General features: G+C 37.7%; 4 protein-coding genes and 2 pseudogenes across 4 annotated transcripts in view; 5 read left to right on the top strand and 1 right to left on the bottom strand.

The window, feature by feature from the left end:
• The first annotated feature begins 8,069 nt into the window (after positions 1-8,069).
• On the top strand, positions 8,070-8,999 carry LOC124093332 (olfactory receptor 5AK2-like). The gene has a single exon (XM_046445764.1). The coding sequence runs from the start codon at positions 8,070-8,072 to the stop codon at positions 8,997-8,999; it is 930 nt and encodes a 309-aa protein (XP_046301720.1).
• Positions 9,000-19,625: 10,626 nt separating this feature from the next.
• On the top strand, positions 19,626-20,555 carry LOC124093334 (olfactory receptor 5AK2-like). Its single transcript, XM_046445765.1, has one exon. It carries the CDS (start codon positions 19,626-19,628, stop codon positions 20,553-20,555), a length of 930 nt encoding a protein of 309 aa, XP_046301721.1.
• A 6,646-nt stretch (positions 20,556-27,201) lies between these two features.
• Positions 27,202-28,151, top strand: LOC124092751 (olfactory receptor 5AK2-like; annotated as a pseudogene).
• A 3,949-nt stretch (positions 28,152-32,100) lies between these two features.
• Positions 32,101-33,069, bottom strand: LOC124093335 (olfactory receptor 5AK2-like). Its single transcript, XM_046445766.2, has one exon. It carries the CDS (start codon positions 33,067-33,069, stop codon positions 32,140-32,142), a length of 930 nt encoding a protein of 309 aa, XP_046301722.1. The 3' UTR covers positions 32,101-32,139.
• A 15,205-nt stretch (positions 33,070-48,274) lies between these two features.
• LOC124092750 (putative olfactory receptor 5AK3) lies at positions 48,275-49,386 on the top strand (annotated as a pseudogene).
• Positions 49,387-71,675: 22,289 nt separating this feature from the next.
• The window catches only part of LOC124093352 (putative olfactory receptor 5AK3), a 930-nt gene continuing 516 nt past the window's right edge, over positions 71,676-72,089 (top strand). Inside the window, exon 1 of the mRNA XM_046445789.1 lies at positions 71,676-72,089. This exon is cut by the window's right edge and continues 516 nt beyond it. Coding sequence (XP_046301745.1) covers positions 71,676-72,089 — 414 coding nt within the window.

Genomic DNA, 72,089 nt, shown 5'->3' with positions numbered 1-72,089 from the left:
AATAAGTCAGACTCAGAAAGCCCAGGGTCAAATGTTTTCTCACATATACAAAAGCAAGAGAGAAATAAGAAATTTTTTTAGAAAGGATGATCTCATGAAAATGGAAGGGAGAACTGTAGAGTAAGGTAGGGTATTTACAGGAAGGAAGAATGGTAAAGGGGAGGAATTGAAAAACGAAATTGACCAAACTCTGCTATATACATATATGAAGATATCACAATGATCTTAACTTTTATGCATAGCTATAATACATCAATTTAAAAATGTTAATCAATACAAGAAACATCAATAGAACAGAGGAAGGGGATCCGGATAGGGAAGTGAAAAGGAAAGGAGGTAGTACTAAGGATCAAAATGGAACAAATTATGTTACATGCATTTAGGACTATGTCAAAATGAACCCCACAATTATATATGACTATAATGCACTAACAAAAATGTTTTTAAAATATAGTTTAGATTTAAATTTCTGTCATTGAAAAGTTATAATCTTTACTGATTAGTGACAAGCTTTATCTAGACCTAAATACAGGTACTTAGACATATGAAGATGCTCAACCTGATTTATAACAAAAGCTTTTAAAAAACACTTGTTAAAGAATATATGATGTGTCTGGCTTCCTGCTCCTACCAGAGATGTCACACTCTTTTTCTTTCAAGATTTCTAAAAAAAAAAAAAAAAAAAAAAAAAAAAAGATTTCTAATTTCTTCCTCTCCAGGCACTGCTCATCCAACTTAAATCTGCTGTTGCTCCACTTCTGGACCTGTTCCATCTGAGCTCTCTCAGATTATCTCCAGTAACTCATACCCAATCTTTTTTTTTCTTCAACCCATCCCACCAATCTTCATACTCCAGTAACTTCTCATAACTTAACTCTTAATGCTCCATCCCTGACAGCTCCATCACCCTCCAATTTGCTCCACCAACAAAGCTTCAAGCATAATTGGTGTAAGATTATGTTTCCTACATAATTAGCTATGTATTTTACTCATTTTTTGTATAATTAAATAAATGGTCCCCCCCAAAATAAATAAATAAATAAATAAATGATGTGAGCCAAGCACCATAGCACATGCCTGTAATCCCAGCGATGTGGGAGGCCGAGGCAGGAAAACACTTAGCAACTCAGTGAGACCCTGTATCTAAATAAAATACAAAAAGGGGCTGGGATGTGTCCCAGTGGTAAAGCACTCCTGGGTTTATCCCCAGTATGAAGGAGGAGGAGGAGGAGGAGGAGGAGGAGGAGGAGGAGAAGGAGAAAGAAGAAGAAGAAGAAGAAGAAGAAGAAGAAGAAGAAGAAGAAGAAGAAGAAGAAGAAGAAATAATAATAATATATATAATAATGACATGAAGATAATAATAATAATGACATGAAGAAAAAGAACTGTTGTCTCCAGGCATTACAGCAACACTAAAACACAATGTCCTCTCGAGGAAACCTAAATTTAGTCCTGACGGCACATGCAAAGACACTCAACCTGATTCATAACAATAAAAAAAGCAAAGTTGTTAAACAACATATGACATTAGAAATAATTGTTCTCTCTAAAAATAGAATAATGCACACAAAAAAAGTTGTTCTCTCTGGAAAACATACGTTTTCTTCAGCCAATTACCACTGCTAATCACTGTTTTTCCAAACCCATCTCAGCCTCTGGAACCTCAGATACCAAGGGAGTCAGTATAGCTCCCTGAGGTGGCAGCTATAAGATCCCTGGTGGGGAGGAGCCAGAGAGAGAGCCCTCCATGGGCAGTCAGCCTGCAGCAGCTGCAGAAAGAGATTCTGGAGACAACTCTGACTCAAGTACAACAGGGTAATTCCCACTGTCAGCAGCAGCTGTGTAGCACTGCCATGTGTGCAGGAAGCAGCAAGGCACCAGGGTCAGAGGAGCAGTTCCAGCATGTCATGCCCCAAGACCAGGACTCAGCTCATCAGGTGATATGATGGAAAGGAATCCAGGGGTTGGAATCTGCCAAGGGTTGCCCAGGAAAGAATGTGAATGAACAAATGTCAATCAACCAACCAACACTAAATGTGCTTAAAATAATGTTTTCATGTGTCCTTGGGCCATGGGGTGAGCACTCAATGTCTGCACCCTGCTGTGAGGTCTTTGTAATTTTGGTAACTTGAACCTCACATCACTTCAAGCCAGGCTCTGTATTTTCCTCTTCCTTTTTATTCTGAAATACTCATAGATTCACAGGAAGTTGTGCAACATTGCCAAGAGTTCCTGTGAACCTTCCACCCACTTTTATATCTTGTTTGATTCCACTATGACACCAAAAGCAGGATTTTTATATTGGTGCTGTGTGTGTGTGTGTGTGTGTGTGTGTCTTTGTCATTTTCTCACTTGTGCAGACTTGTGTAATGATCAAGGAATAATGATCAAGGTATCGACTCTTCCACCCCACATCTCAGATCCTAAACAGATTCTTTTCACCGTGCCCCTTATAGTCCTGCCACCCTCTTCCACCTGCAACCACTAGATACTGCCGATCACTAACTTGTTCTCCATCTCTACAATTTTGTCATTTTAATAATGTTTACAATGAATCACATGTGACTATTGAAAGTTAACTTCGTTTTTGTTCTGCCCAATGCCACGGGGTTGTCAGCCTTTCTCTAAGTGATGTACATCCCATTGGTTGATGGTGAGTTCTAGGTCTTTGCTGACCTTCTGTCTAGTTGATCCATATGTGACTAAGAGAAGACTATTAAATCCCCAGTGATAATTGTGGATTGCCTTTTCCTCTCTTACATTTTATCAGTTTGGGCTTTATATTTATTGTAGCTCTGTAGTTTGGTCCCCACACATTTAGAATTGCTATTTTTTCTTGGAGGATTAACCTTTTTATCATTATGTAACAGCCCTCTTTGTCCCAGGTGATTTTCTTTCCTGTGAAGTCTGTGCTATCTGATAATTAATGTAGCCAACACTTCAATCTTTTGCTTAATTTCTGTATGGTATGTATTTTCCTTGTGTCTACTTTTGAGCTATAAATATTATATTTGAAGTGATTTTCTTATTCACAGTTTATAATAGCATAATATTTTTCTAGCTACTCCATGAAACTCTTAATTGGTATTTAGAGAAGGAATCAGGAAAGATGAAAGTACATGGACACAGCAAAATACAGAAAAATATAACACACTTTTTGTCTTCTCTTAATTTCTCTAAGTTATATTTGACTATTGCAGGAAAAATTTTCATATTTTCCGATGCGGTTCTCAATGTGCAAAGAGCCAACATTTAAGACAAATCTGTTAAAATGGGAACCAGGAAAGGATTTTAAAAGGAAGTAAAGTTTCTATGCCACTTCAAAAAGAAACATGCAAAAATAATTATGTTTAGAATACAATACCTCAAGCAGCCACTAAAAAAGCTGAGAAACACATACACAAACCTCTAGAAATAAATCAGTGTGGAATTCTAAAATGCATTCAAGTGAAACACAGGAAAGCAAGTAAAAGTAAACAGAGAAACAAGAGGAAAGGGACCCGAGGGATAGAGGAAGGGAAGACAAGGTGTGGTCCTGGAAAATGAAATCAAACAGATTATGCTTTGTGCATATGTGAGTGTGATACAATGAAACCCACTGCAATATAATTATGCACCAGTAAAAAATTTAAATTATAATAAAATAAAATTCCAAACTTAAGAGGCAACATGTGTGGCAAAGGATCATTTTATAACAATAAGAGTCATGAATTTCTAGTATAAAAATCAAAGAACAAATTTTTTATGTTAAAAATTAAAGTTCTCTCCCACTCACACCACACCCAGGGAAACTTTTTTCTAAAGGGCTTAGTGGGCCCCATTCCTGATCTTTATCAATGAATAGGTAGAATGAAATCATGAGTAGGAGTGAGAAAAAAAATAGTTTGATTGTTGAAGGGCCCATTCTCTAAACATACTCTGCAGCCTGCTCTCTCTTCGGGCAATATGACATGAACACCTTCCACAGGGTGTATGTTTATTTCATTCACTTTGGACTATGTATTAATCCATAATATGTATCTAGTGTGATTTATTTAAACCTATTTCTAAATTTGCTTTTTTGGAAACATTGTTGCAGTGACCATAATGAACTTCTAAGTAGGTTCTGCAACACACATTTTGCAGAGGAAGGAAGTGCAGCCGGGGAGGGGTTACATCCTTAGCCTACATTGATTGGCGGGACAAGAATTCTGGTAATGGGCCATAGCCTTTGTAGCATTTGCTGATTAGAAAGCACCTCCATCACACATAACCAATGATAATTTCTGTTGAGTCCATTGTCCCTCAGTACACAGATTCTCTCTGTGAGTTGGGGAAAGAGGGCTTCTCCTTAACTCTTGAAAACTGTCCCCATAATCTGATATCCTTTTACTTAAATTCAAAATGATTAGAGAAAAATTAGTGAAGTAAAAATTATTACTCTATCAAATTTTTTTACCAAATGGTTCCCTGATCTACTTGGGCTTCCTCTAAGGTGGTTCTCCCCACAGGATGGATTTTACTTGAAAAGACTCCATTTCATCTCTTTTCCAACAAATTCACTGTAGGAAGGAACTTGTACATACGTTTTGTTTCTCAGCCCTCACTAAAGGTTTGTGCTGAAAGACAGTAGTGTCTTGTCCCAGCAGTTGGGTTATCCCACAGTGTTGGATTCTCAAGATATTTAAGAGAACCAGAGAAGCTGATAGCAACAACTGGCTTCCTCTGCTGCATAGCTATCACTAAAGGCACATTCTTCTTCACCATCCTGTCCTTGAAGGTGGAGCTCTGCTTAGAGCCGTGGTACCAGTGAAGGAACAGCAAGGCTGTTGATAAATTGAGGATGTGTGTTGTTCCTCCATCGGCAGTTCCTTTTATTATATAATGTATAAAAATGGTAAAATTCTATGAAAATAATTCCATCACACGTGCACCCATAATATAATTCAAAATATAAATGACAGCCAAATTTTTAATCCCTTACATGTACTTCAATACATTCCTATTTATCTATCATGAAAGTAATAATTATATATACAACATATGTATTACATATCCATATACATATATTACATATACTTAGTATATAGAATATAAACTATATAGTATATGTTTCAGATACATGATGGATGAGAGAGAGAGAAATATTTGGGACGGGGAGGCTGTGCGTTTCAAAGATGGCCCATCTCCCTGTTCTTTTTTGCTCCTTCCAAGTGGTATTTTATTCTTCTTTTGTTTTTCAGGTAATAGGTGAGCCTCTTTTTGTAGGCTTGCATTGATAAGCCAAGGAAGCTCTAGTGTCTTAGGTAAGCTGCTGATGAACCAAAAGTTCTAACCTATAACTTGCTTCTTAGAAGGACCTCAACCAAACCTCATTCTGTTAGGACTCACTTCAACCCTCTCACAATGCACCTGATTAGGATCAGCATTTGGGGGATTCTAAAGCATAAATCTAGTTGAGGCTAAGATTTTCCTATTGCTGACTCAGTATTTCAGTTTCTTGGATCTGATAAATGGGTCATCACTCACCAATCTATTTCTCAGGGTGATACTTGTGCTTCTGTTACAACTTGTTTCATTTATGACTTCTTGCAAAATATTATTATTGCATTTTAGGAAAGAAATAATAGTTATTTAAAATAAGACTAACTGTTGAAAAATAATTCCATAAATATCAGTATTGTACAACACTAGAAATTCTCAGTCACACACAGTCCAGTGGAGGAAGGGTGCAGATGGCAGTGGACTGCTATGAATGAAATGTGTCCCCCAGGTTCACGTGTTGGAAATTAATCACCATTGTGACAGTGTCAGGAGATGAAAGTATGAGAAGAGGTATGGCCCTCGTGAATGAATTCATTCTGTTTTTGTGGGAGAGGGTTAGTTATCTTGAGCTAAGATCTGTTATGAAAGCAAGTTTGCCCCTCTCTGTTCTCTTGCTGTCAATGTTGACTCACTTGCCTTTCCACTTTCTGCCATATGATGAGGCAGTATCAAGCCCATGTGATGTGCCTCTGCCATCTTGGACTTCCCAGAATTTAAAACTGTGAGTCAAATACAATTTTTTTTTGTTTCTTTGAGTTACCTTCTTTTTCATGTCTATGAATTTCATTATTATTAGCATAAAGTGTGGTATTCTGCTCTGTCGACAGAGTAGGACAGAGATTCTGTGTTGCACACAGTCATCCCAGCCTGAAGTGGACCACAGTAAGCAACATAAGGAAGGCTAGCAAAATTGCCAAAAGAAAAAAAAATACAGGAGGCCCAGTTAAATGTGAATTTTGGAAAATAATAAGTATTTTTTGCTCTTATTGTTTCTCATGTAAAAAATGTGTAGACACTGAAGTTGGTGTGCATTTATATGAAATATTACACTTATTTATAGCAAAATTTACTTTAACTTGGTGTTACTTTAACTTGTGTTTTTTTTTTTTTTCTGACAACCCTGTCTCATGATAAAGTCTCTCTAAATTGCCAATATCCAACAAACAAATGAGTCAGAGTAGAAAGTTATATTGTAACCATTTTCATAGGTATGGGGGTGAGAGGGCTGCTTCGGGCCTAGATGTAGCATACATTGCTTTTGACCATGTTACTTTGAGCAGAACTGTGAAGTCATAACCTCACATAAGCAAGTTTGGCTGGAAGCCAGGTCTACCTCTATTTCCAGAAGACAAAGGTACCCCTGGGCAGCAAGCCAGTTTCTGCAGTACATAGCCATGGTTTGTGACACACTACTCACTAACAAGCAGTGCTAGGAAATACAGAAAGTTGTTTAAGAATTAAGTCATCAAACCAGAGAATTTGAGTGCTTACACTACATGAAAAACATTCATGAATGCATCTCAGCTCTATACCCAACTAAGCACAGGGGTACACAGGTAGAGAAAAACAAAAACATTCATGATATAAAGTAAGCAATAACAACATATTAATCAAACGTTTACCACATGATCTATCCTTAAGCTAAGCCAAAGCCACAAGAGAAACAATGCCAGGAGAAAAGCAACTTTATCTCTCTCTCTCTCTCTTAATTATATGTGAAAAGAGGATTATCTGAGGGATAATCAGAAAATTTTTTGTGAAGCTCATCATTTAAAAGAGAGTTGTAAAAAAATAAGAGAGGTACAGACACACTGTGAACTCATCAATCATGTGAACCATTTTTATGGTTTCTATGTGAGATGTCCCCCAAAAGCTCATGTGTAAGAAAGACAATGCAAGAAGGCATAGAGGAGAAGTGATTGGGTTATGAAAGCCTTAACACAATCAGTGAATTAATCCCCTGATGGGATTAACTGAGTGGTGACTTAAGGTTGGTAGGGTGTGGCTGGAGGAAGTGGGTTATTGGGGACAAGACATGTGGGTGAATATTTTGTATCTGGTGAGTGGAGACACTCTGTCAGCTGCCTGATCATCATTTGAGCTGGTTTTCTCCACCACACTCTTCCGCCATGATGTTCAGGCTCACCTTAAACACAGAGGAATAGAGCTGGATTTCTATGAACTGAGACCTCTGAAACCATGAACTCCAAATAAATTTTTCCTCCTCTACAATTATTCTTGTCAGGTATTTTAGCTACAACAGTGAAAAAGCTGACTAAAACAAACACGAACATAACTCAGAAAATTCTTTATTCCAATGAGTTCTAATGACCAAAACTTGAACCAGGATTAAATGAAGAGAATGCTAAATGCCTACAAAAAAAATTGTAGGCTGCTAAAAAAAAAAAAAAAAATGGGGAAAATCTTATTGCTTCGGGCAAATATAGATACTCGTTTAAAATAATGAAAAAGTACTTTAATATACATTTTTCATAATCACAGGTTAAAAGTCAGTTTTCTTCTCTGATGTTTTCCCCACTGTAAAATTTATCTACAGCTTGAATACACTGGCTTGTAATGGCTTCTTATCAAAAATAGAGAAAAATTATTAGGAGGACAATAAATCAGATTCTGATTTTGTCATGAATATCAAAATTTTTTAAAAAAGCAACATGAAATGTAAGGATCTTTCATTTGAAAAAGTCACAAAGATTTCCCTTCTTCTCTTGGTCCTTATCTTGCTTCTATCCAGACACTGGGTAGCCATGACAAAAGGAAATGACACTGAAGTGACTGAATTCTACCTTCTGGGATTTGGTGACCAACGTGAGTTTCAGAGCATCCTCTTCATTATGTTTCTCTTGATCTACGTGACATCCATGGTGGGGAATACTGGAATGATCCTACTCATCAGGACAGATGCCAGACTCCAAACACCCATGTACTTTTTCCTACAACATCTGGCCTTTGTTGACATCTGCTACACGACAGCTATCACTCCCAAGATGCTGCAAAACTTCATCACAGAAAACAAGTCCATATCGTTTAGCGGATGCTTAATGCAATTATTGGTCTATGCAAACTTTGCTACCAGTGACTGCTACCTCCTGGCAGCAATGGCAGTTGACCGTTACGTAGCCATCTGTAAGCCTCTTCACTATTCCATCATCATGTCTCAGACAGTCTGCATCCAGATGGTAGCTGGTTCATACCTCATGGGATCAATAAATGCCTCTGTACAAACAGGTTTTACATTTTCACTGTCCTTCTGTCGGTCCAACAGCATCAATCACTTTTTCTGTGATGTTCCCCCAATTCTCATGCTATCATGCTCCAACATTGACATCAACATCCTGGTACTTACTGTGTTTGTGGGATTTAACTTGACATTCACTGTGTTGGTCGTCACCTTGTCCTACATTTACATCCTGACCACCATCCTGAAGATGTCTTCTACAGCAGGGAGGAAGAAGACCTTCTCCACCTGTGCCTCCCACCTGACAGCGGTCACCATTTTCTATGGCACCCTTGCTTACATGTACTTACAGCCACATTCTGAGAATGCCCAGGAGAATATGAAAGTGGCCTCTGTATTTTATGGCATTGTCATTCCCATGTTGAACCCCCTGATCTACAGCCTGAGAAACAAGGAGGTGAAAGAAGCTTTAAAAGTGGTGGCCAAAAAGCTCTTTTAGGTTAGACCCAAATTGTTCCAATTCAGCACATCAAAGCATGCAGTGGAAACATGTCACTGCCCTTTAATAATTTGGAAATTGAAAGCTTGTTAACATATTCAGCTCTTAAATCCAGATTACGCTATCAACACATAAGATGCTAGAATGTGAGAAATATTCTAACAACTCTCCTGAGTTCATTTTCTCTGGAGTATAATCTGAAAAACATAATCTTCAGGGAAAAGACTTTAGGGAGATGGAAAAAATATATTGTTTATATAATGTTTACAAAATATTATTTTAAATATTTTTTCAAATATACTTTAAATGGCTACAAATATTAAAAATTGCTTGAATATTGTCAGTACTAAAATTGGAGTTGATTGATTTCCCATCCTTTGAAAACGTTCCCTAAACTTTCTACAGTGAGGTACTTTGTAAATTCTGTTGCAACTATTGCACAACTCTACAATTATTGAACAACAATTATTTCTGTTATGTTAAATAAATATATCTCCTTCAAATCATCTTGTGACTCAACCTATCACTTCTATACATCATTCTTATATTTGTTACATCCCACACTACTTAGGGTCACTTCTTTATGGCAACAATTACCCATTTCCCATTTCATCACTTTCTTTCCTTGGGAAAGGGAACTCTGAATAACAGTTCTATTCCCACCTCCAGCTGAAGTAACCTAGAAATAGATGGATTTAAACTCTTGCCAGTAATCATTCATTTACAATCATTTTGTTCAAACAAATTAAGGTTAAACTACAGAAGCTCCATGGGAATTCAACATAGGGCAGGAGATCTTTGAGTCAATGAAAGATTATTTGGCAGGAAAGCTTTAGTACACAGACAGGACCCAGCTTCGTAACTGTGGGCAAGCAATGAAGGAAAGCACCTGCAGTCATTTTCACAACTTACCACACAATGGTAGATTCCTTACCAGAGCAAAGAGTTTTCACCTGTCACCTTGATCAAGCTACTATTCATCCTGCCATAGTGTATATATGAGAAAACACTCAAGCACTTTTGCATCCCAAGCATCTATCAAGTGTCTGGAATTTATTAAGTACTTGTTAAAATAAATGTAGAATGAGGGAAGAAGTAATGTTCCCAGGAAACTTGAATCTGTCCATTAAAGGAGAAAATTATAGTCCAGCTCTCTAATAGTTCAGTATGGCAATCTATTCTTAGGGAAACGTGTTTTATAAGGACTTAAAGGACCATCAACTGCTGCTTAACATTTTTGTGATGGCCCAAGTCTTCATTGAGTACTTGAAGATCAGAAGAGGGCAAAAGGAGGTATAGGGGAACGTCCTGTTCATATATATATATCTCACAATGAATCCAACTATTTCATATAAGTGCTATGCACCAATAAAAAGGTTTTAAAAGAATTTGAAATTAATCATGAACAGAAAAGACTGCTTTTATAAAGATATAAATCTAAACTCAGAAAAATATGGGATCATGTATAGAACAGTTTGGGGTAGCAATGGCATAGAAAAGATAGTATTCACATATATTCATATATACTGAAAGAAAAAAAATATTTGTCATCCCATGTGTGAATTCATTGTTGTGAAAAATATAGCTGGTTATCTTTATACTATGCATTCTTGTTTTCCTTCCTAAATTAACTCTAATATTTGAAGGAGTAAACTTCCATAAATAAATAGCTGACATCCCATTCTCTACTGTAGCTAGTGCAATATATGCCTTAGTTTCCATTCCTGAGACACAGACTTGAGTAAAGGTGTATTTGTGATATGTAGAGAAGAATTAAGCTTACCTCAAGAAAAGTCTGGCCATGTCCTCAGCTACTGGGAAGTGATCACTAACTGACAAATCTCCTGCCAGAGAGGAGTGTCAGTGTTGGCTGGAGGCTTTGGCCACTGCATAGTCCAACACAGTGAATGGCGATGGGAATTTGAAGATATTTTACATTAATTTCATACTTCAGAGGAATTGAAGACAGAAGGTATTATCTGATCTCCCAGAGTAGCTTGGATTGAAGGAACAGCCACATGGTCAGTATGTCCTCAAGCTTCAATAACTGGACACCGAAAACTCAGTGAGTTCCCTGAGTCAGTAATACTCCATGAATATTGCCTTAACTGAGGCCAAGACAGCCATGTGTCCCTGAGGATGGCAGAAGTTTCATGTGAGGACCACGCCCATACTCATTCTGTGTCTCTCTTACTTTTATTGGTACTAACTTTATTCTTCTGCTATAGGAAAACTGAACCTGTATGTATAGCAATTTCCTGATGCTGTCCTCTGTTTGGACTCTATATCAAATATACTATCGAATTACTATTGAGAGTAGAATTTGTAAGCAGCAGTAATTCCTTTCTCATAGTTCTGGAGGGTAGAGGTCAAAAGTCAAGATGGAAACAGGATCCAATGAGGGAACTCTTCCTGGTTGGACACAGTCAACATCTCAGTGTGTCCACACTGGCAGAAGAAAGGGCTAGAGAGTTCTCCAAACTTGTTCAAGAAGGATCCATCCTTATACTTAATTATTTCCCAAAATTGCCATTTCCTAAAACTATCACATTGTAGTAGAGGATTTTGAAATTGACATTTCTAATTGAGAAACTACACTAATCCATAGTATTCTGCCTATGGGGCCCTAAAAATCTTATCCCTCTTACATCCACAATGCATTAATTCCATTCTAGCAACCCCCAAATTTCTAGTATCTACCATCACCCACAAAGCCTGAGGTCCAAAGTCTCATCTAAGTGTCATATACATAAGACATGGATCAGATTCATGGGATGATTTATTCTGAGCCAAAATTCTTCTCCGACTGTGAGCTTCAAATCCATAAAGACATGTGCTTCCAAAACACAAGAGGACAGTCATAGACATTCCCAATCCAGGAAGGAGACATAGGAAATAATGAGAGATGGTGGGGCCCATGTAAGTGCAAAACCTATGAAGGTGACCTCTGTGAGACCCCAAGCCTCAAGAACCATCTTCTTTGGCTCCACACACTTCCCTCCAGGCCCTCTGGGAGAGAAGTCCCACCTTCCAGACCCAGAGATTGACATCTCAACAGAACCTACTTACAGTTCATAGGGTCTTCAAGAATAAGGAAACATCCTCTCTATCTCTTCTTTCTGAGGACTCAAATGGGTTACTCTGAGAAGTCTGTTCACAGAAATCTAGACTTCTTCTATCAGGAAACCTCAAAATACGTCCAAATTCTACCCATTTCCCCTGTCTAAATCTGCTCTCCTATTTTTAGTTATTTTTAGTTATTAGCACCTCACTCTTGGTAAAAATTTCTGTCTTATTTTCAGCTTCATAACAAACTACTGTAGTACACTGGGTGTCTTCTAAATCCCAGAAACTTATTCCTCACAGTTGTGTTGACTGGAATTCTGAGATGAACAAACCCGTGTGATCAGGCTCTGGTGAGGGCTGTCTTCTGGGTGGAGATGGCTAACTTCTTATTCTGTCCTGTCACAGCAGACAGCAAGAGGAGCATCAAGCTCCCTCAGCATTCACAAGGCACAAGTCCCCTTAATTGGACTGTTCCACCCATATAACTAGCCAATCCGACACACCTCTCAAACTCCCCACCCCCTAATACCAGCACTTTGGGGACAGGATTTCAAGATATGAATGGAGGGAGAAGGTGGGACATGAACCTTTGGTATCTAACATCAGAGTTGTGACATATTCTAGTGCATTATCCAGTCTCAGAGTGATAATTAGTAGTGATTTTGTAAAAAGGGTGGTCCTTGGCACCCCTGAGCTTTTGGACGTTATCTGAAGTGACATCCATTCTGTGGAAACTATTCCTTCACACTCTGGAGTTGCTACACTTTTGGTGGTGTTCATTCCAGGCAGCAGAGAGAAGAACAAGAAAAAGTGAAGGAGGAAATGCAGGAAAGGCTGAGTGAGTGACTTACCTGGTTTACACTTTAGGGACTTGGAACTCAATTCCACAGTGGACTCAAATGGACTGTATAGAATGTCCCTCAGAATTGTCCCTCCCAAAAGAGGAGGTTGTGACATTTATTCTCCTCTCCTCTCTCCACTATTTGAAGGTTTGCCAAGGTGGTTAACACCCCCTCACATCTGTGCTGATTCTGACAGGTGGTCTTTCATGGCCTGAGAGAGAATCCTGAGGCAAGAGGCAGAGAAGCCATAGAAGATGGGCCCCTCTTAGGACAGAGAAAGCACTTTACCACAGAGGCACTAAAATCAAGTTCTGAGAAATGTGGTGCAAGACTCAGATTTTTGTTACTCTGTGTTACACGTTTCTAGCCAGTGACATTTAGCTACAAGACTACTGGGAGATTCAGAGCAAGGGTCTCTCTGGCTACTGCCCTGCCCTTCTTGCCCTTTCCCACTTGATGAAATTAGATGCTCTAGAACTGTAGCAGATGGGTTGGCAACAAGGAGGCAGCCAGTGTCTAAGAAAGACTGAGCAAATCTTAGAATCGCTAGTCTTGACTCTCAAACTGTTGTCATGAAAAGGAATGAATCCTGGTATTTAGGCAAAAGGAAGCTGTTTTTTCTTCTACTGGCAATTGAGCACATCCCTAACTGAAACATAGTCATGCAGTAAAGGATACTGAAGTGGAATTCAGTAGCATTTTGAAAATAACTCCCCTTCATTCAATTGAAGTTCACCAAAAAAAAAAAAAAAAAAAACAGGCTGGCTGAATCAAGATTCCTCCTTATACATTTATTTTTCTTGATTCTTTTTAGTTATATACAACATCAGAACACACCCTGACATTATCACAAAAGCATGGAACACATCTTTATCCACTTCAGTCCCCAGCACTTCCCAACCTGCCCCACCCCCACTCCCCTTCTCCACCTCTCCATTCCACACTGATCTTTCTTCAATCCATTTACAGCCCTTTTAATTAATTAGTTATGTCCAATGGATATACCTAATGCTGGGACCCACCATGTCACATTCCTGCATGCACTAATGAATGTTTGGAAAGATTCATTCCACTGTCCATTCCTTTTCCTGTCCTTCCTTTCTCCTCCTCAATCCCCTTTTTCTATTCTACTTATCTTTTCTCTATTTACATATAATTCTCTCCCTTTTCTCTCTCTCTTTTTTATCCACCCCACCCCTTATTTTGGATTATATTTTTCATATCAGAGAAAACATTCAACCCTTGACTTTTAGCCACTGGCTTATTTTACCTAGAATGACAGTCTCCAGATCCATCTACTTACTGGCAAATGCCATAATGTCTTTATGACTGAGTAACGCTACATTGTGTGTGTGTGTGTGTGTGTGTGTGTATCACTTTCTCTTTGCATATTTATTAAAGGCTTAAGCCTAGCAAGTTTATAGCCCAACTAAATTCAATGTCTCTTATTTCACAGTTACTCAAAATATTTTGATGCTATGAAGTAAACTAGGAGTAAATGTTATTATAGTGGAAATCTGACTTTTTTAAATGTATAAGTTATAGAAAAAATGGAAAGAAGCAATTTTCAGAAATATTTTTCAACAAATAATAGCCAGCATAATATTATAAAATATAATACATATAATAATATCTATATTTGTTATACTGTGAACAATATGCCCTTAAATTTAAGTTAGATCTTTAAGTACTGGTGCAGTTGTGGGGAATAGGGTACACTCATACATTATTGATGGAACTGTAATTTGTACAATTGCTTTGGATATTGTATGGATATTCCCCAAAAGACTAGGAATGGACCCACCATATGACCCAACTATACCACATCTTGGTATTTATCCAAGATAACTAAAAGAAATTATACTAAATTGATACATTTACTCCAATGTTTTTAGCAGCACAATTCACAATATTCAAGTATGCAACCATCCTAGGTACCTATCAGTAGTTGAAAGGATAAAGAAAATGTGGAATATATACACAGTGAAATTTCACTCAGTCTTAAAGAAGAATGAAATCATAAATGGATGGGACTATAAAACATCATGTTAAAGAAATAAGTCAAACTCACAAAGTCCAGAGTCAAATGTTTTCCTTCATATGTAAAAACTAGAGAGAAATAAGAAAAAAAATTTAAAGGGATCTCATGAAAATAGAAGGAAAAATAGAGGAGTAGAGGAAGAGGAATTGGAAGGAGGGAGGGAAGATGAGAAAAGGGAAAAGATTTAAAATGAAATTGAACAAATTCTGCTACAAATATACATGAACATATCACAATGATTTTCACTTTTATGTATAACTATGATACATCAATTTAAATATATTAATTAATAGAAGAACCACCAATAGAATAGAGGAAAAGATTGGGGCAGTGAGAAGGAAAGGTGGTAGTACTGGGGACTGAACTGGAACAAATTATGTTATATACATTTATGAATACATCAAAATTAACCTCACAATTATGTATGACTATAATGCACTAATAAAAATGTTTTCAAAATTTAGGTTAGATTCAGATTTATTTTATCAGAAAGTTATGTTCTTTACTGATTAGTGAGAAGATTTATCTAGACCTAAACATATGTCCTTAGATATAAGAAAAGATGCTCAACCTGATTCATAATAAACAATTTTTAAGTACTTGTTAAAGAATAAATGACATGAAAAAGAACTATTACCCAGGCATTACAGTAACACTGAAAAACAAAGGCCTCTCCAGAAAGTGTAAATTTAGTCCTGACAGCATATGCAAAGACATTCAACCTGACGGAAAACAATTTTTAAAAAAGCAAAGTTGTTAAACAACACATGACATTAGAAATAATTATCCTCTCTAAAAGTAGAATAACATCAAAATATTTGTTCTCTCTGGAAAACATAAATTTTCTTCAGCCAATTACCACTGCTAATCGCTGTTTTTCAATCCCATCTCAGCCTCTGGAACCTCAGATACCAAGGGAGTCAGTATAGCTCCCTGAGGTGGCAGCTATAAGATCCCTGGTGGGGAGGAGCCATAGAGACAGCCCTCCATGGGCAGTCAGCCTGCAGCAGCTGCAGAAAGAGATTCTGGAGGCAACTCTGGCTCAAGTACAACAGGGTAATTCCCACTGTCAACAGCAGCTGTGTAGCACTGCCATGTGTGCAGGAAGCAGCAAGGCACCAGGGTCAGAGGAGCAGTTCCAGCATGTCACGCCCCAAGACCAGGACTCAGCTCATCAGGTGATATGATGGAAAGGAATCCAGGGGTTGGAATCTGCCAAGGGTTGCCCAAGAAAGAATGTGAATGAATCAGTCAATCAACCAACCAACACTAAATGTGCTTAAAATAATGTTTGCATGTGTCCTTGGGCCATGGAGTGAGCACTCAATGTCTGCACCCTGCTGTGAGGTCTTTGTAATCTTGGTAACTTGAACCTCACATCACTTCAAGCCAGGCTCTGTATTTTCCTCTTCATTTTTCTTTTACTTTTTATTTTGAAATACTCATAGATTCACAGGAAGTTGGCAGCAGTGCCAAGAGATCCTGTGAACCTTCCACCTACTTTTACATCTTGTTTAATTCTACTATGACACCAAAACCGGAATTTTGATACTGGTGGTGGTATGTGTGTGTGTGTGTTTATGTGTGTGTGTATGTCTTTGTGGGGATATAGATCAGTTGGTAGAGTGCTTGTCTCTCATGGACAAGGCCCTGGGTTAAATCCTCAGCACCACACACACACACACACAAATATATATGACAGCCAGTTTTTTTAATCCATTACATGTACTTTAATACATTCCTATTTATCTGTCAATTCTCTCTATATAATTATACATCTTGTATTTTTATAAATATGTATACCTAGTATATAATATATTTTATATAATATAAATTATATAGTATATGTTCCCTCCAACTGGTCTTTTCATTTCTTCTTTTTTCAGGTAAAAGAGGAATCCCTTTTTGTATTTTTACATTGGTAAACCAAGGAAGCTCTAATGTCTTAGGTAAGCTGCTGATGAACCAAAAGTTCTAACCTATAACTTGCTTCTTAAAAGGACCTCATTTCCAAACCTCATTCTGTTAGGACTCACTCACAATCCCTCTCACAATGCACCTGGTTAGGATCACCATTTGGAGGAGTCTGAAGCATAAATCTAGTTGAGGCTAAGATTTTTCCTATTGCTGCTAGGTATTTCAGTTTTTTGGATCTGATAAATAAGCCATCACTACTCAATTGGAAACTGTGCTTCTATTACAACTTCCTGCCTTTATGCCTTTTTACAAAATATCATTACTGCATTTTAGGAAAGACATAATAGTTATTTAAAATAAGACTAACTGTTGTAAAGAAATAACTCCATAAATATCAGTTTGCACAACACTAAATTTTCTCAGTCACATACAGTCCAGTGGGGGAAAGGTATTGTTGGCAGTGAACTGCTATAGATAGAATGTGTCCCCCAAATTCACATGTTGGAAATTAATCACCGTTGTGACAGTGTCAGGAGGTTAAGTAACGAGAAGAGGTATGGCCCTTATGACTGAATTAATGCTGATTTTGTGGGAAAGGGTTAGTTTTCTTGAACTTAGATTTGTTATGAAAGAAAGTTTACTCCTATCTTGTTCTCTTGATGTCAATGTTGACTCGCTTGCCTTTCCACTTTCTGCCATGTTATGAGGTGGTCACAAGGTGCCCATGTGAGGTAGCTTCACTACCTTGGACTTACCATCATCAACAGCTATCACCCAAATACATTTTTTTTATTTCTATGAATTTCATTATCATGAAGTGTGGTATTCTGCTCTGTCAACACAAAACAGAGTAGGACAGAGATTCTGTGTTGTGTACAGTCATCCCAGAACCCAGTTTGAAGTGGACCACAATAAGCAATACAAGGAGGGCTACCAAAATTACAAACACACACACACACACACACACAAGGCCCAGTTAAATGTGAATTTTGAAAAATAATAAGTATTTTTTCTCATGCAATAGCCCAACATAAATACTAAAGTTGATATGTATTAATATGAAATATTTCACTTATTTATTCTGAAATTTACTTTAACTTGTTTTCCCTTGTTTTATCCGGCAACCCTATCTCATGATTTGTAAAGTCTCTCTAAATTACCAATATATAACTAACAGCTCAGATGGAAATGGAGTAGAAAGTTATATTGTAACTATTTTCACAGGTATGGGGTTGAGAGGGCTGCTTCTGGCCTAGATTATACATTCCTTTTACTTATGTTACATTGAGCAGATAACCTCACACAAGCAAGTTTGGTTGAATGTCTACCTGCATTTGCAAAAGAAAATATTTGAAGATACTGATGGGCAGCAAGCCAATTTCTGCAGTATATAGGCATGGTCTGAGACACATTATTCACCAATAAGCAGTGCTAGGAAATATGGAAAGAATTGTTTAAGAATTAAGACACCAAACCAGAGAGTTTGAGGGCTTACACTACATGAAAATCAGCCATGATTACATCTCAGCTGTATACCCAATCTGGCACAGAAGTACATAGGTAGAAAAAAACAAAGACATTCATGATGTAAAATAAGGTATAACCATATATTAATCAAATAGTTACATGATCTTTCTTAAGCTAAGCCAAAACTATAAGAGAAACAATGCCAGGGAAAATGAAACTTTCTCTCTCTCTCTCTCTCTCTCTCTCTCTCTCTCTCTCTCTCTCTCTCTCTCTCTCTTAATTATATGAAGCAAAAAGATTATCTTGGGGATAATCAGAAAAATTTTGTGAAGGTAATCACTTAAAAGAGAGTTGTAAAAAAGAAGAGAGGTACACACAATATGAAGCCATCAATCATGTGAACTATTGTTGTGATTTGAATGTGAGACATCTCCCAAAAGCCTATGTGTAAGACAATGCAAGAGGGTTTAGAGAAGAAATGATTGGGTTAACCCAATCAATGAATTAATCCTGAGAGGATTAACAGAGTGGTAACTGAAGGCTGGTAGGGTGTGCCTAGAGGAGGTAAGTTGTTAGGGGCAAGCCTTTGGGGAATACATTTTGTATGTGTTGAGTGGAGTCTCCTTGTCTGCTGTCTGATCATCATGTGAGCTGTTTCCCTCTGCCAGACTCTTTTGCCATGAGGTTCAGCCTCCCCTTGAGCACAGAGGAATGGAATTGTGGACTGAGACCTCTAAAAAAATGAACCCCAAATAAACTTTTCCGCTCTACAATTGTTCTATCAGGTATTTCAGTCACAACAGTGGAAAAGCTGACAAACACAACCATGAACATAACTCAGAATTCTTCATTCCAATGAGTTCTAATGTCAGAAGTTTGAATCAGGATTAAATGACAAGAATAATAAATGCCTATGAAAAATTATAGACTGCTGAAAAGTGGAAAATCCTAATGCTTTATGCAAGTATACATATTTATTTAAAATAATGAAAAAGTAGTTTAATATACATTTTTCATAATCACAGGTTAAAAGTTGGTCTTCCTCTCTGAAGCTTTCTCCGCTGTAAAATTTATCTATAGCTTGAATACACTGGTTTGTGATGGCTTCTTATCAAAAATATAGAAAAAATATTTGGAAGACAGTAAACAGTAAACCAGATTCTGGTTTTGTCATAAATATCAAAATAAAACAAAAGTAACATGAAATGTAAGGATCTTTCATTTGAAAAAGTCACAAAGATTTCCTTTCTTCTCTTGATCCTTCTCTTGCTTCTATCCAGACGTTGGGTAGCCATGACACAAGGAAATGGCACTGAAGTGACTGAATTCTACCTTCTAGGATTTGGTGCCCAACGTCAGTTTCAGATCATCTTCTTCATTGTGTTTCTCATGATCTACGTGACGTCCACGGTGGGGAATACTGGAATGATCCTACTCATCAGGACAGATGCCAGACTCCAAACACCCATGTACTTTTTCCTACAACATCTGGCCTTTGTTGACATCTGTTACACGACAGCTATCACTCCCAAGATGCTGCAAAACTTCATCACAGAAAACAAGTCCATATCATTTAGTGGATGCTTAATGCAATTACTGGTCTATGCAAACTTTGCTACCAGTGACTGCTACCTCCTGGCAGCAATGGCAGTTGACCGTTACGTAGCCATCTGTAAGCCTCTTCACTATTCCATCATCATGTCTCAGACAGTCTGCATCCAGATGGTAGCTGGTTCATACCTCATGGGATCAATAAATGCCTCTGTACAAACGGGTTTTACATTTTCACTGTCCTTCTGTCAGTCCAACATCATTGATCACTTTTTCTGTGATGTTCCCCCAATTCTCATGCTATCATGCTCCAACATTGACATCAACATCCTGGTACTTACTGTGTTTGTGGGATTTAACTTGACGTTCACTGTGTTAGTCGTCACCTTGTCCTACATTTACATCCTGACCACCATCCTGAAGATGTCTTCTACAGCAGGGAGGAAGAAGACCTTCTCCACCTGTGCCTCCCACCTGACAGCAGTCACCATTTTCTATGGCACCCTTGCTTACATGTACTTACAGCGTCATTCTGAGAATGCCCAAGAGAATATGAAAGTGGCCTCTGCATTTTATGGCATTGTCATTCCCATGTTGAACCCCCTGATCTACAGTCTGAGAAACAAGGAGGTGAAAGAAGCTTTAAAAGTGGTGGCCAAAAAGCTCTTTTAGGTTGGATCCAAATTGTTCCAATTCAGCACATTAAAGCACCAGTAGAGTTGTTTCAAAAATTGAAAACATTCAGAGATTTTAAATCAAGGATACCCTTATTGATACAAAATATCTTAGATGTAAGAAATATCCTAAGACCTCTTCTGAGACTCATTTACTCTGTAATACCATTTGAAAATAAATAATCCCTATGGAGAATGCTTTATGGAAAAGATTGAAATATTAAGAAATGTCTATTGCCGTGACCATTGTGGTGGCCAAACTAGCAGGTTCTGGTGAGGGGCAATGGGAGATTAGAAGAAATAAGAGTCACATACACAAATTTTGAAGGTAAAACAGCTGGGATCTGGTGGAGTGCTGCTCTTTGATGGAGAAGCAGGCCAAAAGAATTACACCAGCAATCTTTATTATATATGTCTCATTAATCAGATTAAAGACTATGCAAGCATTATTCTTTGAATCATGAAAGTTACAGAGTTAGCAATATATGCAGCTATTTCCTAAGTTACATTCCATGGTTGCAATGTGAAATAATAGGAGCATTGTGTAGCTCTCAAGAAAGTCCATTGTTTAAAGTTACTAATTTGTGGACAGATTCAGCAGCAGCAGAACTGGTGAAACACTGCTATTGTCTAGCAAGGAAGTTCCTTCAGTCTCAGAAACTGTGTGCCTGAGAGCAAGGTTGAAGCTGTTAAGACTCTAGCAACAGAGTCTCCCCATGGAGAGCATTGTCATAGCAACTGTACATCCTATACCTTTGGATAGAAAATTTCCCAGTCACCAAGTATGCTACAGCCATGAAGTCATCAGGGACCCCAATCTCAGTTACTGGGCTCCCATGCACTGTCACTGTTCTCCACAGTGCATAAACTTTATAGACTATCATTTTAAATATTTTTCAAGTATGCTTTTAATGGCTACAAAAATACCTAGCTTTCCATAATTAAAAAAATGTAAATTCATTTTCCTCATCTTTAAACAATTTCATTATATTATGTACAATAAGGTCTTTTGTTTATTCTGTCCAAATTATTAAACAAACCTCAATGTAAAATGAATTCTTTAAAAAGCATATTTTGACTCAAGATATCCTTTTTACCTAAAATTCCCATGTTGTTACATTCCCTGGCACCTGAATACACTTATTTCTATCATTAGTTACCCTTTTTCATCTCATTCTATCCCTTTCTCCCTAGGGAAAGGGAACTCATGCAAACATTTTCTATTTCCATCTCCAGTACAGGTAACCTAGAAATAGATACATCTAAACACTGCCAGTGATTATTTATTTACAAAAGCTATACTGATCTTTTTTTTTTGATAAATGCTATAGAAACCCAATAGAAATGTAGGCCAAAAGCCCTTTGAATCAAGACAAAGAATAGGTAGCAGAAAAGCATTAGTATTCAGATTGTGCGTCATACCATAATGAAGTACAGGCAATGAAAGAAAGTACTTGTGGCCATTTTCATGCCTACCTCAAAATGGTAAGCTCCTACTCAGAGAAAATTTATTTCTCGATGACACCCTGATTAGGACATGTTTCATCCTGCCATATATGAAAACTATAGAAACATTTAAATTGGATCTCTATGAAGAAATTCATTATTAAGTCTCCAGCATCTATTAGTGTCAGGAATTTTCTAAGTACCCATTAGACTGTTTTTTGAATAAATGAACAGAGAATACATATAGAAAAGGTGAAGGTGTCCATTCAATGAGGAAGTTTACCATCTACAGTCCAGCACAGTAAACTGTTCTTATGGACAACCATGCTTTTAAAAAATGTAAGTTTAGACTGTAAGGAAAGAAATATGATACCATACTCTAAATAGTTTGGAATGGAAATAGCATGGAGGAAAGAATAGCTACATGCACTGAAATACAAAGAATTAATAACCATTCCTTGTGTGGCAAAACATAGCTGGTTGTCTATGCACTAGGCAATCCATTCATTATCTTAATCCTTCCTGAAAGAACTCTGATTTTATAGAAAAAGTAAAGTGGCAGAACTAGAAATTTTATACCCCAGACTTCATTGCAGCTTCATGGCACATGTCTTGAATAGAGGTCATATATTTGAGTTTGTACAGAGAAAAATTAAGCTTGCCTAAAAAAAAGTTTTGGCCTATTCTCAGATACTAGGGAATGATCTTTAAATTGAAGGAATGCCCTACCCAATAGGATTATCAACATTTTCCTTGAGTCTTTGACATTGGACAGTTCAAAAAATGATTTATAATGGAAACATGGGAATATTCTACATCAGTTTCAAATGCAAAAGGAACTGGAGACTCAAGACGATATTGTTCCTCTAGGAGCGGCCTATATCTAAAGATCAGTCATGTGGCTAGTTTGTCCTCAAGCCCCCATAAAAATTCTGGACACCTTCTTGAATAGGTAATACTCCACGCACATTGCCTTACTTGGAGTCAGGAGCATAACTCATCCTCCAGGATGGTGAAAGTCATATTTGGATCACTCCCAGACTTCACTCTATGTATCTATTCCTTTGGTTGTTTCTTATTTGTATCTTCTTGCTTGTTGTAATAAAACTGTACTTGTATGTATAGTTCTTTCCTGGTATCTTCCTCAGTTTGGACTTTGTAACAAATGATAGGGTAGTTCATAAAAAACAAAAAATTCTTTCTCATAATTCTCGAGGCTAGAATTCCACAATGAAGATGCTGGCTTGAACATGGTATCTCATTGTGTCCTTCCTAACATAGCATAAAAAAGGTTAAAGGGCTCACTAAACCCCTTCGGAGTTGTTCCACCCTTGTGACTTAATTATCTCCTAAAGATTTCATGTCCTACTATTAAAGTAAGAATTATAATTTCAGCAAATGAACCTCAAGGGGACATACATATTATGTTCATAAAATTCCATCTCTGGCCTCTATAATTCATATCCATCTTGCACACAAAATGCCTTCATTCAATTTCAAAAATCCCAAAATCTTGATGTATATCACCATCAACTCAAGCCTAAAGTCCAAAGTCTTATGTAAACATCATCTAAATAAAATATGAATGAGAATCATGATATGATTTATTCTTAGGCAAAACTCCTGTTCAGCTGTGAACCTCTCAAACCAATTTATGTGCTTCCAAAAAACATTGACAGGATAGGAATAGTATAGAAATTCCCACTCCAAAAAGCAGAAATAAGAAAGGAGCAATTGTCCAAAACAAGTCCCAAACCTAGGAAAGTAAACTCTATGAGGATCTATTACTTAAAAATAACCCTCTTGAGATAACAGTTGATGAACAACAACTTTCATCAACAATTGTTCATCAAGAAATCTGCTGTTTAGTGAATAATATAAGAGACATTCTGTAAAAATAAATAAATAAATAAATAACCGTCTTGAGCTGAGTAAGAGCTGTAATCCCACTACTGAAGAGGCTGAGGCAGGAGAATCACAAGTTTGAGGTCAGCCCGAGGCAGAAGAATCACAAGTTTGAGGTCAGCCCGAGGCAGAAGAATCACAAGTTTGAGGTCAGCCAATGTAATTTAGCAAAACCCTGTCTCAAAAAAATAAATAAATAAATGACTGGGGATGTAACTTAGTGGTAAAGCACCCCTGAATTCAATAATTCAATACCACTAATGATTATGATGATGGTGATGATGATAATCATGATGATGATCATAATGATGATTATGATGAGCCTATGAACTCTGTGCCTTTGGCAAGTGTGGTAGCCCCAGTGATCTATGAATGGCCTGCAGGGTCCTTCATCCTGCCTTTGGAGGAATCAGCAATGGTTCAATCCTGAAGGTTCCAAGCAGTTCAACAATCTTGCTTCAATTTTTCCCCTTTTCCATCTTTCATTGACTCCTAACTGGTGTTTTTTCTGCTGGCATAATCCCATCTCAGATCCTGGCTTTGGGATTATTTGATTCACATAAGATCCTGGTTTCATGTCCCTATGAATCTCCTCATCAGTCACCTGGCCATGCCCTTAGTAATCTCTTCCAAGTATGATGTGTCATAATTTGCAGTACAGACATCCTGAGATTTTCCCAAATCTTTAAGCTCCTAGTCTCTTGTGTTTGACAAATCTATCCTAAATAGTGTTACTGTTTTCACCTTGACCAAAAGCACTTAGCAAGAAGCAAATGACTCCTTCAACACTTTCTCCAGGATCTCCTCAGCTAGATATGCATTTTCATCACCCTATCTGCCTTGAAATACAAGAATGTGAACACATCTCGGCCAAGTTCTTGCCACTTTATGGAAAGGATTGTCTTTTCCCCATTGTCCAATAACATGCTACTCCTTCCCATCTAAGACTTCATCAGGAGCCTCTATACTATCCATCCTATATTCCACTCATGGTTAATTGGGTATTCTCTAATAATAAGAAAGCTATCTCTATAACTCTTTTTTTGTGAGTCCTTGTGTGAATCATTTAAAAATTCTGATCACAGAAGTCTATCTCTTTCTAGCATATAACTCAATATTCCTGTGGTCTCTACCATTACCCATACACAAAGGGGCTACCATACTTTTAGATATTTGGAGCATACCATGCTACAAAAAAAAATGCTGCTCTAATTTGTATATGTCTATTTGTATCAACACTTACACAAACATGTACATGTACATATGTGTGAATATCCATTATAAGTAGTCACTGATATTGCTAGGATATGGCTTATACTAGAAATACTGGATCATAGACTCGCATAGTTAATTGTGCTAATATTTTCAATTGTCTCAAACATTACTGTACTAATTTACCTTACCAACAGAAAAATATGAGTTTCTGAGGGACCATGTTGTCACCAAAACTTGGTAATTTAAAGTAATATCTGTAAAATTATACTTTGAATTATTCATATATAATTGATTACTAGAGAGCTGTGTATCTTTTCATATTTCTATCGAATATTTAGGTTTATTTTCTTCCATAATTACCCTGTTTATATCTCTTACAAATTTTCACATTACACTGAATTATAATTAGATACATATACTGGATACATACAATCTTTGACATCTATGTGTTGGGAATAAATCTGCCTGACCAAATTTCCAGTACTATTCAGTCTTTGCTCTTTTATACTGATAATTTTAAATAGAGTGTAATTTTTAATTTTTATGATTTGTGCTTTTAAGTCATCTAAATTTTTTCTATATAGCTAAATCATACATATTCAGCAATGTTTTATTCTCAAAACTGAAATCTCAATTTCTGACACATTGGGAAGCCATTTTTGTAAAATATAAAGGAGGGAATCAAATTATTTTTTCAATATGTAAGCATTTAGAGCACTTTGGTATTGCTCCATTTTTCTCTGATATACATATTAATGTTTTCACACCTCAAGTGTCCATAGACTAAAGGGTCTGTTTTTGACTTCCTTTTCTCAGTTCCATTGTCCTGTTAGTCTACCAAAGCCACCTCCACACTTTTCTTATTAATTTCTTCATAATAACGTCTGATGTTTCATAGGACAAGTCCTGCTCCCACCTGTTTTCCTAGGAAATTCCATGTAAAATGCCAAGTTGAACAAAAGATTTTTCTCAAGTATCTGATTAGAATTGCAAAGAACCTATAAATTAATTTATGGGTGATATGTGATATTTATAGTATTGGGAGCTTATCCAGAAAAACAGTCTGATTTTTGGTCTTCTTCAAGCCTTTAATGTTTTCTTTTCCTTAATGAGGCTCATGATGCAGTCATGAGTATCACAGAATTTGGCTCTCATAACAAAATGAACTTTCAAAAAGAATGAACTTCATTAATATTTGGGTTTTTTGAAACAAATCATGAAGCAAAAATGTCAGATATTATTTAGGAGTAATTGATTTCTGGTTATAAAGGATAAAAGTTGTGTTACTGGGTTACAGAACATAAGAACATCTTTGTTGACACATCATGAGAGGTTTAACAATAGAGCAAACAAAAGTATCCCTAAATCACCTCAGTAGATTTACTGGCAAAAAGTAAAAAGAGGCATGGAGAGATAAGTACAGAAAGTGGCCATGCATGTTTAAAACTACTAAAGAATTTTGACAATGCTGAGACCATTTTATTGCTTTTAAAACAATGGGGTCGAAAACATATTAATAATTTAAAAAGAAATGATCCATTTCCATAGATATATTGAAAACATTTTTACAGAAGACTGTATGTGACCATGAGTCCATGATAGTCACAGTGGAGGTGGTGAGGAGGGAAAGGGGTAAAATGGGAAAATGGACATAAATTAGAGCAAGATCATATACAACTATCTGGGCAGGCTAAGGTTTTCAGATATGACAATTTATATTCGGGTAAATGGTATTTTCACTAAAATATAGAGAACATTTTTAAAAAACATAAGTGAATAAAAGCCAGCATATTTTATGTGCCTTAACTGATATATTTAGGAAACATCAATCACTTCCTGAGAGCTCAGCTGATGCTCAAATAGCCATTTCTCCAAAATACACAGGCAATTATCTGTGCTGAGCACCAAGGTTCAGCCTGTAAATTCAAGTCCATTATGTCACAGAAATACGCTCTGAACCCACCGTGGAACCCAATGTTATACCATTTTCACATCCACATTAAGAGAATCACAGGGTCATACCTTTTCTGCTCTTGTCTCTTTGCCACTTTACACATGCTGTTTAATCTTTAGCAACCATGGGACACAATAATGGCACTGAAGTGACTGAATTCATTCTGCTGGGATTTGCGGGTCAACACAAGTTTTGGCACATCCTCTTCATGGTATTTCTGGTGACCTATGCAGCCACCTTACTAGGCAATGTGGGGATGATCCTCCTCATCAAGAGCCACTCCTCCCTTCACACTCCTACTTTCTCCTCCAACACTTGGCTTTTGTGGACCTCTGCTATGCCTCTGCTATCACTCCCAAGATGCTGCAGAATTTCCTGTGCAACAAACAATCCATCTCCTTCACAGGATGTCTGGTGCAATTGCTGGTCTATGGTACTTTTGTAACCAGTGACTGCTACATCCTGGCTGCAATGGCAGTGGACCGATACGTGGCCATCTGTAACCCACTGCACTACCCAACTGTCATGTCTTGGAGGCGCTGCATTCAGCTGCTGCTCGGTTCATATTTCATGGGTTTCCTGAATGCCTCTGTAAACACAGGTTTTACTTTCTCATTGAACTTTTGCAAATCCAATGCAATTAACCACTTCTTCTGTGACGTACCCCCAATCCTTGCCCTGTCATGCTCCAGTATCCACGTCAACATCATGGTACTGACTGTCTTTGTGGGGTTTAACTTGACATTCACTGTGCTGGTTGTCATCTTTTCCTACACATGCATCCTGGATGCCATCCTGAGGATATCTTCTGCTGCAGACAGGAAAAAAGCCTTCTCTACATGTGCCTCCCACCTAATAGCAGTCACTATTTTCTATGGGACTCTCTTGTATATGTATGTACACCATGGGACCAATAGATCTCAAGAGCAAGAAAAAGTGGCATCTGTGTTTTATGGTATCATAATTCCCATGTCAAACTCCCTCATCTATAGCCCAAGAAACCAGGATGTGATAAAAGCCCTAAAACACATAGGAAATAAGAGCTTCGTTGACTTTATTCCACTTTTCCTCTAGGAAAACACATCTCCTCTTAGATTAAAGGGGAATAAAGAGAGTTGGGGAAGGGGAGGAATTGTGGAATAAATTTGACAAAATTAGGCTATATACCTGTATAAATATACCCAGGTGAATTCCACCTTTATGTGCATCTATAATGCACTGATTATCAATAAGTAAATAAGCAATAGAGTAAGAGGAAGGGGAATAAGAGGATAGAAGGGAAGGGGGAAGCACTGGGGACTGAAATGGAGCAAATTCACTTCCATGCCTATATGATTATGTCAAAATAAATCCAACCATCATGTATAATACACTAAGAGAAACATTTAAAAAAGAAGTATATCTCTTCTTTAAAATGAAAAATAACTCCTGCTATTTCTCTCTAGCTATCTAGGTTTTTATTTGAAACAAAAATAGTAAAGGCTCTTTCTTTGGATACTAGGTACAGAAAACAAGAGTGGGAGCAGATAGGGAAATCCTCACAGATATCAAGGCATTTGATATTCATGCTCTCCTGGTTTCCTAACAAAATAGAAAATTGACATCGGTGTCAGAAAGATCTGGTGCATATTGGCTGCATGATTGATAAGTGCAACTTGAATCTCTAGCTGGCTTTCTCTAGCTTTGTGATGAAAGCTATACTTCTTAGGATAACAAAATCTAGTGCAGAGCAGATTCATTTACCTAAAACTTGATGCTTTATATCACCCAATCTTCAAAAACAATGAGGAGAGAGAGAGTTCAAGCTTAAATCCAGAAGTCAAGTATGCACTCAGAACATGGTATTCTCAACAGCTGGGGGCTAAAAAAGAAGGATCAAGCACACACCCTCCTACAGTGTACAGGAAATGTAAAGTAAAAGGCTGACAGCTCTCCTTGTAATTCTGTTCTGGTATTTCATTGGTCAGTTAAACCACAGGGAGGTGTCAGTGGGATCATGGATAAGAGACATTGTTCACCACCTTTCCCAGTGTTTCCCGAAAGTTCACTGAGACCGTAACAATGGGGTTGTCAACCAATCATCACCCAAATGTACCAAGTGAACCCAAGTGGTTCCCATTCACAAAGCAATTATTCTTAAACATAATGGCTGTAAATGCCTTTGCTCAGAGAAGGCAAACTCAGTGTCTTTTGTGTTTTGAGTTATTTCATTCAGATATTGTTCTGCAGGTTTGTCTATATTGTCAGGAATGGTTGATCTCCTTCTTTTTAAAGACTGAATAATGTTCCATTGTGCATATATGTGTGTGGAGGGGTACTTGTGCCCCATTTTCTCCATGCACTTACCCCGTGGTGGACTTTACATTGTTTTGATGTCCTGGCTATTGTGAATAATACTGCAATAAACACAGGAGCGCAGATATCTCTTGAAGGAACTATTATAGTAGATTTTCTAATACTCAAGTATTCTGTGGTCCTATGGAAGAACTCCTGCTTTGAGTTGCTAGTTTTGAGACAATTTTCTTTTCATTGTGCTGCCATTATTTTTGTGTTGCTATGGTTATTTCGTGATTTTATATTAATGTCTGTGAGTGGCACTGGGCTAGTTTTTGAGCTTTGTTAGCTTGCTTCATGTAAATTACCATGAAGCCTTCCTTCTTCAGCCGTGCCCTACATGGGTCACCTTACGTCAGTATTTTCTGGTCCATGATAACTTTCAGGCCCACAAATAGGTACTCTAGCTGCTGAATTGTAATCAATTCCTTCTTTCCTTATGATGGTGTAGTAGTTGCTATTTTGTATCTTCTGTATAGCTTTTGGTGATCAATACTTTCTGACAGAAAATCATCTTCCACCAGGCTCTCTAATTTGTTTCCGTACTGTGAAGCTAATTATCCTCTCATTTCTGTATTTCCTGCTTCCCCAAGCATTATTTTTCTTTAAAAGATAGCAAACAATAAAATGAAAAGAAAAAAAACAAAAATCCCACATTTTTGCTTTTGCTGCAAAGAATGAGGCCTTAGATTTATGAGTTGTATCATTTAAAAATAGTGATTATAAACTAAGTTGATGTAAAATAAAAGAATTTTTTTCTCAACTTACAATAATTTTATCATCTTTTGAAAGGTAGGCTTAATTATTTTATCCTATTTGTGCTTATTAATTCTAGTATTTGTAGAGTCATAAATTTTGTTTTAACACTGTAGCTTAAAATGTAGCTTCTAAAATGGTTTTGTAAATTCTTAGAGATATTTGCAAACTTTGTTCAACCAAAGGCTGGCTTAAATGATTTTTAACTTTCAAAGTGGCAGAAACCTAGAGAAATTCCCTCTTCCCCTAATCCATACTTGGGCTCATTTAGCAAAGTTCATATTAAACTACAAATGCCTCCCTAATGCCTAATTTCTAAGCATGTGTAGCAGAAGTTTAAAAAAAAAAAAACCTGAACTTTTTAACTCTAGACATGATTTAATCCATGCTTTTTAAAACAAACTAAAGTCCCTAAATATGAACTTGATCAATTTCATTAATTATATCTAATTATTTTTCTATAAAATAAACTTTTTCTTAATGTGGTCTGTCATGGGCTGGAACAGGTTAATTTGCTATAACTATTGCCTTACTTTTGTCCTTTATTTAATGTATTTCTAGTTTATAAATGTTGAATATAACTAATTTGGAACAGAAATTGACTAAGAATATTTCCCACCTCTGAGCAGTCCAGTTCCTCTGAGCAAGGGCACTGGCAGCCATTATCTCTAAGAACAATTGTATAAGGAGAATATCAGGATGGGAAAACTTCCTGACGTTCCCTCCATAAGGATGGTCCAGCATGGAAAAGATCAAACTTGTACTTCATTTTTAGAGATTTCCTTACATTTCAGAGTAGAGTTAAGATTTCTCTCAATAGGGGAAGGATGGACAGGATACCAGCATCATCATATGAGACCAGACTTAACTAATTTGGGGACTTCTCTACTGTGATGTACCCTGCTGCATAGTTGGGAATCATTTGAATTCCCTTGGCACGTTTGGGTGATGGTTGGTTGACCACTGTTTCTATCTCAGTGAACTTTCTGGAAACATTGGGAAAGGTGGTGAACAAAGATCCCACTGACACCTCCCTATGGTTTAACTAACCAGAGAAAATACCAAAACAGAATTGCAACAAGGGTTCTCAGCCTTTTAATTTATATTTCCTGTAAATAGGATGAGTGTGTGCTTAATCCTTTCATATTTCCTCCAGCTGTTGAGAATACCATGTTCAGAGTGCATACTTGTACTTCCAGATTTAATCCTGGATTCTTGTATCTGTTCTCAATTTTGGAGTTTGGGCAATGAGTCTCCTCTGCATTGGATTTTGTTTTCCTAAGACATACACCGATAGAGGAAGAGAGTTGAAGATTCAAGGTACATTTTACCAATGATAATGCTGATATATACCAGATTTTCCTGACTTCGGTGTCAGTTTCCTAATTTGTTAAGAAAATAGGACAGAAAGGGTGGATTTCATTCCTTTTTCCTCCATATGTGTGATGATCTACCCTATTGTGATCTTGGTCTGACTCTTCTGTAGGTACATATTATCTGAAGAAGTGCCCTCTAAATTTGACTTCATAATAATAAGATAGATATTGAGAGAAAAACAAGAGCTATTTTTATTCTGAAGACAAGACCAAAAGAGAAGAGAAGGCAACTACTTCATAAAAACCAATCAGGTTTTTCCCTAGGTGAATCTTCATAGTGCAACTGAAGAGGCATTTATATAGCATTGATTATGTTCTCTTTAATTAATTTAATGTCAGATATATCAAGAGGCTCATCAAAGTGTACAAAGGCAATAGCAAAAACTTATTACTTATTTTCAGACGGCTGTTTTCTAGGAAACATATTATTAGAAATTCAATTATGTAATCAATTGATTTTTGGCATCTTTTAGGTGTTGTTGATAATTAAGGAATAGATTTTTATGTCAGAAACATTTGCCTCATTACTTGATTGAATACTAAGAGCCCTTTGGCCTTCTTGTTGGATCCTGCTGACATAGAAATCATGTTTCAAGCTAGAAGCTCTTAGTTCCTATGTGTTTTAGGGCTTTTATCACATCCTGGTTTCTCAGGCTGTAGATGAGAGGGTTTGACATGGGAATTATGATACCATAAAACACAGATGCCACTTTTTCTTGCTCTTGAGATCTATTGGTCCCATGATGTACATACATATACAAGAGAGTCCCATAGAAAATAGTGACTGCTGTCAGGTGGGAGGCACATGTGGAGAAGGCTTTCTTCCTGCCTGCAGCAGAAGATATCCTCAGGATGGCATCCAGGATGCATGTGTAGGAAAAGATGACGACCAGCACAGTGAATGTCAAGTTAAACCCCACAAAGACAGTCAGTACCATGATGTTGACGTGGATACTGGAGCATGACAGGGCAAGGATTGGGGGTACATCACAGAAGAAGTGGTTAATTGCATTGGATTTGCAAAAGTTCAATGAGAAAGTAAAACCTGTGTTTACAGAGGCATTCAGGAAACCCATGAAATATGAACCGAGCAGCAGCTGAATGCAGCGCCTCCAAGACATGACAGCTGGGTAGTGCAGTGGGTTACAGATGGCCACGTATCGGTCCACTGCCATCGCAGCCAGGATGTAGCAGTCATTGGTTACAAAAGTACCATAGACCAGCAATTGCACCAGACATCCTGTGAAGGAGATGGATTGTTTGTTGCACAGGAAATTCTGCAGCATCTTGGGAGTGATAGCAGAGGCATAGCAGAGGTCCACAAAAGCCAAGTGTTGGAGGAGAAAGTACATAGGAGTGTGAAGGGAGGAGTGGCTCTTGATGAGGAGGATCATCCCCACATTGCCTAGTAAGGTGGCTGCATAGGTCACCAGAAATACCATGAAGAGGATGTGCCAAAACTTGTGTTGACCCGCAAATCCCAGCAGAATGAATTCAGTCACTTCAGTGCCATTATTGTGTCCCATGGTTGCTAAAGATTAAACAGCATGTGTAAAGTGGCAAAGAGACAAGAGCAGAAAAGGTATGACCCTGTGATTCTCTTAATGTGGATGTGAAAATGGTATAACATTGGGTTCCACGGTGGGTTCAGAGCGTATTTCTGTGACATAATGGACTTGAATTTACAGGCTGAACCTTGGTGCTCAGCACAGATAATTGCCTGTGTATTTTGGAGAAATGGCTATTTGAGCATCAGCTGAGCTCTCAGGAAGTGATTGATGTTTCCTAAATATATCAGTTAAGGCACATAAAATATGCTGGCTTTTATTCACTTATGTTTTTTAAAAACGTTCTCTATATTTTAGTGAAAATACCATTTACCCGAATATAAATTGTCATATCTGAAAAACCTTAGCCTGCCCAGATAGTTGTATATGATCTTGCTCTAATTTATGCCCATTTTCCCATTTTACCCCTTTCCCTCCTCACCACCTCCACTGTGACTAACATGGTCACATACAGTCTTCTATAAAAATGTTTTCAATGTATCTATGGAAATGGATCATTTCTTTTTAAGTTATTAATATGTTTTCGACCCAAATGTTTAAAATTCAATAAAATGGTCTCAGCATTGTCAAAATTATTTAATAGTTTTAAAAGTGCATTATCACTTCCTGTACTTATCTCACCATGGCCAGGTAATGGAGTCCCTGGTGCAATGATGGTCCACAGACCACCCCTGGGCAAGTGTGCTCTGTGTTGTCCATTGTCTCCATTTACCTGTGTCTTCTGCTAGCGATGAAGAGCAGATCGCCTACAACTGGTCTTACTGCAAATACCTCAGTGTGAACATTTCTCTGTGATGTATTCCTGGAAACACCGCCACTGAGTTTGAGGGCCTGACACATACATTCACTCCGCCCAAGTGTGGCCACTTCACCTTCTGGTGGAAGCCCCAGTGCACACTGTAGCTACCTGTGCATGGGCCCCATATCCTCACTTCCTTGTGGTATCACAAAGTGCCTTATTATCGTTTTTTTCCTTAACTACAAAATAATTTGATTATTGTTCCAATAGTCATAGATTTTGTTGTTCTACTTATCATTAAATGTTTGGTGTTCTACTTTCTCATTAAAAGTTTTTATTTTTGCCAATATTTCTACTGAGTTGGTTTGTAGATACTTTTGTTTAGCCTTCTTTTGAATCTCTCATCTGCTCTTTCTCACATTCTGTATAAATTAACATTTTCTATGTTGTCCTTTATGGGCCAGAAATCATTAAATCCTAAATAAAAAAAAAAAATCCTAAAAAAAATTAGGAAAACAGCAATGTTACATAATAATTTTCATCTTTGAATCATGGTTTCTAAAGAAGAACTGCAATGAGGTCCATTCGTGTTTCTAAGTCATTTTACTGAGAGTCAAATCCTGTGATACAAGTTATTTTCCCTTTTATATTTGGTTGCTGGTACATGGTGCTTGTTGAATCATGATTGTTTGTACCATAAATATAAGTTGACACTTGTTCTTTTATGTTTTTTCATTCTTTATTTTTTTTTAAATGTTCTTAAGAGTGATAATGTGTGTGTGCAAGCTTGCAGGTATGCATGTGTCAGATATATATAAAAATTTAAGTATTAAATTTGCAATTTAAAAATAACACACAAAAACACTCAATTCATCTATGTTGCAAGCAATTTCTACCAAACGTTTATGGATTACCTCCCATATTGTATAATATTCTCTCAAAAATTGTCCAAACATTTTCTGACTCATTTCATGATGCTAATATAGCCTCAACACAAAAGTAATATAATAGTAAAAGGAAAATTACAACCCCATTCATTTGTGAATGAAAATGTAAACAACTTTAAAAAAAAAAACTCACCAAATCCAGTCATGTAGTAAATAAGTGATTGCTGGGGACAAAGGACTCTTCAGTATTTATTCTCTTCCCTTCTCAGGTTTTTTAATTCAATTGAGAAATAAAAGAAAGTGCATATAGAGAGACTATAATATTATCTTTAGGCAGCTGGGGAAAACTTCAGGTTTATTAAGCAAATTACTTGCTCCCAATCAACATAGTAGGTAGATAGACTTACCAACTCAGTCTTGGCAACAATGATTTGTCTTTTCTCTGAAGAATTGCAGGGGAGCACCTCAGGGTGCAGGGTCATGGGCTTTAGTAAGCCAGATGCTCCAAGCGGGTAAGGGCAGAGCAGAACATGCCAGGATGTTCTTCTCAGATTCACCAATCAAACATGCCATTTCACCTTTCTAGAAACAGAACCCATAAAATGGAGAGAAGGAGGACTTGATTTCACAAATCGAAGTCCTCTTGCAGGAAAGAAACATCAGAAGCAAGGAAAATGCACTTTCCATCAGCAATCAAGATCAAGTGACATTGATCCCAGGATGGAAAAATTTTTAACATTGAAAATCTCATTGACCTAATTTTCCATGCCACCACATTAATGTGGGAAAGCCATATGATCCTCTCAGCAGATACCAAAAAATATGATAAAATTAAACATTTTCATGATAGTAAAATAGAGTTAGAGGGGAGCTGTGTTGCCTTGGTACGTGTGGTCTAGCACACTGCTGTACCAAACACCCTCATTGTTAGTCAGTCCTGAGAAGCACTGGCCATAAACGAAGGAATAGGACCAGATGCCTACTATGACGAAGCTACTCAATGTTTTTCTTGAGTATTTAACCAGGAGAAGAAAAGACACACAAAAGAATTGAAAGCCACTACAGTTATGGGAAGAACTATGACTATTATTATTTGGAGATGATGAAATTTTCTGCATGAAAAACTGTAAAGAATTGCCAGATCAATTTGTAGACCAGCAAAGTCACATGATACAAAGGCACATGATATTGAGCTAATATGCAAAATGCTATTACAAATTCTAGAAAAATGAGGGGAAAACTATGTTTAAAAATACATGTGATGACAATAAATATAATGTATGTAAGTGTAAATCCAGTAGAGTGTGTCATGATACTTATTAAGGAAATAAAAGTTTGTCTAACAGTTTGAAGAAGACCAAGACATAGACAAATTTCATGGATAAGAACTCAGTACTACAAACACCACATTTCCCCCAAACAGATCTATAGATTCTAGAAATTATAGTCAAATACTTAAGAAATTTTTGTGTTCATCATGATATTTTTATGTGGAATTTTAAAGGAAAATAAGGTGGAAGAGAATTTGCCCTACCAGATATCAGAAGTTATTATAAAGAAATTTATAAGGACTCCGTGGAGCTGGCTTTAGGGTAGACTAATAGACCAGTGAAACTGAGGAAAGAAAGTCATAAACAGACTCATTTGTCTATGGAAACCTGATGTATAAAAACATGAACGTGTACGTCAATGAAAACAGTGCAATATTCTTTGGTGCTTATCTGTGTATATAAAAAATTAGATTCCTATTTTATGTTTCGCCAAAATTATTTCCAAGTGGGTTACAGATTTAAAATTTATAGTTTTGAGAGTAAAATATTGCTGAATATGTATGACTTAGCTTATGTAGAAAAAAATATTGACACAAGACATAAACGTACAAATGATAAAACTTGAAAACTCATCTCTATTTAAAGCCAATATTATAAAACAGAAAGGATTAGATGTTCACTGGAAATTTAATCTGGCAAACTTGTTTGCAACTCATCCATGTCAAAGATTAGTATTTAGTATTTATAAATAGTTTCTATAAATAAATCTAATTGGAAAATTAAAAAAAGACATGAATTAGAGAATTATAACCAGGCGTGATGGTAACTGTAAAGTCAGCATTTCCGGAAGATGAGGCAGGAAGATCACAAGTTCAAAGCCAGCCTCAGCAAAAGCAAGGCCCTAAGCAACTCAGTGAGACCTTGACTCTAAATAAAATACAAAATAGGGCTGGGGATGTGGCTCAGTGGTCGAGTGTCCCTGAGTTCAATCCTCTGTACCCCCACCCCTGCCAAAAAAAAAAAAAGATTTATAGAAGAAAAGCTAAATGTATAATAGAGATATGAAAAGATGCCATGCAAGTAGTCAGAACCTGTAAACCCAGCAACCCAGGAGGCTTAGCTAGAAGGGTTTCAAGTTGGAGGACAGCCTGGACAAATTAGGGAGACCCTACCTCAAAACTTAAAAAATAAATAAATAAAAAGTTCTGGGGATATCATTCAGTGCTACAGCCCCTTGGATTCAATCTTCTTCCCCTCAAAGAAGTAAATGAAGGAAATGTGAAGAGACACTCTCCTCAGCTCACTAGTGATCAGACAATTGTATAGGAATACTGAATTGAATTATAATTTCATACTCATCGATTTAAAGTGCCAAGTTTTGGACATAATGTGATCCTACAATAAATCATATTTGTCTGTTCAGAAAGTAAATGAGTGCAGTAATGTTGAAGACAATTTAGAAATACTTGTAAAATTGAACCTGCTTCTCTATGGCCCAGAATTTCCAGGATAGGTACATGTTCTAGAAAGATTAATGATCACATAAATATGGTAATACACAAATACATGTGTGTATTTATAAATATACATATATACAAATATGTACATACACTTAAGAATGTTCTTGGCAGCATTGTCTGTCATAGAAACAATAGTCATCGTTACTACATACCTAGTGAAAATTCAGGAGACGGTGCCATGACATCTACATGGATGAATCTCTCCTATGGAACCCTGAGTAATGAAGACAAGAGGCAGACGTCAGCCTCGCTCAGAGGTCAGTAAGGCCAAGCAGAGCTGTGCTGGCTCCACATATGGAGTGGTTGAGGGTAGATGTGGATGTGCCTCTAGTGATGGGAATAGAGCCAGCTAAGCCTGTCACTGATGTGGGCTTATCTGGTGCTCTCGAGTATCTGGAGAAATAACAGAGTGGAATAATTCTGCAACAATGAAACAATCTGATCATTCTGAATTCAAACAGAAGGATATGCCATTGCCAGGGGCATTTTTCAAGAGCTAAAGAAACAAGGGGCATACACACAGAGATCTGCCTCTTATGGAAGGTTTTACTCAATGTGAAATTCTTTGGTCCATCTTTGATGAGGGTATTTGATAATCAAAGGAATGCTATGGAAAGGATAGTCAATCACTTGAGTGTTTTTGAACAATTTGCCCTCTTTTGCATAGCAGTACTTCTGAAGCTTCTTTTAAGTTGTGCATTGGAAATAAACAGACTGACCTAGGTTGGAATTCTGGTTCCACCACCTCAGAGACCAAGAATGCATCTGTCTTCAGCCTCAGTTCTTCCTCTGTAAAATGAGGAAAGTGGAACTAGTTAGAATACAATGATGTTCGTTGTAACCTTGTTACATTGACCTCAGCTTCTCATCCGTTGGTCTCAAATCCCATGCAAAGGACACGGAGGGCATCTCCTGTTCTTCCTTTCATTCAATCATTCGCTCATTCACATCCCTCCTAGGCAACTCTCAGCCCAATGCAGCTTCCTCACTCTGTTCCCATCCTATCACCAGGGATGAAGTGACTCCTGTAACGTGGGCTCTGACCCTTGGCTCCACCATTACCTGCACCCACCACAGTGATGCACAGTGGATGTTGAAAGTGAAATTTGGCTTTTCTTTACATCGCCGTTGCCTCCAGATTCTGTTTCTGCAGCTGGCACAGCTGATTGCCCACAGAGGTCTCTCTGAGGGGTTCCCCACCAGGGAGGTGACAGCTGGGGCCTCAGGGATCAGGGCTCACTCTCTTGAGAATATGAGGTTCCAGGCGTTGAGATGGAATTGGATAAACAATGTTCACTGTTATTTTTACTGAATAAAATGTAAGCTTTCTCTCTAGAGAGAACAACTTTTTGTATGTGTTTTTCTCATTGGGGTTTCTTTTTCTTCTTTTCTTCCTTTTTTCCCACTCATTCCTGCATTTGCTGCATCTATATCTCACTCTTCTTGCTGCTGTTCTCTGTTTCCCAAGATGACCACCTTCAAAAAAAGTTTAGTGGACTGCACAGTAGGAGAGAACAGTTCCCATGGAACTGATATTAGTTCAGACACATCCCAAAGTTTTGGGGTCCCCATGGCCACATTTCTTTTAGACCTACAGGCTACAAATTTGGGGGCTTCCACAATCCCCCTCAGATTTGATAATTCACTAGAATATCTCATAAAACTCTGGCACTCTAGACGGAATGTTGAAATCCTGCCCACCAAGGGGATGGTATTAAGAGGTGCCTCTCTTTGAGAGGCAGTCGTAGTTCGAAGAGGTCAGAAGGTTGGAGCTAATGAATGGAATCTGTGCCCTTATAAGTGTCACAGGACCCGTTTCTTTCCCTCTCTGCTCCCTGCTCTATGGAGATACCATGAGAATTTGGCAGACTGCAGCCCAAAACAGGGCCCTCCCCAGAACCTGGTCAAGCAGCTACCCTAACCTCAGAATTCCAGCCTCCAGACTTGTGGGAAATAAGTGTCCATTATTTATGAGCCACACAGACTATTTGTTATTTGTTATAGAAGCTGAAACTGACTAAGGCAGATACTGGGACTGAAGGTTAGGTACTACTGTTCTGAATATCGAAAATGGAAGCAGCTTTGCATATGATAATGGTAGAGGCCAGAGGAATCTTGGGCTGTGGGATGGAAGAGGCACATTAATTATTACAGAATAATGGATTTCACTGTGGCATATTCACACATACACAAAAACAATTTGGTCAGTTTCATTCTGGAATACATCCCCATGTTCCCTCCTCCTGGTCCCCTTCCTCTACCTTCATGTTCTATTTCTACTTTGATGGTGTCCCTTGTCTTCCTGTTTTGTTTTGTTTTTCCCCTCTAGCTTCCACCTTAGAAAGAAGATATATGATGATTTTTTTCCTACGTGTCTGACTCATTTTTTTCCATCTGTTTTCCTGCAAATGACATAATTTCATTCTTTTTTATGGTTGAGTAAAACACCATTGTGTGTGTGTGTATATTTATATACCACATTTTCCTTTTGCAATCTGTAAATTGCTTATTGTGAAGTTTGTCATGATAAACATGGGTGTGCATTTATATATACCAAGGAGTGGTATTGCTGGATCATAACAGCAGTTCTGTTTTGAGTTTTTTGAGGGATCCCCATGCTGATTTCCACAGTAGGTATACTAATTTGCATTCCCAACAACAAGGTCTAAGGATTCTTTTTTCCTCCCATTCTCACCAGCATTTATTGTTGTTTATTCTCTTGATAATTTCCATTCTGACTGGGCTGAGCTGAGATGGAATTTCAATGTATTTTTAATTTGCATTTCCCTGGTGACTAACCATGTTGAACGTTTTTTCATATAATTATTACCTATTTGTACTTCTTCTTTAAAGAAGAGTCTGTTTAGTTCATTTCCCATATATCGGATGCTTGTTTGGGGTTTTTTGTTGTTTTTTATTTTTGTTTGTTTGTGTTTGCATTTGGTTTTGGTGTTAGATTTTTTAGTGCCTTATACATTCAGGATATTCATTCCTTGTTGGAAGAGTACCTGTCGGAGATTTTCCCCATTCTGTAGGCTGTCTATTCACTCTGTTAATTATTGCCTTTACTGTGCAGAAGCTTTTTAATTTGATATCATCTATTTGTCAATTCTTGCTATCATTTTCTGAGCTACTGGAGTATATTCAGGAAGAAGTTTTTTTTGGTGCATATATCTGGAAGTGTTCTCCCTGTTTTCATCTGGCAGTTTCAAAACTTCTGGTCTTATACATAGGTCTTTGATGTCCATTTGGAATTGACTTTTTTACAGGGAGAGAGGGATCCAGTTTAATTCTTCTACCTATGGATAGCTAATTTTCCCAGCACCATTTGTCTTTTCTCCAACACGTGTTTTTACTGCCTTTCTCGAGAACTAGATGACAGTAGCTGTAGCTGTGCGGGCTTCTTTCTGTGTCCTCAATTCTATTTCATTGGTCTATATGTTTATGTTTCTGACAGAACTATGCTCCTTTTTAAACTATGTCTCTGTAGCATATTTTGAAATCAGATATTGTGTCACCTCCAACATTGAGCCTTTTTAAAAGCCATGAATAGGTGTTGAATTTTTTTTCCATAAACTTACATGATCCAGATTTTCTTTTACTGAACCAAGCTTTCAACACGATGGTAATGCACACCTGGTGATGTACATAATTGTGTGTGTATTCTGAATTGCTGATATTTTAGGAAAGAATCTTGCTTCTATGTTGATAAAAGATACAGGACAGTAGTTTATTTTATACTGTCTTTATCTGGTATTGTTATCAGAGTGTTACCAGCTCACAGGCAGGACCACCCAGGGGGTCCCAGGTCCAGGTTCTTGGTGTCTTGAACAAAGAATTGAGCAAGATGCCAGAGGTTGGCAAGCAAGGCAAAGGTTTATTAAAATGAAAGAAAACACCCAGGACAGCAGAGTGGGCTGAGCTGCGCAGTAGCTTAAGGCCCTGTCTACACAGTGGAGCTCACTTTCACTGGTCTGCGTTAGTTCTCCCATTCTGTCCTGGGTGGATCTGGGGTTGGTGGCACTTTGATTGACAGCTGAATTTGACATAATTTCTTGTCTACTGTCCATGCATACGTTTCTTCCCCACCACCGTCTAGGAAAATGCAGGGTTGGGGAGGGGGGACCAAGATACAAGGCTAATGATATGTTAACTAGCAACAAATTAACTTCAGGTCAGTCCCTTGGGCTCTTGCCCATGCCCAGGATCAGAGACTTGTCCTTCAGAGTCTTGAATTCCTCTTGTGCTCATCTAGCTTCCTCCCTTTAACCACAAGATGGCCTAGTTTCCCTTCACAGGAAGGATTTCCAGAGAGTGTGTTGGGTGGAGCTGAGGGACCCTAAATAGAGCCCAGAACCCCATGCCCTATCTCCTACCTGAGAGTAGCTCTCATATCAGATTAAGTTGGGAAGTGCTCTTTCCATAGAGTTTAATTCTCCCTTAAGTTTTGATGAATTCCTTAGGGGATTTTGATGGGAACATTCAAATGTTCTTAAGGATTGATTATTGATTTCATATTGAGTTAGTCATGCTTTTACTTTTCAGTGAGTTCATCTTTCTCTTTTGAGTTGTTCAAATCTATGTGTGTGGGTTGTTCATAGCATTCCTTTATTGGGTTCTTTCTTTTTTCTTTTTCTTTTTTGATATTTGTGCTTCTTCTCTCTTTTTTCTTTATCAGATCTACTAGAACATCATCAATTTTAATAATCTCTTCAACAAAACCACCTAATTTTTCATTGAGTTTTTTTCCCTGTGGTTTTTCTCTGCTCCATGTCATTTGTTCCTACTCTCAGCTTTATTTTTCTATTCCTCTGCTTGGGTTATGTTTACTTTGCTCTCTCCCTAGTTTCTTGGGCTGAAAGCTTTGACAATGGAGTTGAGACTTCTCTTTTCTACCTTAAGCTTTCAGGATGTACTTTTCCCTCTCGGCGCTATTTTAGCTATATCCCATAAATTTTGGTGTATTGCAATCTTGCTTTCGTTCAGTTCAATATTTCTCATTTCCCTGGAGATTTCCTTATTGACCCATGTTTTATTTAGAAATGACTTATTTCTTTTTCCACTTCATAGAAATGTTTTAGTCAGCTTTTTCACTGCTGTGACTAAAAGACTTGACAATAACAATTTCAGAGGAGAAAAAGTTTCAGAGGTCTCAGTCCATAGACAGACAGCTTCATTCCTTGGGGTTTAAGGTGAGTCAGAGCATCACGGCGAGGAAAGCACACAGAGGAAAGCAGATCATGGGATGATCAAGAAGCAGAGAGAGCCTAAGCTCAGCTCGCCAAATATATACACCAAAGGCAACCTCCCAGTGACCCATCTCCTCCTCCAGCCACACTCTACCTGCCTTCAGTTACCACTCAGTTAATCCCAATTAGGGGATTAATTCACTGATTGAGTTAAGGGCTCTCATAACGCAATCATTTCACCTCTGAATGTTCTTGCATTGTCTCACACGTGAGCTTCTGGGAGACATCTAATATCTAAACCATAACAAGAGAGTTTTCTTTTCTCTTCCTATTATTGGTCTCTAGCTCAATTTCATCGTGTTCAGAGCACACATATTGTATGATTTCAAATATTTTAAATTAATGCCAAATTTTGATGTGGTCAGATGTGGTCTGTCTCAATAAAAAATTGGTACATGCTTGAAAAAATGTGTATTCTGCTCATGTTACGTGGAATGTCCTGAAAATGTTATGAAAATCCTATCAGTTGAGAGTGAGGTCTCTCTTTGCTGATCTTTGTGTAGATGTTCTATCAAATCCCCCAATAATAATTGTGGATTATCTTTTCTACTCTTCACTCTTTTCAGTTTTTGCTCTCTCGTTTAGTGCCTGAACATTTAGAACTGCTATTTCTTATTGGTGGATCAATAAGTGTACCCTAGTATAACATCTCTCTCTGTTCCTGTGAATTTTCTTTGCTATAAAGTCTGCTTTATCTGATATTTGACATAGCCACCCTTTCAATCTTTTGATCAATGTTTGTAGGGCTTTTCATTTCCTTCCTTTTACTTTTGACCTACGTATATCATGGTATTTGAAGTGACTCTCTGTTCACAGCGTATAATAACACAGTGTTTCTCTATCCATTCTGCCAAACTTCTCCTCTGAATTGTCATCAGAGAAGCAATCTTGGAATATCAGAAAAGATGAGAGAGCATGGAAACATCCTCCTCTTGAATTTCCTAAATTAATTTGGAGTGTTGTTGAAAAATTCAGCACTCTCTGATATGGTTCTCAGTGTTCCTGGGGGAAATATTTAACATGATCATATTAAAAATTGGCCAGGTGCAGTGGTACTCCCACGCCTATAATCCCAGCAACTCAGGATGCTGAGAAAGAAGGATTTGTAAGTTTGAGGCCAGCCTCAGCAATCAGATGAGACCCTCAGCAGTTTAATGGGACTCTGTCTCAAAATTTAAAAATAATAAAGTGCTGGGGGTGTAGCTCAGTGGTGAAGTGCCTCTGGATTGAATTCACAATTCATTAAATATAATAATAATAATAATAATAATAATAATAATGGGAGTCAGGGATGTAAAAGAAAGTAAGGTCTCTATACCACTTACCAGTAAAATACAACAATAAATATGTACCTGCAATATAACACATAGAGCAACCCCTGTAAACACTAGATAAATCTTACCATAATTCTAAAGTATGTTCAAGCAGCCCTAAGAAAAGCATGAAAAATAAAAGAAAAAACAAAAGGGAAAGAAACAAACAGAAAACAAAGAAAATCACATTCAACTGTTATTGCATCAAGGACAACATAAATTTAAAAATAAATGATCTTTGTTTTTAAAGCAATAGGAGTCATGAATTCCAAATTCAACAGTGAAAGTCAAAAAACAAAGCTCTAAAAAGCAAGGTTCTCTCTCAACCCAAAACACATCTACAGATAATAATGATCAAAGAGTGAGTGTGCATCATTTCTCAAGTTTAACCACAAACAAATAAAGGGAATGAGAACAAAAGAGTTGGAGAGGGAGAGAGAGCTTGTTTATTAGAAGGGCCCACACCATAACCATTATTCTAGGTCTTGCTTTCTCTTCTGACCGTATGACACGGGCACCTTTCCATAAAGGCATATATTTGTCTCATTTGGGGGGCTGTGTGTTGATCCACAATGTTAATCTACTGTGATTTATTTAAACCAACCTCTTAAATAATTTTGGACAAACATTGTTGCAGGCACATAATGAACTTCAAAGTGAGTGCCATAACTCCCATTTTACAGAGGAAGGAAGTAAGGCAGAGGGGGGGCAACATCCGTAGCCTCTATTAACTGGCAAGACAGGAATTCAAACACAGGGCTGCCTGTCTCCTTTCCACTGCACGTAGGGGAATATGATGAAAGTTCAGAAGCACGGAGACCAAGTGCATGCTAAGCATATTTAAAATATTCTGGTAGTGGGCTACTTTCTTTGCAGCATTTGTTTGACTCGGAGATGCCTCTATCATGCAAAAACAAAATAGTTCATATCGAGTCAATTCATCCCCAGTGTACACATTCTGTTGTGGGGCGATGGGCAGGGCGTTAGTCCTCAGGCTTGAAAAGGGTCTCCATAATGTGACATCACCTTCGTTGAAATCAAAATGATTACAGTAAAACTGATAAAGTAAATATGATCACCCAATCAAGACTGCAGTTTCCATAGACCCCTGACCTACCCCAGCTTCTGAGAATTATTGTCCCTCCTGGATGGATGGATTCTTCACCTGCATTTCAACACATTTACCTGAGGAAGGAGCTCATTAGAACTTACTGTTCTCAGGCCTCCCTAGAAGTTGAATTTGAGACAAGAGTGTCCTGTTCTGTCAGTTGAGTTATCCCACCGTGCTTGTCTCTGCCAGATATTTGAAAGAACTAGAGAAGCTGATATCAACCACTGGCTTCCCCTGACTCAGTGCCAATCTTGTCCCTGAAGATGGAGCTCTGCTTAGGTATGAGTGAAGAAGTAGCAGTCTACTGATGAACTAGGGATGTGTCTTTCTCCCCCTCTGCAACAGTTCTTTTATTACACAACATTTTCCATGAATAAAGATGTATAAAATTCTAGGGAGAAATTCAACCACACTTTTAGCCATGGCACAATTCCAACTTAAGATAATACCTAATTTTAACTAACATACACATTCTTCAGTAATGACCTTCTCATTTTCTTCCATGAAAGTAAGTTTAGTAAATACATATAAGATAACATATAATAACATAAAATTGATTGATATCTTGTTTGGGGGGTGGCTTGTACATTTCAAAGATGGCCCTTCTTCCTTGTAGTTGACTTCGTCCAAGGGACTTTTTTCTCTTTCTTTTTTCTTCTTCAGGTATCCGAGAGGTAAGCTACTGACATAAACGTTGTAACCAAAAGTTATAACCTATAACTTGCTTCTTAGAAGGCTCTCAATCAACCCTCATTCTTTTAACACTCCCTTCAACTCTTTCAGAGTATACCTGTTGATATCAGCTTTTGGAGTATCCTGTAGTATAAACCTAGTTGATTCTATGCTTTCTCTATTTCTGTTTCAGTATTTTATTTTCTGGGGTCTGATAAATGAGCAATCACTTGCCAATCCACTTTCAGATAGAAATTTAAACTGTTGCTACATCTGCATTCACTTATACCTTTTAATTAAAAAAAATCTTTGTACTGTGTGACTGAAATATTAATGATTTAAAGTAAGACTATATGTTGTTTTAAAAAAATCCCTCAGTTTCAGTGACATAAAATGATAGAAATTCTCAGTCACATAAAATCCAGAGGCATGTTGCTAACAGAGGGAGACTTCTGCAGGATGAATGTGTCACCGACGTTCTCATACTGGAATGGAATCGCCAACACCACAGGGTTGGGGGTAAGGCCTAATAACAGGTGGTTGGGGCCTGATCTGCTTTCATGAGCAAATTCATGATGTTATTGTGGAAGAGGCTTAGTTACAATAAGAGTGGTTTGTCACAAAAACCAGTTTGGCCCTCTCTTGCTCTCCTTCTTTCCTGCCCTCCACCTTCTACCGTGGAATGGCACAGTAAGAAAGTCCTCACCTGGTGTAGCTCCTCCATCTCAAAATGCCCAGGCTCCAGACCATGAGGTCCAAAAACCTCCTTCTCTGTATAAATTGCCTACTCCCTTGTGTTCTACTACAGGAACACAAAATGCTTTAAGACAGGGACTCTGCTTCACACACAGGAAATTAGCATAGAGTAAACCACCATGAGCCACACAAATACTGTCACCAGGCTTAACAGATGGAAATATAGGATGCACAGTTAAAATTGAGTTCTGGCTATGCAGTAATTGTTTTAATGCTACTAAAAATTACGTTGTTTATCTGAAATTCAAATTTTAACTTGGCATCTGGTATTGTATCTGGCCACCCTACCACAGGATTTGCAAAGTGTCCCTGAATGTCAACATCCAGCTAATATGTGAGGAAGAAAGGGAGCACAAAGTCATTTGGTTTTATTTGCATAGGAATGGGAGTGAAGAGATGATTCAGGCCTAAAGATAGCTTTTACCCATGTTCCTTTGGCCAGAATATTGTATCGTTTGCACACACAAGCAAGTTTGGATGAAAGTGTGTGCAATTGTTCCAGAAGAAAAGGTGTCAAGGATACCAAGCCAATTCCTGACATACCAAGGGTCCATTATCCCACAATAATCAGGGTGTTACCATAAAGACACTAACAGGGTGTTTAAGGGCACTCTACACCACATGAGAAATCAGGCATGTGTGCATCAAAGCACCAAACTTAGAAAAAAAGAACTTAGATAGAAAATGCAAAAAAATACTTATGAGTTAAAATAAGCTATCATTATATATTAGTCAAATTGTTAGCACCTGTCTTTTCCTTAAGCTGCACCATAACTGAAAAGAAAGAATTCTGTGGAAAATTCAAACATCCTTTTCATATAGACATAAAATGAGAAGATTGCCTAGTTTGCAAGGAGAACTTTTCTGATAGGAGTTACAAAAAGACAATGGTACAAGCACACAATCCCAGGCCATCAAACTGGAGGAACATGAAATCCATGGAGACACAGATTCCACTTCACACAAACATGCAGGAGCCCAGCATACAGTAGACAGTAAGCCACATGAGTACAGTCACCACACTTAACATTTGAAAATACAGGATGTACATTTAAATTCAAGTTTCAGATTCATAATAAGTGTTTTATTTCAATATTTCCATGCAATATTTTACTTATATTTCTACTAAAAATCATGTTGTTTGTCTGAAAGGATAGATTTTTTAAAAAAAGATGAAAGGTGTATTGTCCATGAACATAGCTCAGAAAATTTTTCTCACTCTAATTCTATTAATGCCAAGAGCTTGAACCAGAACTATGACTAAAATGATAAATGGCTGAGAAAAACTGTTGGCTGCTGAGAAGGTACAAAATCATATTTGTTTACTGTATCATCCAAGTAGAGATGCCTGTTTAATATAGTTGAAAAGTACATTAATCTATGTTTCTTAGAATCTGACATAAAAAGTCAGCATTATATGCAGTGGTCTTCATTTTTAAATGAATACATGGATGAATTATACTGATTATGTGAAAAATACTGAAAGAATTATTTGGAAAGTACTAAATTCCCTCGTGAGTGTTTGTCAGAAAAGTCCAAATCAAAGTGATGTGAAATGTAAGAATCATTCACTGTAAAATGTCACAAAGAGTTTCCTCTTTTCTTTTCCGTCTTTGCCTGGTTCTCTCTAGAGTTTTTAGCAGCCATGACAGAAAGACATGGCACTGAAGTGACTGAATTCTACCTTCTGGGATTTGGTGTCCAACATGATGAGTTTCAGAGTGTCCTATTCATCATTTCTCATGATCCATTTGACATCCATGGTGGGGAATACTGGAATAACCCTGCTCATTAGGACAGATTCCAGACTCCAAATATCCATGTACTTTTTCTTGCAACATTTGGCTTTGGTGATGCCTGTTGCACAACTGCTATCGATCCCAAGATGCTGAAAAACTTCATCGTAGAAAACAAGTCCTTATCATTAAGAGGATGGTAATGCAATTGGTTCTTGCAAAGTGGGCAACCAGTGACAGTTACCAGCCATGGCAGTTGACCCTTATATAGCCATCTGTAAGCCACTTTGCTGTCCCATAATTCTGTCTTGAACAGTCCTCGGCCAATTCATGGCTGGATTTTCATTGGTTCAATAAATGCTCTGTCCACACAGGACTTACTGTTTCAATGTCCTTCTATAAGTCCAACAGCATCAGTGATTTTTTTGTAATGTCCCCCAAATCTCACTCTTCATGCTGCAACACTGATATCAGTATCATGCCACTTGTTGTTTGTGGGACTTAACTTGATGTTCACTGTGTTGATCGTCATCTTCTACATTTATATCATGACCACCACCCCAAAGATGTCTTCTACATCTTCTACCACAGCCATAGCTTTGCCAAGCTTATTGGGAGAAGCAACTGCCTGTACCAACATCAAACACTGTTTTCACAAATCAACCCACAGAATGAAATTTTAAAGAATGTTTCTGTCACTTTAAATGTGAAGACTGGACACAAGTGAGAAGAGCCATTCCCTCAAATCCTCACTGTCTTGATGTTCTCAGCTTTGTAATATATAGTTTATGGAATAAATATGTGAATGGAGCTTGGTAGCTCGAGATGCAGGGAGGAAGACCTTCTCCACGTGTGCCTCCCACCTGACAGTGGTCACCATTTTCTATGGCACCCTTGCTTACATGTACGTACAGCCTCATTCTGAGAATGCCCAGTAGAATATGAAAGTTGCCTCTGCATTTTATGGCATTGTCATTCCCATGTGAACCCCCTGATCTACAGCCTGAGAAACAGGAGGTGAAAGTGTTCAGTACATGAGAGCATCCAGTAGAGATGTTCTACCACAGTTTAGCATTTCTAAGATAGGAAGACATGTACACATCTTAAACCAATACGTTTTCATTCAATAAAGCAGTCTTCAAATGTGGGAAACAGAGTAGGAACTAAAAAAACGCCTCCCAGGAAGTACTGATACTGAACTAGTTTAAAGCCAGATCAAGCTTTGAGGAGGACACACCCTCCATAGGGATAGAGAGATGCCTAATTACACCAGAAATGCTGTAACATCTTTCTAATGGTTAATTTCCTTCTTTGTTGGCTCCACAATGACAGTGTGATTCATCCTGCCACCCAGAGAAATGAATGTCCACACCAATACAGATGCATAAAGATAATAAAGACATCTTGCTCAATACTGGATTCCCAACATCCAGTATGTTCTTAACATATTATCATTGCTCAATAAATATTTGTTGAGTAAATATTTTTTGTTTTACTCATACATTTGTTGAGCTTTTTTTTTGGCCAAACAAAAGCTCAGAAACCTAAACAGAGCACTCTCATAGGAGTTGGAAGTAGCAGCCAGCAGCTGGGTCCAGCCTTTTCTGGGTTAAAGAGTGAAACCACAGCCATAGCTTTGCAAGCTTATTAAGAGAGGCAACTTCCTGTACTAACATCAAACACTGTTATCACAAATCAACCCACAGAATGAAATTTTAAAGAATGTTTCTGTCACTTTAAATGTGAAGACTGGAATAAGGAACAACAAGACACAAGTGATAAGATCCATTCCCCCAAATCCTCAGTGTCTGATGTTCTCAGTTTTATAATACACAGTTTATGGAATAAATATGTGGGTGGAGCTTTGTAGCTTGAGAAAGCCTTGGGAGAATCTCCAAGAGTTGTTCCTGTTTTGTTATTACTGATGTTGTCTTATTTTTGTTTTTGAGGTTTGGGTGTTTGTATGTGTTATGTGTTGACAGAAGACACATGGACAGAATTATTTTCTGGCACAGGCAAACTAGGGCCATAAAAAAGAGCATGACCAGAGATGTCATTAACCAAGAGGAGTAGAGCCCCATTTTGGCAATGATGAATGACTGAGTCAGTTTTTTCACCCCCTGCAATGAAAGAACTCAATCTGCTCAATTGTAGAGGAGGAAAAGTTTATTTGAGGGCTTACAGTTTCAGAGGTCTTAGTCCATAGAAGGCCATATGAATTCCTCAGGGCTCTAGTGAGACAGAACATCATGGTAGAAAAGGGTAGTGGAGGAAAGCAACTCACATAATAATCAGAAAGCAGAGAAAGAGGTCTCCAATTGCCAGATACAAATATGTACCCCAAGCCACGCCCCAATTCCCACCTCCTCCAGGTACAACCTACCTCTTTGTTTACCACTCAGTTAATCCCTATGGGGATTAATTCACTGATTGGGTTAAGACTCTCACAACCCAATCACTTCTCCTCTGAACCTTCTTGCATTGTCTCACTTGTGAGCTTTTGGGGGGCACCTCACATCCCAGACACTTAGTGCTATGGTTTGAAAATGGTTTGAGTATTTCCCCTTAGGGTGTGTGTGTTGCAGGGATGGTCCCCATTTGGAAAAGATAAAAAGTTCTGGGACCTTTAAGAATAGGAGACTAGTGGAAGGTCATTGGAGTTACTGACCTCAAAATGAATTAATGTCATTTTCATGGGACCCCAGTTAATTCTCATAAGAAGATTATTATAAAAGAGCAAGACAGGGGGCCTCTCCCTATACTCTCTGGCTTCCAGTCTTGCCATGTGATCTCTCCCTTTCACACATCTCCCACCTTGATGCCGTTTGCTGTGATATGGCATCCAGGGAGGCCCACACCAGAGTTGGTGCCTTTCAACCTCCCAAACTGTGAATTAAGTAAACATATTTTTATATACTATTCAGCCTTAGATATTCGGTTAAAGAAATATAAAATGAACTGTTAAACTTGGCATAACTGTTGATTATAAATAAATGGTTACTTCTATCTAAAACAAGGTCAGACAACTGCCAAGGATATTGATGTTAGAAAGCAGGAGATCATGGTTATGCACAACTGTAATGGAAGGATTTAAGGGGATAGTAAACACGAAATTATCTCAGAAGAATTCTATGTAGGAGGTAAAGGAGTAGAATAATGCCACTCTGTAAGAATTAGAATATACACAAATCGTGGTCTCCATAATATCTCCAATTAATTAACCAGTCCAGGACCTGAGAAACCCAGATGATGGGCTACCACAGATGTAGACAAATGGTACCACCTATCTAAGCTGTTGTGCAGGTGTGCTATTGTTACTAGAACAAACAACCTTTTATACTATGCACTGACACTTATTTGGGGATGCATTTTCTCTCAGAAAGCGAGGTAGCTTCTTTTGACATACATATCAGTATCCATTCCCAATCCTTCATATGAACTCTACTTAGTCATAGGATAATCTATGGAAACCCTCCCATTTTAAAACCTGCAGAACACCATTCTAATTCATGTAGGAGTTTGGACCCAAGGAAGAGGAAATGGCAAACCATGTGGTAATTTATACATCATCAATAAGAACAGGACGTAATACAATATCCATGTACCATGTACAATAAAGTCTGATGCAAACTTGTGTATATTAGAAACACCTTGAAACAAGTCACATTCTTTGGCAGGATATGTTTTTGTTAGTCCTGATCCCCTAAGAAGCCAACACTAGATGAGATTACATATGCAAAAACAAAATGTTTCAGAGAATTCTCATGTAAAAGGCAATAGGGCAATGAGAAAAATTGAGAAAGAAGCAAGTCTGACCCCAAATAAAGGAGGGAAGGAGAAAAGATTGAATGAGCATATGAGATGAGACTGTCATAAAATGTAAGGTTGCCAAGAAATCCTTGAGCCAAATGGGCTGACAAAGGAGTACTACGGAGACTAGTACTAAGGAGTCTAGTCATTTGGGTCTGCCTCAGAACTCCTTTCCCACAGTCATGAGCGGGGAACATCCCACAGGAGGTGTGGCCTCAGCAAAACTGCTACAATGGATTTCAAAGTGAGCAACTGAGAACCTTAGTCATTTACACTCTTGTGTAAATGACACAACTGTCATACACATAAATGAATTAGAATCTAATTACTTGTGTAATACTACATAGCAGAGAAAACGAATTTGTGATACTACTATCACAACACAACAGGCAGGTTTTAGTTCTATTGAGTAAAAAATAAACATCTCAGAAGAAAATAAAATCTAATTTTTCATTAATATCAGTAATAAGAACACTAGGAAATATGTTGTTTAGGCATGAAAATTTACTTAAAGCTAGAGATCAAAGAATTAAAGGCAGAGTCTTAGTAAAATAAATAAATAAATAAAACAGCATGGCACTTGCATAAAAGCAAACGTAGCTCAGAGGAAAAGAGAATGCAGAGTCAAACCCACGCAGCTACAGGCATCCTATCCTCAACACAGCTGCCAAAAACATGTTAGAGAAAAGAGAGCCTCTTTGACAAATGTTAGTGGGAAAACTGGAGACCAATGTGTAGAAGAATGAAACTAAATCCCTCTCTCTCTCACCCTGCACAAACGTTAACTCAAAATGAATCAAAGACCTGAGTATAAAACCAGAAATGGTGCAACTGCTAGAAGAAAATATAAGGTCAACAGCCCAACTATGGATACAGACAACTACTTCCTGAATAGGACACCTAAAGCTTAGAGGGAAGAAAAAGAATCGCTAAATAAGATGACATCACATTTAAAACTACTGCACACAAATAAAACAATTATCAAGGTGAAAATTGAGCCTAAAAACCTCAACACACACACACACACATACACACACACACACGACCCATTAAACAAAACAAATAGACAAATAAACAAAGTGGACAGTGCTAAAATAAAGCAGCACAAATGCCCAAGAAATACAGGTAAAAGAGGTTCATCATCTCTGATGTTATGTTTTAGATGTGAGGTGTCCCCCAAAATTCTATGTGTAAGAAAATGCACGGTTTAGAGGTAAAATTATTTTGTTATGAGATCCTTATCCCAATCAGTGAATTGATCCCCTGATGCCTGATTGGGGATTAACTGAGTGCTGATTATAGACTAGTAGGGTATATCTGGGGGAAATAAAGCCCTGGGGGTGTGCCTTTGGTGTTTATATTTTGTGCTTGTTGAGTGGAGTTCTCTTTCTGCTTCTTGATGTGATGTCTTGAGCTGCTTTCCTCCACCACCCTCCTCTGCCATGATGTCCAGCATCACCTTGAACCCTAAGGAATGGAGCCAGCCTACTATGGAATGAGAAGGCTTAAACCATGAGCCCCCAATAAACTTCTTCTCCTCTAATTGTTCTTGTCAGGTCTTTAAGTCACGGCATCAGAAAAACTGACTAAAACAGAAATTGGTACCATGAAGTGGGGTCATTGCTGTGACTAACCTGACAACATGGTCTAGAAACTTTGGGAACTTTTTGGAATTTGGGGGATAAATTTTGTAAAGTTTAGGGATAACAGCTGGAAAAGCTTTAGATTATTTTAAGTGGAGCTTAATGAGAGATTCTAGTGGGAGTTCTGAAGACTAGAATTCTAATAGGACTGTGGACAGTAAAGACAGGACTCCTGAGGTTTCAGAAAAGGCAGACTCTATTAGAAATTGGAATAGTGGTCATGGTGCTACATTCTGGCTGAGAAGTTGTCTGCATTTTGCCCGTGTCCTAAGACTTCCTAGGAAGCTAATTTTAAAAGTGATGGACTTCTTAATCTGACAGAAGAAATTTCTAGGCAGCTTAGCATTCAGATGGTGGCATTATTGGCTGCTTTTAGACAAATTCGTTATGATAATCAGGACAGAAAACAGATCAGAAAGATTTGAAAAACTTGGACTTGAAAGGTGGGAGTAAAACTGGGTGAGATTGCAATAAATCACCGAATTGATCTTAAAGCAGGAAACAGAAACTTTATTCACCAGATGGGGGTCCAGATCCACCAGCTGACAGGCCCTGGGTAGGCTGCAAGTCTACACCTTCTGGGGTTTGAGTACACCTTTTATAGTCTAAAACCATATTAAAGCATAAGTGGCTGTTGCTATGATTCAAAACCATAAACAAACGTCATGAGATCTGAATCACAGGCAGAAAAGAGAGTGGGCCAAAACATCCCTAGTTGTGTACGAGTTAAGGAATGGTTACTAGCATCTAGACAATCAATCTCTGATGGGGTACACTGTCCAAGAAAAATGGGAACCAAAGAGAGAACACTTTTACATTGTATAAGAATTGCCATTTTGTGTTGCTAAACATGCTGTGCTAAGCAACTGTTGATGGGTACAGAGGTGGGGCTTTCCCTGGGAGAGGCATTTCTTACATGACTTGGAGTCTCAGGGCAAAATGCAGTCTGTTTGGTCATTGCTCATATAGCCAGGCCCAAAGCAGGGCTAAGGAAGTTGTAGTTACTAAAGACATTGTAGCCAATAATGAAATGCTAAAGACTATGCCCAGAAAAACTATACCTAGGAAAGATGATTTGAGGGCGTCTCAGGAATTGGCAAGATCACACCCATTTCAGGCCCAAAGGAATAAAAATTCTAATCAGGAGAGACCAGTGGGGTGCCCTGCTTGCACAGGACCCTGCTTGCATAGGAAGTGGTTTCACCATCCTCAGCCACCCAGGACTTAAAGGCTTGCTGAAACTGTGGTCCCTGAAGGCTTAGCTACTGCTCAGTATAGAAGCAGACCTTGCTGGCAACCACATGGTGCTGGTTCTGCACAAAAGCAGGATGCTGGAGTTAGGGGGTGACAGAGGCTTCCAGCAAGATTTCAAAGAAAGGCCTGGGAGGACAGGCAAAGTGCAATAGGGTTGGAGTCACTGCAGGCAGCCCCTGAGAGGGAACCGTGTGGAGATGTGAAGAGGAAGCTGAAGCTAAAGTGGAGATCCCCCAAGATCGAAAAATGCCAGTATTGTGGGACATGTGCCAAGGAAACCTACAGGAGCCAAGCAGAGACAAACCCACAGAGAGGCCATATGGGCTGTAAATCAGCACAGCCAAAGGGCAGAGCTACACAAGCCCTGTGGAGAGAATGTCACAATGCCATGTGCTCCCAGTGCTGGACACCGAGTACAGAATGTGTCTGCCCAACTGGATTTCAGTCTTTGCACTTTTTTATATTTTATTTAGAGACAGGGTTTCACTGAGTTGCTTAGTGTCTCGATAAGACGCTGAGGTTGGCTTTGGATTTATCATTCTCCTGTCTCAAGCTCCCAGGCCTCTGGGATTATAGGCATGCACCACCATGCCCGGCTCCATAAATTTTCTCTCTCTCTATGGCCTACAGAGCCTGTTATAAAAACCCTATTTATGGATAAGAAACTGATATTCTTGATTCCAACCCAGGTCTTTTGGCCCTGCAACCATTCATTCAAGAGAGAATACAAGCTAAGGGTAGAGGCAAAATGTTTTCATCATCTTTTTTGCTAATGTGACCAAAAGGCCTGACAAGAACAACTTCAGAGTAGGAAAAGTTTATTTCAGGGCTCATGATTTAAGAGTCCATAGACGGCTAGTTCTATTCCTTGGGGCTCAAAGCGACGCTGAACATCATGGTGTAAGAGTATGGTGAAGGAAAGCAGTTCATATGATGGTCAGCCAGCAGAGAAAGAGAATCCGCTTGCCAGATACAAAATATATACCCCGAGGCCATACCCCAATGACCCTCCTCCTCCAGCCACACCCTACCCTTCAGTTACCACTCAGTTAATCCTGTCAGGAGATTAATTCACTGATTGAGTCAATCATTTCTCTTCTAAGCCTTCTTACATTGTCTCACACATGACCTTTGGGGACTCCTAACATCCAAACCATAACACAGAATAACATGGGATGACAATCTCTTATGCTTTGGTTATAATACACATTATAGAAATGACCTCTGCTGGGAAGATTGGCTCTGTCTGACCATGATACACTAATAAATGCTGCATCTTGTGAGCTCACTTCTGTCCCTAGTCTTTGAGATCTTTGCAAGACAAGTCCCATTCCCAAGGGCCTTGGAAATAAAATGCCCATATAGAGCAGTCGGAAAACACTACTATAGAAAGCAATCAGTCTTCACCAGTTTGCAGAAAGGTGCAAGATGAATCTAAGAAAAACAAAGCATCCATAATGAATCACGCATTTTTCCAATATATGGAGAAAACAGAAAAGCAAAAAATACAAAATAGTGTACACAAAATTTGCTCCTATGTCTGGATAGCATACCCTATGTCCAACAAGACACTAATCCCATGAAGATCAATTCCAGAAACCTCATTGGTGACTATACTTTCAAAGGTCCAAATATTTAACTTTTTAACTGTATAGTAGTCATTGTATTTCCAAATCATTATCGAAGACAATAAATTCATATGTGTATACCTGTCTGTAAGTCTACATTATGTGTGTGTGCATACATATATACATACACACACATTTATGTGTATATATATATGTATATATTTATGATCCAAATTTACTCATTTGCTGAATAGTGTATCCAGATTTATAATGTAAACTGAGCTTTATAGCAACCTCAAAAGTCAGAGATATTAAAATCTTACCAAGAAAATATAGACTCAGAAATATGAGTGGCTCATAGAACATAAATAGCATAAATTCTATGGCTCTGCTATTCTCCATGGTCAATAACATAAATAATGGTTAAGGACACAGACATTGGGCTCACAACTTCAAAGAACTATGGTACATTTTAAATAAAAATGAGTTAGCTGTGAACATAAACAGTAAGAAAATGCCTTAGAAGTTAAAAAAAATAAGAAAATATAAGCTGAAAGCAGAATAAGCTGGAACAGAGTGTTATAGCTTAGATATAAGGTATCCTCCAAAGCTCATGTATTAGACAATGCAAAAAAGTTTAGAGGTGGAATGATCAGGTTTGAAAGCCTTAACCTAATCAGTGTGTTAATCCAGTTGAATGGATTAACTGAGTGATAACTGCATCAGGTAGGATGTGGCTAGAGGAGGTAGTCATAGGGAGCAGGCCTTTGGGATAGGTATTTGTCCCTGGTAAGGGTGGCTCTCGAGATCTCGCTGCTTCCTGGTGGCCATATCCTGAGTTGCTTTCTTCTGCCACACTCTTCTTCCATGATGTCCTTACTTACCTTGGGCCCAGAGCAATGGATCCAGCCATCCATTAACTGAGACTCCCAAAACTTTGAGCCCCATATAAACTTTTCCTCTTGTAAAATTGATGTTGTCAGGTGTTTTGTCACAATGGCAAAAAAACTGACTAAAACACGGAATATTGATCACACAATTTACTGCATGACTTTTTTTCTAGTAGGGAAATAATTTAACAAAATGGGATTTATGGGTAATATAAATGGGAATTATTCATTAAAATGTTAAACAAAATGAGACGTCTAAAGTCCTAGACAACGGCTAAATGGGAGGCACTTGCCAGAAACATTCATGAAAAGAAAAGAAATGCTAAGAACCTCCTACATTTAACATTAACAAATGATTCAATTTTATTCTCAGCTTTAAGAGATGAAAACAAGATATATTAAAATGACTAACAATAGTTTCATATTAGTGAAAAGGGTAAAAATAAGTGAACTCAGACATACTTTATGTCACCATTCTCAAACATACAATATCCTATTTTAAGAAATAAATTAACAAAATGCAAATTTAAAATAATTGTAGGGGCTGGGGATGTGGCTCAAGCGGTAGCGCGCTCGCCTGGTATGCATGCGGCCTGGGTTCGATCCTCAGCACCACATACAAACAAAGATGTTGTGTCCGCCAAAAACTAAAAAATAAATATTAAAAATATTTTTAAAAAGTAAACTAAAATAAAATAATTGTATATCACTATATATCTATGAGAATGGCATTTTTTAAAATAGTAACAATGCTAAATGCAACAAGGAAAAATGCAGGAAAATGGAATTACTCATGCATTGATATAAGTGATATAGCCACTCAGGAAAACAGTTTGGCAGTGTCTTTATAAAACTAAACATGCAAATGCCATATGGCCCAGCACATCTGGCCATTTATTCCAGAAAAACGAAGACTTATGTTCATACGAAAGCCTGTACATGAATGTTCACAACTGCTTCATTTGCAGTAGATATCAACTCAACTCAACTCAGATGTCTTCAATGGTGACACAATCTGTGGTCCACACACAACATAAAATACTTCTCAAGAGGAAAAGCAAATGAAGTACTGATACGCAGAACAATTTGGATTAATCTCCTGAGAATTAATCTGGATTTAAAAAGCCAATACTAAAAGGTCATGGAAAGTGTGCATTCATTTATAAAATATATCTTTAGGAAAAATATTTCAGAAGTGGAGATGAAATTAGTGATTGCCTGGGTAAGGAGTGGAGTGATAACGTCATGTGGAGAGGGGAAATACAGGATGAAGCTCATAAAAGAAACACAAGGATCTGCTCAGTGTCTTGATGGTGAAGATGAATACAGGAACCTACAAGGTGACAGAATGTTCCAGAACTTAATCAAACACACGTGCACACATAAGTAAAGTTCAAAGGGGAAATCTGAATAAGATCCAGTATCTCCAGTGGGCTGGGTGTATCGTAGTTCAATTGGTAGAGTGCTTGCCTTGCACACACAAGGCCTTGGGTTCGATCCCCAGCACCACAAAAAAAAAAAAAAACAGTATCCTCATAATTGTATTACACTATAGACTCACAACATGTCCTCTTAGGGAGTGTATCAGTTTCTTAGTGCTGCTGTAACAAATGACAACACACAGAAAGGCTGAAAACGACATAATTTTAATATCTTACAGTCCTGGAAATCAGAAGTCCAAAATGAGTCTCAAGATAGGCATCTGCAAAAAAAAAAAAAAAGATAGGTATCTGCAAGCCATGTTTTATACAGCTCTATTCACAATCTGGAGTCAACATAGATGCCCTTCAACAGATGGATGGATGAAGGAGTGTTATTCAGCCATAAAAAAGTATGAAACACTGATGTTTGCGTCAAAATGGACAGAACTGTAAGTCAGCAAAATAAGCCACAGAAATAAAGTATATGTGTTCTCTACTGTGTGAAAGCTAAACAAAATGTCTACCTGAATGTAGAATATAATTACTAAAGATTTGGAAAAGTGGCAGGGAGATAGAAAAAGAGTGATTGTATTTAATCAGTTCATGTTCTATGTGTATATGGAAATGTCACACTGAATGCCAGTAATAAGCATAATTAATTCATGTTAATAAAAATGAAAAAGAAAATCAAGGTGTCAACTGGACGGTGTTCCTTTCTGGATGCTCTAAAGAAGAATCCATCGCTTGGCCTTTTTAAGTTTGCCAAAGTCACGTGCATTTCTTGGCTGTCTGTAACCATCATAACATCTTAAAATCTCTCTCTGACTCCTAATCCTCTGACTCCCTTTTCTATTTAAAGGAACACCATGATTACTTTGGGCTCATCTGGATAATCCAGGACAATATCCCATCTCAAGTTCATCTGATTAGCAACCTTAATTCTGCCACCTTAGCATCTCTTGATCATGTAAACTAACATACACACAGTTCCACACAGATGTCTTTAGGGAACCATTACTCTGCCTATCATAGAAGAGAAAGGAAAATCATTCAAGAGACCTCTCTGAATTATTTCTTATGCATCTACAATCATAAGATTCTACAATTCATATAATCCATACAATCTGCAATTCATACTTCATATGAATCTATAATCATCTTTATAAAAATTCAATTGAAATACTTTTAGTGAAAGTGGTTACTAATTTTCACTGGGGTTAACTTGATCGCCACTGTATAGATCACCATTTTCTTATACACACCTATCTTCCACTATCCTGAGATTGTTTTCTGCTATAAGGAAAGAAAAAAAAAAATCTTCCCCACAAGTGTCTCCCATTTGACCACTGTCAGTCATTTTCAGTAGGGCCCTCTCTTATGTGAACTTCCAGCCTGAACCAAACCCATTTCAAGAGCAAGAAAAAACAAGTGCCTATATTCTGCAGCATTAAGAGTATCACATTAAACCTCCTTATCTATCACCTATGAATGAAATAAGGAAGGATAAGAAACTTGAAAATCAGTAGCAAAAAACTACTTGTAAATTGAGAATCAATTACTAATACCAGGCATCAGAAATATCCTGCAGTGAATGTTCTACATATTTGCTGATATCTCGTGTCCAAATTATTCAAGGTCTGGAGAGACAGATTTGCAACATCACACTGCAAAGGGTAGCATGCAGAGAAGGAAATGATCTATGGCCACTTTTATAACATTCCACAATAGGTCCCCACTAGAGTGAATTAGTTTTTAGCTGGCAACCTGCTCAAGATATGATTCATCCTCTTGTAAATGTATATATGAGAAACACAAATTTGATCCCTATTAAGGCAGAATAATTTGTATTTTTCTCATTACTGTATCTCCAGCATCTGTAATTGTCAGAAATATATTAGGTACTCATTAAATAGTCGTTAAATGAAGGAAAAAAGAATGTACACCAAAAACTTGGCTGTGTTCACTAAAATGAGAAAGAAGACAAGTCACAATACAGTAGAGATAACTATACTTGTTAGAACCCTAAAATTTATAAATATGTGTTGAATCCAGGAGTTGTATCTAAAACATTGTGATATACAAAGAACTCAAAAAACTTAACACCAAAAAGCCAATAACCCAATCAATAAACGGGCTATGGATCTGAATGGACACTTTACAGGAGAACAAATACGATAAATGAACATATCTAAACGAACCCCACTATTATGCTTAACTATAATGTTATAATGCACTAATAAAAACATTTAGAAGTATTTGCAAATAAATATTTAAACACGAAAAATTTCCTTAATTGGAGAAAATATTGCATCATACACAAAATGGTTTGGGACAAGAATGACCTGGAGAAGAGACGATCCACAAAATTGAAAGTCTTCCATAATGCCATGTTATGTTCACTGGCAGGGGCCTACAGTTGACTGCTTATCCACTAATACTATTTTGTACTGAAGGTGAAGCAACTATATAAGTATTTATTTCCAAGTTAAGCTTCCATTGCTGCTCTGGTGACACATGTGTTAGTTTGTAGTCCTGACATATGGCTTTGAGTAGAGAAGATTTATGTGATGGTGTGTAATAAGAATTAAGTTTCCTTACAGACATATTGGGCCTTTTCCCTCTGCTACTAGATGGTGATCTCTAAGTCCCTGAAAAGTCCTTCCTAATAAATAGTTTTGTCTAGAAAGCTCTGGCCTCTGGATGGTCTAGCAATGTAATTTATGGGGGCTTTGGGACATTTCATGTCATTTCCAAACTCCAGAGAACTGAAGACAAAAGGTATTATGTGGAATCGCTGGAAGATATGGGAAATAAACATCAGCTGCATAGGCAATGTATGATCACACCCTAATAAAACATTCAGGACGACAAAGTTTTGGGCAAATTTCCTGGGTGAACACCTGCATTCATGCCGCCATTGATGTTGGAGGATAACCAGTCCTGAACATAATGTGAGCTTCATTTTTAGACCCCTCCCAGAGCTCACTCTGTGTCTCTTTGTTTGCCCATTAATTTGAGGCCTTCAACTATAATAAACCTACAAATGTATGAGTATAGCTTTACAGAAACCTAATTCAGGTCCTATAACAAATTTCCATAGACCAAGTGACTTATAAACAAAACAAATTTATTTCTTCAAGTTGTAGAGACTGAAATTTTATTTCTCACACTCCTAATTTTATTTCTCACACTTGTTTTAATTCCAACCCCCCAAATCTACATTCTTCTTTCATGTAAAATATAGTCATTCCATCACAACAACCCCAAAGTCTTTTTTTTTTTTTTGGTACTGGGGATTAAGCCCAGGGTCACTTAACCACTGAGCCACAGCCCAGAACTTTTGTATTTTATTTAGAGACAAGGTCTTGCTGAGTTGCTTAGGGCCTCACTAAGTTGCTGGAGCTGACTTTGAACTTGCCATCCTCCTGCCTCAGCATCCTGAGCCACTGAGATTACAGACATGCACCACCACACCCACCCTGTTAAGTCTTAATTCAACCCTGCATCAGTTCCAAAGTCTGAAATGTCATCTAAGTATCATCTAAATCAGATATGAATAAAACTTAAGGTGCAATCTATGCCAAACAAAATTCCTCTCCAGCAGTGAACCTCTAAATCCAAACAAGTTACTTTGCTTCGAAACACAAAATGTGGGTCAGGCATAGGACAGACATTTCCTTTCCTAAAGCAAAACCACTGGGGCAGAGGATCTGCCTTCCAGATTCACTGGGCTGGAAAAATTGCCCCCACAGTTCAGTGGCTCTCTGCTGCAGTCACCCATGATCAGTTCTGTTAGGGTGGGGACTGCATCACCAATAGGGCTCTACCCACTGTCTTGCCCCACAGTTTCCCTGGGCATTAGTCCCAGTGACACCAGAATGCACAGGCCCAGGTGAGTAGGCAACCTTGCAACCTGGACCTGTGCACTTTGGGCCTCTAGTGGGAGTGGTGTCCCTGAAGATATCCAAACTGCTTCAGGGTCATTATTCCACTTACCCCACATATACACATCCAGGTTGTCCTGTGGGTCTAAGAAGTCTGGCACACTTCCCTAATTTTGTACCATTTTCTGTTTCCCTTAGTCCTGGCTGGAACAGCTTCTTCCACTTTAATCTCATCTCTCTTCCTGTCTGAGATGGTAATACAGACCATGGTTCACATTCATCCTCATTTCCTTACCCAGATGTGCTTTCTCATTACTTCTCATACCGTTACTCAGTGTGGACAGGCCATTTCCAAAATCTTTTAGTTCCAGTTCCTTTTTGCTTAATAACCCTGTCTTCAAATCACTTTTCTCTTCTTGCATTTTACTATAAGCAGTTAGGGGGAACCACGGTAAAACTTCTTTGATGTTTTACTTAGAAAGCTCTTCAGCAAAATAGACAATTTTATTGCTCAGAATTTCTGTCTCCCACAAAACCCCAGAACACAAACATAATAAGTCAGTTAAGTTCTTGCCACTTTATAGCAAGGATATCCTTTTCTCCACTGTCCAGCAATATGTTCCTAATTTCTGTCTGAGACCGCAACAGAAGAGCCTTTACCGTCTATACATACAATGTTCTGTTTATAGCTACCTAGGAATCTTTAAGACAGAAATTGTCATTGCAGATCTCCTGGTTTTTGTTGTTGTTGTTGTTTTTCTGAGCCCTCACCAAAATTCTTTTAGAAGTCTGTTCACAGAAACCAAGCCTTTTTCTCAGAGGCAACTAAAATCTCTTTTAGCATCTACCCATTGCCCAATTCCAAAGCAGATTTCACAATTTTAGGTATTTGCAACACAGCACCCTACTCTGTGTGCCAACTTATGTCTTAGTTCGGGCTGCTGCAAGAAATGATCACAGCCCGAGTGGCTTACAAATAACTGAAATTTATTTCCAGTTCTGAAAGCAGGAAATCTAAGATCATGGCGTTAGCATTGTCAGGTTCTGATGAGGGCCCTCTTCTGCGTGTCACACGGTGAAAAAAAAAGAAAAAGGCAGGAGACAGAGAGCTCTCTCAGTTCTTTTTAAATAAGAAAACATCCCCTTCATAAGAGTTCCACCCTTGTGACTTAAGTTCTTTCCAAAGTCTCTACCTCCTAAACCATACATTAGTGGTCAAGATTCAAGATAAGGTTTGAGAGGATACGGATTCAGTCTCTACCACCTGAGTTTTGGGAATTATTCTTGGGGGCTATCAAACCTGAGAGTGAATATGTAGTGAGAAGTGTTCCCTTAGAATGTGCATTTGCTAAACTCCTTGAAGGGAATCTCCAGCAGCAGATAAGGAGCAGGAAGAGAGATACAGAAGAAGAAAAACTAGGAACAGCTGAGTTACTAGCTGGGACACACTCTTAGAAAATGGAACTCCATCCCACAGGGGACTCTCATGAACTACATGGATATTTTTCAAAATTATTCCTCTAAAGAACAGGTAGCTAAGACATTTGCCATTGTTGTTAATATCCCCACACAAATGTGGTGACCCTGCTGAGGCATCTTCCATGTTTTCAGAGACATTTCTGAGGCAGAGAAGCAAGAGACACAGTAAGAGAATGGCCACTAAGAGCACAGACAGAGCTATGCACCACAGATGCATGGAAATCAGATACAAGGGAAATGTGGTATGGGGCATGGATACTTCTGATAATCTACCACCCACTACCCACCACCCACCATTTTGAAACAGAATGTGATGTCTGGATCCACAATAGATATGTTGGACTGTAAGCAACCAGCATACGAGAAAGACTAAGCAAATCACAAAAGTCCTAGTCCTGATTCCCAGATTATTATTATGAAGGAAAAATAAATCCCAGTATTTAAGCCAAAGGAAGTCAACTTTTCTTTTACTAGCAGTTGAACCCATTCCTGATACACTGGTCATGCAACAGGTAGTACTGAACCTCAATTCAGCAACTTTGACAATAACTCTCCTTCATATATTTGCTTGTTAATAAAAAAGATGCAGACTGACTGAATTTAATTTAGATTGATTAAACTTGAGGTTTGGCCCTAGCAGCTTTCTAGCCAAACACAGTTCAAAGTTTCTAATTTCACGAATTTTGACTTGAAATATTCTGATGTCGTGATGTACATGGAATAAAGTCTGTCTTCTCATAGGGCCAATATTAAAAATACGTAAATTTTTCAGCAAAGGGCAGGAAAAAAAGGGATTCAATTTAATTTTTTTCTTTAAATAATGATAGCCAATGTTATTGTGTAAAATATGCTCAAACAGCAGTATCTCTACTGTGACAGTAATGACTAAATATCCTTAAATTTAGCTTAGATTTAGGTTTTCTCAGAAAGCCATGTTTATTGCTGATTGTGGTGGCGAGGATAATTAACTAGACCTAAACACAGCTTCTTAGACATGGAAAAAGGCTCAATTTCATTAATAACAAGAAAGAAAGCAGCTGTTCTCTAACGAGACAACTCTGTAAAAAATAGAAGAAATCCCTAACAACAACAATACAAAAAATCATTGCCCCCTCTAAAAAGCTTAAATTTTTGTTATCATAAATTGAGTAGAGAACATTGTTTATCCCAATTCCACCTCAGTCCCTGGTGCCTCAGACCTCCAGGGAGAGAATATTGATCCCTCAAGCCCCGATGATAAACACCTGCTGTGGGATAACAAAACAGAGAGGACCCCCGTGGGCAATCAGCCTGCACCAGCTGCAGAAAGAGAATCTGGAGGCAACTTCAGAGTAAGTACAACAGAGCAAATGACATTTTCCAACATCAGCTGTGTGTCTCTCCGTGTGCACAGACAATGGCGGAGCAAAGGGTAGGAGCCAGAATTTCAGCCTGTGTCACCCAAGAGCAGGAGGACTCCTTATCACTGGTGATGTGACAGAATTGGAGTGAGAGGTGAACTGAGCAGAGCGCTGCCTGTCAAAAGCCCATGAATGAACAAATGATTGAATGAATGAATGAACATAAGATACCCTTAGTGCATTATTTGTATACGTTATAACTAATTTTTAAGTGCCCTGTCAATGCTAGCCCTGTGCTGGGAAGTTTACATAAATCAGCTCATTGCCATTACCCTATCAGAATTCTGGTTTTAGTGAACTTGGACCTGTTGTAGCTCCTCTGACAAGTGCTTCTATCCTCTGGATGGAAGCCTCCCTGCAGATCTGCACTTCAGCTGTTCTACTGCAAATTTACTAGAGAAGGCAACTCAATATTCCCTGACCCTTAGCTGTCACACAATGTAGACTTGAAGGGGATTATTTCTTGTTCCATCACTACAGTTTTCACACCCTGCCTGTTTCTCAAAATATTGGAAGGAACCAGAGAAATCCGCATAGACAGCAGCCTTAGCATGCTTTATTCCCATTGCTAAAGGCATACGCTTACTAAAATTGTCCATCTAATCTTTGGAACTACAGCTCTGCCTGACATTACTGACATGTAAGCAAAGATGAGATTTTTCCTTCGATGACAAAATCCTGTTATTATACAAGATTCAAGATATACAAAACCATGCCATTAAAATAATATAACAACCTCTGCTGTAACCACCATCTAACTTCTGCAGCTTTCCATTTGAGAAATTTGTCCATGTCGGCGGTGTAACACTAGCTTACTGATTTATTTAGTAACTCATGTTTTTATGACAGTGTTTCTATAAATATTCTTGTGCATATATGTGTATTACATATACATGTATATTTATATTATGGTTTAGATTGGGGTGCCCCAAAAAGCTCATAGGTGAGACAATGCAAAAAGGCTCACAGTGAAATTATTAGAGTATGAGAGGTATGACAATCAGTGGATCAATCCACTGACAGAGATTAACTGGATGATGACTATAGGCAGGTAACATGTGACGGGAAGAAGTAGGTCACTGGAGGCATGCCTTTGGGGTGTACATTTCGTTGCTGGTGAACAGAGTTCTCTCTGCTTTCTGATTGCCATGTCTTGAGGTGCTTTCCTCTGCAACTCCCCTCCGCCATGATGTTCTGTCTCATTTTGGTTCCAAGTTCTGGAGTCTGCTACCTATGGACTGAGACTTCTGAAACTGGGAGCCAAAATAAATTTTTTCTTCTCCACATTTTTCTTATCAGGTCTTTTTGGTCAGAGCCTCAGAAATAAGCTCACTAAACCACTGAAATTCTGGATCAAAGGGAAGTATTTATTTAATTTCACTAATATTTTCTAATTTGTCTCCAATACAAGATAATATACCTTTCCAGCAGAAATACATGAGGCCCTGCGGCTCCACATCCTGACCACAACTTGGTATTTTCAATTTATAAGCATAAAATTATATTTAAATGAAGTATTCATATATGGTTATCTAATTCTAGTGAGTTGTGCATCATTTCCTATTTCCATTGACCATTTAGGTTTCATTTTCTATAATTCTCTGTCTTTCATGAAGATTTTCTTTTGATTGATTCATAGAAATTATTTAGATACACTAGATACTAATCCTGTGACATTTAGTCAGTATCATTTTTCCCTTTTATAAGATTGATAATTTTTATTTTTAATGAAGTTGATTTTCAATGTTTTATGATTTGTGCTCTTTAAAATTTATCTGTATATCTGAGTCATAGATATTCTGCTCTTCTACTCTGGAAGCTTTCAAATCTACACCTTAATTCCATTGAAACCGATTTTGCAAAATGCAAAGAAGGACTCCAATATTATTTTTTTAATGTTATGAAAGTTTATAGCCCCACATTTTTCATGGATCAACTTGCTACTACTGTCTTCAGACATTAAGTTTCCATGACTGATAGATCTCTTCATTGATTCATTTTCTCAGCACCGTGGATATAAGTCTACCTTCACACCCATACCAGACTGTCTTTATTATTGCTGCTTTGTAATAACTTCCCCCATGTCTGATAAGACAAAGTTCACATCTTGTTTTCCTTTAAAATTATCTTAGCTATTCTGGGATCTATTCTCTTCCCTGTAAAATTTAAACAGGTTAATCAGGGTATATATAAATTTTCCTCAAGCAAGCTGGGTGCAGTGGTACATGCCTGTACTCCCAACGACTCAGTAGAAACAGAATTGAAAGTTTTGAGGACAGCTGGGTACTGGGGGTATAACAGTGATAAAGTACCCCTATGTTCAATCCCCAATACCAAAAGAAAAAAGAAAGAAATGAAGGAAAAGAAACAAAGAAAGGAAGGAAGGAAGGAAGGAAGAAGGAAAGAAAAAAGAAAAGATCCCTAATCAAACACTGAACCAAACTCTTAGCTCTAAAATTTTTAAATAAAATTTTTCCTGTTTATGGTAAATAGAAACATAATGGATAGTTGACATCAATTCTAGGATTACTAAGAATTTGTCTGACAAATCTTTATGGTTTTCTATGGAGACAATCACACCATCCAAAAATAGTTGTGGTTCTTTCTATCATGATAATTTTCATTTATTTTGCATTTCCTTTTGCCTGGGTGAGGACTTCAGGAAGTATTGAATAGATTCAGTCATAACAGGCTTGCTTGCCTTATCCCTTCATTTACAGGTACAGCTTCTTCTGTCTTGTGGTAATAAGCATGTTTAGCACAGCAATGGATGAGATAATCTTTACCAAGCTAATACTCTTCCCTTCCATTTCCATTTTTCTAATACTCTATTAGAATTTTACCAAATAATTTTACATCTATGAGAAGATCATCTGACTGTCCTTCTTTTCTATGTTAATATGGCCAATTATATAATAAATTTTCCAGTGGTTAAAAAAAATACTCATTCCTGGGAAAAATGTAACATGGTTTTTATTGCAAATGGGGGGGGGGGAATGTCTTTTTCCCTGCTTTTGGTATTTGTTTCCTATAAAAGGAGTTCAATTTATGTAGTCAACGCCTCATCTCTCTATGTCAAGCTCCCCATTCCTTTCCTGGAGAGGAGGAACGGACATTTAATTGATGAATCTGAGAACACACTGGCTTGCCCTGCTCTGTCCTCATCCTTTTGGCAGCAGCCACCCTGCTAAATCCCAGGTGCCTGAGCCCCAAAGGCACTCTCCTACCATGTGAAAGACATAACCAGTCATTCCTGCCAAGACTAGGTGTGTCAGCCTGCCTGCTTACCGTGTTTATGAGCAACATGTAACTTGCTTAATAAACCCAAAGTCCTCATTCAGGTGCTTAAAGGTGATATTAAGGTCTGATATATTCACTTTCTTTTACTTCTTAACTGATTAAAAACCCAGGGAAGGAAGAAAATAGCTATTTATCAAAGACCCCTTGGTCCAGAACAATCATTTATTTAATAATACATGGCTGGATTTGGTGAGTACACATTTTCTAAGATGTGCACATCTATATTCACAATGAGTAATGTTCTAATTTTATTTTCTTATGTTTTATTTATTTTGCTGTCAAAGGTATATGAGCCTCATGAGACAAGCTAGAAAATGTTCTCTTGAAATTGGGGGGGAAATTTTTACATAATATTAGAATCAGTTATTCCATGAGTGTTTAATAGGTCCTCACTGAAGCATAGTTGATTCCAGTGGTTTTGTAAGTAGACTTTGAAATATAAAGTCAAATTATTCAGTGGTTTTAAAACATTTAAGTATTTGGAACATACACACTGACATCAACTGAATATCATCAATCTCTGTATTTTTGGATTTATTTTATAAAAATAAATATTGAGGAAATTCCAAAACCATTTATCTCATTCTATTTATAATATACAGTACTGTGACTCAATAAGCATGATGGAATACTAATCCACCATAAGAAAAAAATAAGTTTTATTATTGTATTTGTATCTGTTGGAGAAAGGAAATGGAGAAAGAAAAGGACTTCCTTCAATTTTTTTTCCAAAGACCAACTATAAGTCAAAAAATATCAATTATTACTTCAAGTTTAATAAAGATATAACAAAAAAAGATGACAGAATATTTAACAATCTTTGTCAAATTAACAACTAACAAGGTGGTGGAATGTGATGAACATCATTATCCAAAGTACATGTATGAAGACACAAATTGGTGTGAATATACTTTATATACAACCAGAAATATGAAAAAATGTGCTCTATATGTGTAATATGAGTTGTAATGCATTCTGCTGTCATATATAAAAAATCAATTAAAAAAAGAATCTGAGCAATAAAAGTTGGAAATTAAAAAAAAACTAACAAGGGACTCATATCTAGGATTTTTTTTAAAGTCAATTTTTTTAATGTCCAATAGAAATATTTGCAAAACTATACGAATAAGCAATTCACAGAAAATTATTATGCTTGAGTTCTAGGGAAAATATTAAATCATTATCAAATTTATTAGTAATTAGAGGAAAAATATAAATGAGATTTTGGAGGTTTAGTAAGCAGTTCACTTGTTTCCAATAAACACGGTATGTAGACAAGCTTACCCATATGGTCTTGGTAGTAATGACTGGTCATGTCCTTTATGCACAGGAAAGTACCTCTGTAGTATGCAGCAGGCTGCATACACATGTTTTACTGGTAAAAAGAAAAAGCAGTAAAAAATAATGTTCACCAGGAAGTGAGGATATGGGAACAACCCCACATCTGGGAAGACTGTACACTGGTACATGAGCAATGGCAAGAGATCTGGCAATCCTTGGTCAATTGAGGGTGCATAGTACCCTCAATTCAAAAACTTTTCACCAAGACTATGTCCCAGAAAAAAATTTCACTCTGAACTATTTGTCTTAGAGACAAGTTATAAGCAATCTTCCGTCTATCACTAGGGGAACACAGAAATAAATTATGAAGGATAAATACTATAGACATAGCTACTCAAAGTGTGGTCCATGGAACAGCATCAGACCTTAGACTGTACAGCACCACTCCATGATGGTATGAGTACAGGAAGTAAAATCGAGCATTTAAATAAATGATGGAATTTTGGCAATGCTATAGTATTTTTAATCTCCTTTTACAAATTTTTTGGAACAACAGATTGAGAATTTTTTAAAGCATGTAAACACTTGACGTACTTGGTTAAACGCTTTCATGACCATGAGTCATGATGGCCAGAGTAGAGTTGGTAAGAAATGGAAAAGGTAAATTAAGAATGTAGAAATAAGTTGGGATCGGGCTGGAGTTATGGCTCAGCGGTAGAGCGCTCACCTAGCACGTGTAAGGGTTTGATCTCAGCAACAGAAAGAAAGAAAGAAAGAAAGAAAGAAAGAAAGAAAGAAAGAAAGAAAGAAAGAAAGAAAGAAAGAAAGAAAGGAAGGAAGGAAGGAAGGAAGGAAGAAAGAAGAAGGGGGGAGGAAGGAAGGGAGGGAGGGAGGGAGGGAGGGAGGGAGGGAAGGAAGGAAGGGAGTACAAACTAAACTAAAAAAAAGAAAGAAAGAAAGAAATTGGGATAAGATTACATAGAAATTTCAAGGAGAAGTTAAGATTTTTAGATAAAAAGTTAGTATTTAATTAAATTGAGATACTTTGATTTTTCAAAAAAGCAAAACTAAAGTATGTTTTACATTTTGTTAATTGATATATTTATAAAATGCCAATCAGTCTGTCACCTAGGAACATAACTACTTCTTCATGTCAATTTCTCAAAACTGTAGATAAAATTATCCAAGTCGAATGTCAAGTTTTAGTTGATAAAGTCAGAGTCAATTACATTAACAGAAAGTATTCTCTGGCTTATTATGAAACCAAATATTACCTTACCATTTCCAGTTCTTGAATACGTTAAAGGATCATAATCATCTTACCTATCTCTACTCTTCTTTCTTCACAACTTTTCAGCTGATGTCTTATCTACACTAGCCATGGAACAGAACAACAGCACTGAAGTGACTGAATTCATCCTCTTGGGATTTGCAGGTCAACACAAGTCCCGGTACATCCTCTTCATATTATTTCTAGTGATCTATGTGGTCACGTTAGTGGGCAATGTTGGGATGATCCTACTCATCAAGATCCACTCCTCCCTTCACACTCCTATGTACTTTTTCCTCCAACACTTGGCCATTATTGATCTCTGTTACACCTCTGCCATCACTCCCAAGATGCTACAGAACTTCATAGAGATAAAGCAGTCCATCTCTTTCATGGGATGTCTGGTGCAACTATTGGTCTATGGTACTTTTGCCACAAGTGACTGCTATATTCTGGCTGCGATGGCAGTGGACCGTTATGTGGCCATCTGTAACCCACTGCACTATCCAGTTGTCATGTCTCGG

The sequence above is a fragment of the Marmota monax genome, unplaced genomic scaffold, assembly GCF_021218885.2.
Source record: "Marmota monax isolate L192 unplaced genomic scaffold, Marmota_monax_Labrador192_F-V1.1 WCK01_AAM20220418_F8-fsc00038, whole genome shotgun sequence".
NCBI lineage: Eukaryota > Metazoa > Chordata > Mammalia > Rodentia > Sciuridae > Marmota > Marmota monax.
This window is presented reverse-complemented; position numbering and strand designations above follow the sequence as displayed.

Coding starts and splice junctions, on each gene's coding strand:
- LOC124093332 (XM_046445764.1), top strand. CDS start 8,070: ATGACAAAAGGAAATGACACTGAAGTGACTGAATTCTACCTTCTGGGA.
- LOC124093334 (XM_046445765.1), top strand. CDS start 19,626: ATGACACAAGGAAATGGCACTGAAGTGACTGAATTCTACCTTCTAGGA.
- LOC124093335 (XM_046445766.2), bottom strand. CDS start 33,069: ATGGGACACAATAATGGCACTGAAGTGACTGAATTCATTCTGCTGGGA.